Source organism: Sorex fumeus, unplaced genomic scaffold (assembly GCF_029834395.1).
Source record: "Sorex fumeus unplaced genomic scaffold, SorFum_2.1 ptg000024l, whole genome shotgun sequence".
NCBI lineage: Eukaryota > Metazoa > Chordata > Mammalia > Eulipotyphla > Soricidae > Sorex > Sorex fumeus.
The window spans coordinates 41,361,047-41,433,135 of NW_026606081.1; the positions used below are offsets into that span (position 1 = coordinate 41,361,047).

The following is a 72,089-nucleotide window of genomic DNA, read 5'->3' on the forward strand; positions in this document are numbered from 1 at the left end:
GATGTAATGCAATCACTTCATCCAAAACTCATGACTGTAGCACAATGTGGGAGGCATATTTCCAGAGGAAAATGTGAATGCATATGAGAAAAGTGGATTTTAAGTTTTAACACATTCCAAGTTCAGAATAAAATGTTATTTACCAAGTTCCTTTACCAAGTGTAGTCTTTCAATCTTTGAAAAATGTAGAAGAAAAGAGGTATAGCATTGTTTGCCAAACAGAAAAGCTGTCTGACAGTTTATTACTTATAAATAACTCTTTCTACCTTGCCCATCTAAGTGAGTCATAGATAGTTTGGCAAAGAAATTTTGTTCTATTTTGTGTAATCTAATCTTATATCTGATATATATGTGTGTGTGTGTGCTATATATTTACATATAACCAACCAGATGAAAGATTCAATGTTCTATATAAATGGAACTTCTAGCCTTCAGTCACAGAGGAATTATGAAATATTATATATAATTAAAGAGAAAAATGATATCCAGACAAAGTTATGAATTTCTTATGGTTTCAGGGAAAGTTTTCCTTGATCATCTTGAGAAGAAAGCTAGGGCATGTCTGATTAGCCAATTGATAAAAATAGAATTCTAAGAATCAACTCCACACTCAGAGAATTATCTAAGAATCCATTTCTTTACTTTCTACTCTCTTCCTAATCCTATTACTTCTAACAGCATAGATATTTAAATGTGATGCCATCATCAAAGTTCCAACTTGTGTAAGGACAAATGCCCTAGTTGTTGATAAGATGGAATTTCTGATGGTTTGCTGAATTGAGTGCCCCAGTTCCTTAAAGGCTCTCCACTTCTGACCACATTTCTTCTACAGAGAACTCACAGATCAGTGGCCACATACATTAGAGCAAGCAATCAAGAAAAGAAGACATCACCAAAGACAGAATTTTGTAATCTAATTTTAGATAACCTAATGTCATTTTCATGCATAATATTCACAGAAGTCACCAAATGCCAGAACTCCAAAGGACCCATCTTACACAAGGAAGTGACTACCATGAGGACCTTTGGGACTATCCTGGAGGCTGACTCGTCAGAGTGTCAGAGAATCTGACAGTTGAGGGTTTCATAGTCTTATTTCAAATTATAATTGAAAAATCGGCTTTAACTTGTGTAGAAAAACAGGAGAAGGTTTTAAAACTGTAAATGTTGAGTGGACAACTTCAAATTTATCATATACATTTATGTATTCAATATATGGTATTAAATGTTGGTATCAATATATGCTGGAGGTATGACTGGAGCTATAACTGGAGCTAAGATGGTGCCGAAACCGCCCAAATTTGGCTGATCATCTTGCCTTAGACTGCACATGGCTCAGCACGCCAGGCATGGAACTCTTTGTGTGATCCCTGTTGGAACTCTACACGTGATTCCTACTGGACATCTCTGCCTATTTTGCAAGATTCGGACAGAAGGCATTGGTGGGACACGGAGAGACCGCAGCAGCGGACGCAGCATTGCTGCCTGCCCCCGCCAGGCCGAGTCACAGCACTATCAGGCATGGAGCTGTGGCGGCAGTGTACACGGTGGCTCATCCACTGCAAGGTGCTGTCCGCCAACCACCGGGTGACCTGGAACTTGGCGCAGGTGTTTGACCTGGCACAGACCCTCCGTGATCGGGTCCTCCTCTGCCAGCTGCTCTACAACCTGTAGGCGCACTCTATCGACTTCAAGGAGAATAATTTGAGGCCGCAGATGTCCCAGCTGCTGCCCAGAAACTAAGGCAGGTGCGTGTTTGTCAGCGTGAAGATCGGTACAACATGCCAGTCCGCCAAAAGCTTGCATTTGGTAGACTGGGAACACCTGTAAAAACAATTAGAGGCCGCCCCAAAGGCGTCTGTCCCTCTCAGAGAGGGTGGGAAGCTACAGAGAGTATTCCGCCTGCAAGTCAGAGCCTGGCAAGCTTCCCTTGACATATTCGATATGACAAAAGCAGTAACAATAATGGGTCTCATTCCCCTGACCCTGAAAGAGCCCCCAATACACCCTGGTCTATGCTAGCATGCAACAGGGATGAATGGAGACATTACTGGCGCCTGCTCGAGCAAATCAATGAGCAATGGGACAACAAGTGATCAAGTGAAGAAGTGATCAATATGTGCTATTTCATTATTAGAGAGACATAAATTTCTTTCTGGTTTAGTTTTGTGGCTACACCCTGAGGTGCTCAGTACTTACTCCTGACTCTGCATTCAGGAATCACTCCTGGTGGGGCTCAGAGAGCCAGATGGAGTGCTGGGCATTGAACCTGGGTTGCAAGGCAAATACTCTACCCGTTTTACTATTGCTTCGACTCATAATAAGTTAAATTTCTGAGAAATCTTTCACTTTCCAGATTAGGCAACAAATATATCAATTTTGCAAATGCTGTCTAAAATGCTAATGACAATTAAATGAACTAATGTGCAAGAAAACTGGTTATCTACTGAATTCTGCAGCTCGAGTGGCTCAAAGTCAATTTGAAAGTTTGTTAATTTCACTGTCTTTATAGAATGACATGATACATAAAATAAATGAAGTGCTTTGAAGTTATTACTTCAATAAATCGAATATTAATTTAGAAGTAGATCAGTTGGCAAGATTTTTCTTTTCCATCAAAAAAAATGTATATTCAGAACAAACTCTCTTGCATTGGCAATAGCCAGAGGCATAGAGAAACAATAAAAGAAGGGGTGAGACTGATCCTTTTGGAAAGCTGCATTCCTGTCCTTGACACCACAATGTCCTCATAATTTCTTCCACTTGAAACTAAGAGACTGAATGCATTTATTTTCTTAGAATCTTTTCTGCAGAAATGTAGTACTGTGAAATGCAAATGGGAGGTTTTACCTCTGCTAATAATAGGAAATCTAGGAGATCCAGAAAAGCACCCAGCATGGGAATTTGAGGCTGCTCGGGGTTTCATTCCTGAGCTGCCATCATTTTGTATCAGATCAGTCAATTTTCCCCACTATTAAAATAAAATAGATTTTATCTTGGACCCCTGCCTCACAAGGCCATAGAGAAAATAAATAACATTAAAAATATGTTAGGTCAAGACTAATGATATTATAGTTCATTTCAACTCTCATGATAGATGAAATTTCATTGATTTTTACTTATTTTTTTCTTTGGGGACCACATCCAGTGGTGTTCAAGGATCACTTGTAGCAGGGTTTGGGGGACAATATGAGGGATCAAATACAGATCAACTGTGTGCAAGGCAAGTGTACTTCCCTTCAACTCAAAAAGGAAAAGAAGGAGAAGGAGGAGAAAGGAGGAGGAGTTTGAGGAGGAGGAGCAGGAGAAGGAGAAGAGGAATTTGGAAATAATTTCTTTAGGATCATGTATTAGATTATACCGACATTATTTAGAGTTATTTGCCTAGTACAGAACTGGAGACTTGAGAATAATTGAGACAATAATTAAAAGAAATTAAACATGTAAAATATTATAAAGACTTGATTTTGGAGAGTGAAAGTGAAGCCGAGCAAAGGGGACAGGAAAAAACAAAACTCTGTGCCAGAAATGCCCATCTCTGATTCAACATCATAAGAGAGAGGATGTTCATTCCCATGAAAGCCTAGGTGTCAACTGTGCTGTTTTTAAGGATTTACAACAAGCCCCACCCTTCTCACCGATGAGATATTACAATAAGGAACCACATAAAATGATATATCCTACCAAGATAGGACTTTAATAACTATCAGATAAATAGGAAAACTGAGGCTAAAACTTCCTCTGTGCCAAGGAAACTTCCATGAAAAAATGGGAAAAAATTAGTACAAAAACTCTCATAAAAGGTCTTCATAATTGTTGTTGAGAAGTACTTACTTTGTAGAAGCTTCCAGTAGAGTATGCAAAATATTAATTAAGAGAAAAGATGGTTTAGGATTATTTCTCCTCCAGTTTTCTATTTATGGAGAAATTCTGAGCAAGATCCCTCATTTTTGGCTCACTAGATCAGTCTCAATGACATCAATGATCAATGAATTTTCTGCTTCTGGGGCAAAGGTACATTCTGTGTGTGTGTGTGTGTGTGTGTGTGTGTGTGTGTGTGTGTGTGTATTCAGATGGTACTTGAACCATATCCCTTGTGTATTTTCATTTACTTGTAGTTCTGAAGGCTCAATACTAGAGGCAGAGACTGGTGCTGTCCAGATACTGGGGTGGTGGTGTTGATATAGAAAGCAGTGCCAGGATCCAGAAGGGATTTTTACATGCAAACCATATGCTCTGCCCACTGTGATGTCTCTTTGGCCCTAAATCCTGTGTTTCATGTTCCTTATTCTAACTCTAAGCATTTGAAGTTGTGTGGTGTGTGTGTTTTCAGTGCTCTTCAGATAAAATCCAAACTCCAGATTCCTCAAACCTTCTTAATATGTGAAACTCAAACACAATGTTCCTAGCAGTCATTTGGTACACGAGAATGGAAATATTAACTGCGAGTGTTTGGGGAACTGATTTCTTTTCAGACAATTTAGGATCCTTTAGTCATTAACAGACTTTTAATGCATTTAATACCACCATTTAGGCAACATATGCCATCTTCCACATATTGTTGAGTGGTAAGATTAAGTGGGGACAGAAACAAATAAAGTCATTGTTTCTACAGAGTCAATACTGTGGAATAGTGCGTATGATTCATAGACGTGATAAAAATTGAAATAACTGAAAGTAATTCACGGGAAGTTGGAAACAAAATCTGGAAGGGAAAGGTTAGATAGTGTTTGGTTATTTTAAAGTGGTAGTCTTGGGAAGATGTACTAAAGTGGTTATGTTAGACACCAAATAGCCTCAGAAATACTTGAAAGGACAGCCAGTAGACAGAAGAAAGAATTGAGTTCAAGGCTGAGGGGAGAAAAGTTTGACATATTGAAGGATCAGAGAGGTGATTTAGCTTAGAGAAGTGAGAAAGGAGGGAAATGAGGACAGCTGAAATCAAAGAAAGAATTTTTTCCCCAAATCAATGTAATACATATGGGAGTTCTAAAGAGAAGTGTGAAATAATTTAATTTATGAGATCACCTCTTATGCATCTATTTGTTTTCTCTTGGGTCAGCAGAATTTTTCTTTTTTCCTTTCTTCCTTTAGACACATTATTATTCAAATTTCTTCTCAGTTAACTTATTAATTATACATAATTGAAATTTTTACTATATTAGGCATTCTTGATTTATCAATATTAATTTTTCCTTTATGCTTTAAACAAAATTATGGAAAATTACCTTAGGATAATTGGACTTTACTTAATTCAGGCTCTTTGAATTTTCATATATTTGAAAACCTAGAAGTTATTATTTTACTTATTAATAACTAATACTTTTTACTTATATTTCTTTTCTCATTACTCTGCATAACTGAGTGAATTTTTCTTCCCCCAATCTGGGAATTCTTGTTGGCACCTGAAAAACTCCTTGTTTGTATTTCTTTGAAAGCAGTCTTTATCCCTTTGAGCATACCATTATATATATAACCATTATATATATCTGTATATACATATATATTTTTTTTCTATTCTAGAATTTTTACATATTTTTTCTACCCCCTGTGTTTTCAATATTCTCAGTTAGCTTTGGCTGCATAACAAAATCCAACATTTGTGAACTCAACAGTAATTTACCTCACAGTAGACTCTGTGACTTGGTAATTTGGTCTGAGTTCAATTGAGCTCTGAGTCAGACTTGACTGTTCTTGGATTGGACTTGCCAGGGAATTGTTGTAGACTATTGGGTTAGCTGTGAAACTGATTTAATGCACTCATTTAATTCTCCTCCGAGTGGACTCTTACTAGCAAATTAGTCTCAAAGTGTTTTTGAGGCTGCAAAAGCAGAAGCATAGGAACCCCCTCCTCAGATACTATCCAAAATGAGTTCACCTGCTTTGTTTGGACAAAGGAGGTCACGGGCTAGAACATATACATGGAGTGGATAAATAAACTCCATCTTTTTCTCAAGAGAAGCTGAGAATCACATCCACTGCAGATCATGGTGGCTTTATCTTCCTTCCTGTCCACTGCAGATAACGATTGCTTTATTTTTTCTGTTTATCCACTGCAGATAAGAATGACTTTATTTTTCCTGTCCACCCACTGCAGATAACGATGGATTTATTTTTCCTGTCCAGTTTTTATATTGACATTTCCTTTCACTGCCTGATTGCACTGGCCAGACCACCATGTACAATTCTGAATAAAAGCAGAGGGGAAGATATTCTTGACTTGTTCATCACTGCAGAGGGTAAGAGTTCTTTAAAACTTTTCATCATTAATATTCTGTACTATTTGGTTGATATTTTTAAAGAGACTAAGCAATCATTTTTCCATTGTTAGCTTTTAAACATTTTGCTAGCATTAGTAAAATTAGATACTGGATTTTTATCTAATGCCTTTTCTGCATATATTGTTTATCATGTGATTTTAATTTTAATGTTTTACTGACTACATATTAATGCTAGATCAAAATCAATTGCTACAATAATTCATTGATCTCTGACGATTTCTTATATTTTGCAATATATTATTATATCTATATTGTGGAAAAAGGGTGACTGGTCACTGCTTTTGTGTTTGTTTGGGTCATTATTGTTTTTTAATATAATATACCAGCAAAACTTTGAAGTCAAGGTTATATGATAGGAATTCACCTCTATATCTGGACTTTAGGATACTCAATATAAAGTCAGAATTGCTTCTTTTTTAAAATATCTGATGTAATTAACCAGTGAAATTATCTGGAAAAATTGCCAATTCCATGCAATTATAATGATTATCTTTGTACATTTGTTTGCAATTTTTTCATAATATTAAGGTTTCTGTAGAATGTTTTTATTCTTGAAATTCATTATTCATGAATTCTCTTTTTAATGATAGTCTAAAGTATTTTACCAATTTTATTTAATTTTAACTCTATTAAGAAGCTACTGTTGAGAGAATAAGAGCTATATAGTTACTAGGTTTTCTTTTTTTTTTAAGTTTTTATTTAATGGTGATGGTTCTATAAGGAAAAAAATATTGCACTACCGGACTTAAAGTTTTTAAGGTAATGTGGTAAAAATAATCTATATAATTATCTGTAGGGAAATTGGAAAACCTGAATACTATAGAATCCTAATTAGAAATTTTTAAGGGTTCACCAGACTTCACCAATCACATCCCCTAAATGGGAAGAAGAACAGAATCTTTATCAATGACGACATTAAGTTGGCTAATATGTATAGGAAAAAGTGCTCTGCATCACTTACAGGGAAACACAAATCAAAACAGTGAAATATCATCTTCCACCAGTAGACTAGCACATAGAAAAACAAAAACAACCAGTATTGGCATGGACATAGGAAAAAGAAACTCTTACTGATAGTTGAGTTGTCAACTGATTAAACCTTTGGCAAACAATATTGACACTTCTCAAAAGACTAAGAATTGAGCTTCCATATGATCCAGAAATTGCACTTCTATCTATCCAAAGGGCTCCCAAACTCTATTTAGAAAAGACATTTGAATTACTCTGTTCACTCTATGACTAGTTGCAGTAGTCAAAGTGAAGAAGCAACTCAAGTATCTAAGAACAAGTGACTGGAGGAAACAACTATTGTATGTATAGTTTGAAATGGGTATTTGATCATTGTATAATTGAAACCCAAGTACAAAAATTTGTAAGTCTACAAGTGTACCTCATGGTGTCTCACTGATAAAGGCCCTCCCGTTGATCGTCGATTTACTCGAGCGGGCCCAGTAACGTCTCCATTGGAGACTTTGTTGTTACTGTGTTTGGCATATCGAATACTCTCGGTAGCTTGCCGGGCTCTCCGAGAGGGGCGGAGGAATCGAACTCGGGTCGGCCATGTTGGCTGCTTGTAAGGCGAACGCTCTACCGCTGTGCTATCGCTCCAGCAAAAAAGAAAAAGATACAGCTTAAAAAAAGATAAAAAAGAGATCAATTTGTTTCTAAAATTAAAAAAGCCCTCCCGTTGATCGTCGATTTGCTCGAGCGGGCCCAGTAACATCTCCATTGGAGACTTTGTTGTTACTGTGTCTGGCATATCGAATACTCTCGGTAGCTTGCCGGGCTCTCCGAGAGGGGCGGAGGAATCGAACTCGGGTCGGCCATGTTGGCTGCGTGCAAGGCAAACGCCCTACCCGCTGTGCTATGTCATGCTGAGTGAAGTCAGCCAGAAGAGGGACAGATACAGAATGATCTCTCTCATATGTGGAATATCAAAAAGCATCGTAAGGGAATAATAAACGGACAAAGACAACTGAGAACTGATCTATAGAGTTAAGCTTATCATATAGGGAGATGGTGGAGTTGGGTAGGGGAGGAATGAAGAGGGGAACATGAGATGACAGGGGAGGGAGGCAGACACACTGGTGGAAGTTGTTGGAACATCGTGTGCACCAAACCACATAATTAACAATATTGTAAATCATGGTGGCTAAAATAAAATTTTAAATTAGGCTCAGGGGCTGGAGCAATAGCACATCAGTCAGGGAGTATGCCTTGCACACGGCTGACCCGGGTTCAATTCTCAGCATCCCATATGGTTCCCCTGAGCACCACCAGGAGTAATTCCTGAATGCAGAGCCAGGAGTAAGGTAAAGGTAAGGTAAAGGCCCTCCCATTGATCGTCGATTTGCTCGAGCGGGCCCAGTAACGTCTCCATTGGAGACTTTGTTGTTACCGTGTCTGGCATATCGAATACTCTCGGTAGCTTGCCGGGCTCTCCGAGAGGGGCAGAGGAATCAAACTTGGGTCGGCCATGTTGACTGCGTGCAAGGCAAATGCCCTACGGCTGTGCTATCGGCCTTTTGGGTATAACCCAAAAAGGAAAAAAAGCAAAAAAAAAAAAAAAATGAAAGGAAGGAAGGAAGGAAGGAAGGAAGGAAGGAAGGAAGAAGGGTAAATTAGGCTCAAATGAAAAGCAAAAACAACCCCACAAAAGTGTGTTTTATGAGGCTTTTTTTTTGTTTTTGGATGCATGTATGTTTTGGATATGTACCTCTCACCAGACCTGATGTGAAAATGGCGTCTGCCATTTAATAGGTTGTTTCTGTGTTTTAATGCAAATAATTTTTATGCATAGAAGTTTTTCAATTTGGAGGTTCTTCTTGAAAACTAGGGGAAGTATATCTTAAATGTTTAAACTTAGAAATTCGTATTAAATTCCTCGCCCCTCTCGGAGAGCCTGGCAAGCTACGGTGAGTATCTCGCCCACATGGCAAGCTCCCTGTGACATATTCAATATGTCAAACACAGTAACAAGTCTCACGATGGAGGCGTTACTGGGTCTGCTCGAACAAATCGATGAGCAATGGGAGGACCGTAACTGTGAAAGTTTAGCACAACCCATTTGCTGTTAATAATCCTATTAAAGGAATTAGAATCGGTTCTGGAAATTGTGCTTTTCCGCTGAGTCATATACCTGGTCCCAAAGAAAATAGTTTTTGAATCTTTTTTACTGTGACTTATAATAAGAAATACATTTTGTATTGAGAATGAGTATGATCACACATGCCTAACTGTATTTTCTATTCATTTTCTTCCCTCCAGTGAGACTCTGGCACTAATGACTCTGAATTCACTATCTTTTTCCTGGGCACAGTCAATGTGCCTTTTGAAACTTTAGTGTGAAAAAAAATTAAAAAAAAAAAAAAGAAAAAAGAAACTCTAGTGTGAGAAAAAACTATCCTTCATATATTTAGCATGTGAAATATCTTGCATTTTATTAAAATTTCATAGTTTAGATCTCAGCTTCTAAATTATGAACATTGACACAAATAGACAGAAATAATGACATTACAGCACATCTTAAATTAAACCAATAAGTCAAAATATTTTTTATACTGGAAAATTAAGTGAACATTTCAATGGCATATTATCATCTATTTATATTTTTATTTCAGTGTTCATATATTTTCAACTTTTCTGGTTCTGAAGATCTTTATTAAGAAAAATACATTTGAAAGAAAATACATATTATTTACATTAGAATTTCATTGAAAAAATACAATTTAGGAAAGTAAGGCTTCCTTAAACTGCCCATCGTCCCAACTGAAGATTTATTTTCTTTCATCCAGTACATAAAAGTATCACATAACTTTATAGCTGTATTAAAGATTATTTATAAAAGATATATTTTAATGTATAACAAGTCTTAAAATATATGATGTATTTTTCAGTTCTACTCAGTATTTGATTTTTAACATTCATATAGTTTATAAATTTGATTAAAAATATCTGACACACAAAGGATTCTGCAGGCTGACAGTATGAAAATTATCTGTAAATAAAAAAGTTGTAGCTATGGCTTTGAAATTACAGTGGGAAATAATGTAAAGTAAGTGATTCTCTCCATGCATGTATCATTTCCTACTTGCTTACTGCCCCAATATACAAACAAGTTTGTGCCAGATTATATTCTGTTCATTTCATGATGTTTCTCAAACACAGTATATAAAACCAGCAGTTATCCATATTCAAATTCCTCCTAAGCTGACAGAAATAATTCTATGGTATAATTAGAACAGGACAATGACAACACACTGGTACTCGTAAGAAATCCTTGTCAATCACACATGAATGGATTTTGCTTCCAGCTGGGTACTCTCCATAGACTTAGCAGGCAGAGTGAATTACTTATACAATATTTCTATGAGTAAAAAATTGATTTGGAAATCTTATGCTTTTACTATTATTTGCATTAGTTACTGCTTGCAAATCGTGTTATCCAAAGCAGCTATTTTTTATAACTTACAGGGGAAAAAATATCAAAACATGACAGCTATTTTCTCCTTTGATAGTGGAAGTTTTGAGCATACAAAAATGTTTATAGTTGAAGCTCTAAAAAAGTAATCTCATAGCTATTATATAAAACTAAGACACTTGGGGGCGGGGAGGTTGTATTGAAAGGTAGGCACTTCTTTGTCTGGTGCAATGCAGCACTGTAGCACTGTCCTCCCTTTGTTCATTGATTTGCTCAAGCAGGCACCAGTAACGTCTCCATCGTGAGACTTATTACTGTGTTTGGCATATCAAATACATCATGGGTAGCTTGCCAGGCTTTGCCGAGCGGGTGAAATACTCCTGATAGCTTATGGGGCTCTCTGAGAGGGGCAGAGGAATTGAACTCAAGTCGGCTGCATGGGCCACGTGGGCTGCGTGCAAGGCAAATGCCCTAACCGCTGTGCTATTGCTCCATTATCTAGTAAAGTAAAGTAAAGGCCCTCCCGTTGATCGTCGATTTGCTCGAGCGGGCCCAGTAACGTCTCCATTGGAGACTTTGTTGTTACTGTGTCTGGCATATCGAATACTCTCGGTAGCTTGCCGGGCTCTCCGAGAAGGGCGGAGGAATCGAACTCTGGTCGGCCATGTTGGCTGCGTGCGCTCCAGCCCCATTATCGAGTGCAAGAAAATAAATTTGAAAAACATCTTATTTGTATTTTTTCTGAATGGGCCTATCTTAAATATAATGTTTGAGGAAGACAAACTTCTTTTTGTGAAAGGTTTCATTCCTGAGATTCTTTTAAAAATCAACTGATATTCTTTAAAGTAAGCAAAGACTAAAGAATTATTTTCCTACATGGGAGGATGAACCATGGATCAACAGTCTCAGCCTGCTATTTTTTTTTTTATTTTATTCATACATTTCATAGATTTTTTTTTCACCTGGGATATATTTATATTAAAATTAGTTTTCAATTACTGGTCCCCAAATATGCCACATGTTTATAGAGCTTGTATGTTCAGCTAAAGGATGGCAGATGAGCAATAGCCACTGTTCTAAAAACATCTGCCATTGTCGGTTTCAGTCTCCTTTTAAAGTGCCAACAGAGAAATTAAATAAGTTTTTTTTACATCTGGTTTTATTTAAATAACAATTCAAGTATCTCCTTTAAAAGAATGTTCCAAAAATATTAATATTTATGAAACATAAATTTAAATACATTTTCTGAGAGGCAGAATATTCTTTGAATATCCCTTGTTTTGTTTATTTAGGCTCTAAAGATCAAAACCAAGCTTTGGCCTTTATCTTTGAGAGCATATTATTTTCTCATCCATGTACTTAACTAACCACTTAGGGAAAAATTAACATCAAATGCATGAAGGAATGCTTCAAACAAAAGCATTTAACTTAGAAAGCTTTATTCAAATGAAGATATGACCTGAATGTAAGTCATTGGTGCTCACTTCCTTATGGATGATATGAAAGAGGTTTCACTGAGTTTTTGATTGGAAAGGAGTTGTTTCATAGTCTTGGAAGTGAATTCCTTTAGAAGTTGTGATCTTCATAATAGCGCCATTTAAATCATCATTTTCAATGAGTGCTATTAATCCATTGGCTATCATGGATGGGCTAAAAACAAAGAAAAAAGTTGGTGTCTTAAAACAAAAGAACAAGGCATAGCTATCACTTCTTGAGTTACTTTTGAAGAATTACTATCATTAAAACATAATAGGAAATATATATATCATATTATTATCCTCTGGTCTTCATTTAATTAGCTATTAACTAAATCAAATTTAATTGATTTGATATATTTCTATGCTGAATTTTGTCCTTGGAAAGAAGTTTTTATAATTTTACTTTTATTATCTTCACTGATTAAATAATTCTTTTTTTATTATTATTTTACCAGCAAGTTTTAAACATCAGATAGAAATGTCATTAGAGTATAAATATGAGGAATTTTGGCTACTATTCTTAGCTACTACTATTAGCTGGTTCAAAGATATTACAATTGAAATCAATACTGAAAACGTGTCTGGGCAGGAATCTTTGAAAATGGAGAGTCCCCTTCTTTTTCTCAAGGATTACAGGGTAGAAAGTGTGCCTTGGGATATTAGCTGTGGGTGGAGTTTATTGATTAGTTTGCTTCTTACCAACCTATACCTCACCCTTCCTCACCATTCCCTGCTTTCTGTCTGCATAACAACTGCTTCTTTTCACCAGGCAGACAAGATGATCTTTTTAAAACACAAATTTGTCATTTTCTCAGATTTCTGACTTCTAAATAAACCTGTTTTCTACAAATCGATTTTTGTCTCTTGAATTTGTCTTTTGTCTTCAAGCATTGAATATAGGTTGGTTAACAAAGAACTGAAAGTCTGCTACTGTATCTATTGCTGTCCTAACTTAAAAGAACCAACTTATCCATGAAATTTCAAAAATCCTTCAAGTTTGAAAAATTTCAAACTTAGGAAAAATTTAGGAAATTTAGGAAAATTTCACATAGGAAAAATTGAGGTACCTGGGGGGAGGATTAAACATGATTATGACTGTTGGTGGAAGCATAATTTAATCCCAGATGGTCTAATTTCCCTGACATGGTGACTAAGAGTGCACTATAAAATCCCAATTATTCTGAGACATCATTAACCAAGTCTGTGTTAATCAATTTTTTCTTATAAAGTGGCTGTTAAGAAGACATACGTGTTTCAAAGGGGTTGATGTTAATATTGCTAAGAATGTAAGCAGGTAAGGAATTAATTACTTCTTCCAAGTGTAAATAAAGATAACTTAAGATATCTGATTATATCTTCACATATTAACAATACATTGTCTAAGTCTTATTGCACAACTCATATTGTATACAGGTATTATATTCAGAAACCCCAAAGAGACATTTTCCTGCAGAAAGTTCACCAAACAAACATTTCTAATTTGTATTAATTTCTTGCATTAATTTCTCCCATTTAGAACCCTTGTTTGCATGGCTTATGCCTAGATAGTATTTTGCTCCATGATATTAAAGAAGCAAAGTGTTACTTACTCCAAAATTCCATAGAATTTCATCATGTCTTTAATATGACCTGCATATTCTATGTATTGTCCCATGTTCTCTTCTTTTTCAATGGACTGGAGAATGGGAGTGTTCACAAAACCTGGGCAAATAGCATTTACTCTCACGCCACTGCTCATCAGATTAGCAGCCAGCTGTTAATGAGAAGCAGAAAGAAGTTTGCTTGCAGTTCTCAGTCATTTTATAAAATGTAGAATACAGAACAAGCTGAACCCTAAAACTGAAAGACTCTAATGTGAAAAATACTGGTCAGATACCCTTCGAGCTCCATGTGATCACAATGGCAGGTGACAAAAAGTAAAACAATTATACCTAAGGTGCTGAACTACATTCATTTTTTATCTTTATTACAGGCTATTTTTTTTCTTTTTGGGCCACACCCGGTGATGCTCAGGGATTACTCCTGGCTCACGCACTCAGGAATTACTCTTGGTGGTGCTCGGGGGACCATATGGGATGCTGGGAACTGAATCCAGATTAGCTGAGTGGAAGGTAAACACCCTACTGGATATGGTATTACTCCAGCCCCAGGCTATTTTGTTTTATTTAATAAAATTGTGATAATTATTTCAAATATGTCCTTACTATTCTGGTTGATGGGAGAGATTAAAAAAAAAGATGCAGCACATGCCTAGCATGCATTATGCTCCAGGTTTGATAATTGGCACTTCCTAACCTGAGCACCACAGGGTGTGAATAAATATCATGACCACTTGGCATCACTGGGACCAACCTTTAGGCCTACTGTTCAGAACACTGAACCACCAGCCTGCACAGCTGGAGTAAATATTGCTGGGAGCGATTCCTGTATCCCTTGGTCACTGCTTGGGAGTTTTCAAAGGAAAAGAAAATGTCCCAATTACCGAGGCCACAAACCTAAGCTGCTCTTCTGTGTTAAAGTAGCAAACTGAAGAAGTGGAGGCAGAGGATACTATGCTTTCTCAAGACTTTGGGGCTGAATGACAAATACTTGCTCAAAAATAGTGAAAGTTTTAGGACTGATCAATTCTAACCTCTGTTGCCTCAAAGATAATTTAACTGCTTCAGACTAACAACATCCTTTGGTTTCAATCTCAGCCCGTGCATTTGAACTATCTATAAGAACAAACTGGAGTTGCCATTGATTATTTGTAAAAACGTGTTTGCTTGCTTGCAAAAATCTATGTGGAAACGCAGAAATTCTACTCATGGAGTTTTGGGACCACGTGTGAATTTCAAGAGCAGTGAGAATTGTGTGTTGTACAACTAGAAGTTTCACAAGATAAACAAAAGAAAAAAAGTTTGACTTAATGGCTCTAGCCGTTGTTTCATAGACAAGTATCTATTTCATTCTATTTAAGCTCTGTTTTCCCTAAATTTTGCATTTTGTTGGTGATTTTACTGTTTATTACTTTACATTGGGACTTGGGGACAGGCTGGTTACCCCCCTCTACTGTTGGTGGGACTGGGAATTGAATCCAATACTCTGCATGCGGAGCAGATGCTCGGCACTTTAAGCTTTCCCTCCAGGCCAATTTTGTCTTAAGATTGTTTCCTGAGAATAATTATGAAATGTTGTTTGATGCTCCCAGGAGGGCTGTGATGTGTGTTACACAGAATATACCTGTTGGACAAACTTCATTCAGAGATGAGTTACGAGCCACTAGCCATGTTAGCTATAATATGACACAGTTCACATTGCATAAGATATCTTTACACAGAAACACACACACACACACACACACACACACACACACACACAGAAAAACTGCTTGTACACTGAGTGGTTTATCTACTATTGTGGCCAGAAGCTTACAGAAACGTAACCTGTATCTCCCTTACCTGCAATAGTTCATAACGTACTGATTCAGGATTTAAAGAGAGTATACAGAGCACCACTAATAGAAGTGTACATTTTCAGTCTAGTCATTTTAAACACCACCTTCCTGTATTTCAGGTTTATTTTGCTTTGTAGTGATTTTATATGATCACTGAAAGTTAAATTAAAAGATAAAGTATTTGCAAATTAAATACAAAATCCAAGTCCAGAGTGAGAGAGCAGTTTTATCTTTTTTTTTGATTGAACATTGCACATGTACACATCTGTTCTCCAATCCCTATGGCTGCTTCTTCTGTTCACATTTTCCTCTTTATCTGTCTGGCCCTGCACTTTGTCTCACCTAGAATAACTTCTGCCTGGTTAGGAGTTCTTTCCAACAGTCCTTCGCTCTTCTACACCTGTCCTCTTTAATATAGTCTCAAAATAGCTGCCAGATGGTCTTAGAAATTGAAATTTAATCTTGTCACTCTGGTGTGTGAATGAACCATTGATGGCTGCTTTGAGAATAAAATCTAAGCTTATTACCTCGGCCCATAAGCTGCCTCTGGTCTGATCCTCCGGCCAAACCTCATCTTACTTTGCCCTTACTCAAGAGATAACGTCCAGGCTGCCTTTCCACTGACCCTAACGCATCTAAAAAAGCAGTATTCTCCCTTCAAGCTATCAATGCATGCGATCAGTTAGATATAAAATATTTTCCTAAGATCTTAGGCCTCCCTGGACCTAAGCAAGTAAAAACCCCGTAGCAAGTAAAAACTGCCCATTGCTCCTGCCAGTGCCTTGCTCTCACTCAATTTATTCATTTCCTGTATGACAAGTAATGCCTGAACCACACTTTATTTTCTATTCAAGTTCTGTAAGTTAAATCTTGGAGTCAATTTTAAGAATAAAGCAAACTTTCTCAATATTGATCCTTAGGTTTTGACATGTGTGTGTGTGTGTGTGTGTGTATGTATGTATGTATGTATGTTTTTTTTATGGTGCTGGAAGCCAGGGCATTACACATGCAAGGCAGGTGCTCTAGTCTTCTTTCTCAACAACACATCTGCATTTAGAATACTCCATGTTAAAATTATCTGTTCTTACTCCTCCTTGATACGATCTTAAAGTGATTTTTATAAAAAACACAGATGCAAATCATTTTCTCATCTTTTATCCAGATGTACTGAACTCTGAATTTATTCCCTCCTGTGTCAGAGAATGCGTGTTTCCTGGATGTGCAGAGAAAGAAAGAGATATCGTGGTTATCTCCTTACCGCAGCGGAGCGTGTGAATCCAACGACACCATGCTTCGAGGCACAGTAAACAGGCTGCTGAGCAACAGGCATGAGCCCTGAAGCAAACAAATAAAGAATATCAGTAATGCCATTAACAGCCAAAGCAGACGAAAGCCCCTCCTTGCTTTATAAATGATTGAGTTCACATTGATCGATGTGTTCACCACCAGAGAGCTTTGTAAAACTCAGAGTCCAGCAGAGCTCATTACTCCCTGGACCTCTATCATTCTGTCCGGCATTTATGGAGTTAAAGAAATCTGGGGAACCAATACTCCTATGCTGTGGCCCCTTGCCTCAACATACTGCAAGCCATATTCTCTCTCCTAAACTGCCACCTTTGTCTGAGCACAGTCCCTAGCTCCAGCAAATGACTGGCAACAGGTGGGCTGACACGCAATCTTCTTTCCAGACTTTGCTTCCCAAATCCCAAATTGACGATATTAGGGTTCTGCAATGCAGCAAATAAGCCAGAGCGTGTGAACTTCGCACTGTATGACCTTGCACGGCCACCGTAATTTCTGTGGTGGAACAGGATGAGGACGGGGAAGGAGATGGCTCAAAGGGCTGAAGGATGAAAAAATGAAGGATTGTGGATTTGATTCCTGACACCTGAGCATCACTGGATTTGTCCTTTCTTCAAAAAGGACTTAACAACAAAAAAAGGAGGCACCTATGTCTCATATTCAAAGACATAATTTTCACCCCCTACTACTCAGATTGGTTCCTCCCCAAATAATTGTCCTCTGGAAAGTTCCTGATGGTCTGGTTTTGGCTTTTTGTAGGATGAATAATAAGCCTGGTTTTGTGTGCCAGGATGTTGTGAAATTCAAGGGTCCCTTTTCCTAGAAGAATTGCACTTGTCCACCTAGAACATAATCGGTTGTTTGTTTCTTTGTTTCTGATTGGAGTGAGAAACACTGTGTCCCCAAACAGACTGGCAATACTCATTGGAGACTGCCTGAAGTTTTCCTCAAAGTGGGCCTAAAATGCCTCCTGGTCTCAAGAGAGGTGAAGAGTTTTGGGGTGTCCACGGCCTGGATCATCTCTTCACAAAGTGGCCATTGGGTCAAGTGGCCAGGCTGAAGAAAACAACCCTGAGGAAGAGTGCTGGGCAGAGAGGCTGTCTGCTTCCCAGCCCCAGGGAAAGATCCTTTATTGACTGGATCCATTGACTTTCTTTCCTTTCCTTGTGATTGGAAAACTATGGGAGACAATTTGTCCCTCCCAAAGAGCTCCCCCACTCCCCTTCAGATGCATTCTCAACAGCTGGAGGCAACCAAGGTAAAATATTTTCCCATAACACTGCATGTACCTTATACTTGTGAAGTCAGGTTAAAAGGGGACAGAGCATGGCTCCCCATTTTATACACCCCTCCCATGGGAATCAGAGGGAGAGAATTGAGGTTCAGTGCAAATCATGAACCATAATCCCTTCATTATCTTTCTGGCCTGTATTGTTCTATGTCAAGATGAACTTAATATTTTTCCCAAACACAGGCCCCTCCCATCCCACACACATTCTAAAGGTTTAGTATGTATGTATTGTTTGAGGACCACACCCAGTGATGCTCAGAGGTTACTTCTGGTGGTGCTCAGGGAATAACCCTGGAGGTGCTAGGGGGACCATATGGGATACTGGGGATTGAACCTGGGTCAGTTACATGCAAGGCAAGTGCCCTCCCGACTGTGCTTCAGCCCCACATCTTAAAGTTTTAAAAGATCTTGAGGATTGCAGTCCGGGGAAGGGCTTGTTCAATGATCCTAATGGGTACCTGCAGAACTGCCCGAGGTTTATGCTGAGGCCAGGGGTGCTCAGAGAGTTCCCTACCTGCTCCCTAGCTGACGAGCTGAGAGCCACCAACCTCCTCTGTGATGAGACATCCCTAAGGAACCAGGGGCCATTGCTAGTGCCAGCCAAGGGAGCCACAGAATCTTCCTGGGGTTCCCCAAGACTGACAGTTACCAAGGGACAATGGACATGCCCCCTTTGGGAAAGTCTTCCCTCCCTTTGCTGCCTAATTTCAAGCAAGCAGCCTGCCCACCCCTTGGTAATGTCCTCTAAGATAGGCACCTGCTCTATTCACTGTGGATGATCAGGATGTGGGCATTCAGAGCTTTTGACCACCACGGCCTTGTATTGTTGGCAGCAAAGTACCCGTTCTAATCTGGAGGAAGCCAGTAAGGTGTAGTTTATTGTGTGGGAGCTGCTTATCTTTGCTGCTTACCAGTCTGCCTGGCAGTGTGGGTGGGGACAAGAGGGGATACGCAAAATCTTTTCAAAGGTTTCTTAACCTCTGAGAAGTGCAATGCAGCCCTGCAAAAGGTTAGGGTGGGGGCAGCCTTCTGTCCAGGTCGGCAGCCACTGAAGTGCAGCAAAACTGTTCTAGACAGGATTTCTCTGCACTGGCACCCAGAGGGCAGGGATGAAGGCAGAGGTCAACATTGCCAAGGTGATGTGTTAGTGGGAGCACTGAAGAAGATAAAGTGTTGAACAAGGGGTATGAAGAAAAAGTCAAATAAAAAGCCTTCCTCATTCTTAGAAGGGATATGGAGCTTCAGTGGCAATATCCTGACCTGGGCCTCTCTTCCCCTCTACCCCTCACCCCTCCACCCCCTGCAAGTCCTAAACAAGCCTGATGGATGAATTTTCCTTTGATGAGTCACAGGAGACCAGATATTTGACAGAAACCTCAAGCGTTCGAAAGGCCTCTAACACTGCCTCAGCCCACTTGGCAGAAGTCGCCTGGAAAGTTTTCTTTATTATGAAAGTTCAGAGGCAACAAAGGTTAAAACAGCTGCCTTGGCCGTGAACTCACGGAAAGCAAGAAAGTGGGTAAAGGCGGGCGCCAAGGGCCCAGATTGAAAAAACCATGCGTTGACTGCAGGAAATCTGGCACTGGACCAAGGATCATCCCAAAGGGGAAGGAGGAGGATAGTTCCTGGAGTGGGCTCAGACGCCAGCTCTCGGGAATGAGGAAGCCCAGACACACCCCAGCAGCTCCCCGCACCATGGCACCATTGGTCGCTTTAATTCCACAGGTGCCTCTGGACATTTGAAAGCGGGTGGTCTGAACCCGCTCTAAAATGAACCCATTCCGGAGCACCTTCTTTAGGATGTCAAATGGCTTCAACTGGCAAAGAACCAGCTCTTAAACCTGGACTAATCTTAAAGGCCTCTGGCCTGTGAAATGGTTGAGACTGCTGGAAAATGTAGTTTTCTTTTTTAATTTGCTCAAACACTTCCTTTCCTGGGAAGAGACTCACTAACTCGAACGCACAAGTGGATTGTCATGTAGGGTGCTGTGATCTCAAAGTCTCTCTTTACTTTGGGGGGGGGGCTGGGTCATACCCAGAAGTACTTAGGCTAGAGTACTCCTGGTTCTGTGATCAGAGATTATTTCTGACAGTGCTGAGGGCCCCTATTATCGGAGATCATGGCAGTGCTACCAAAACTGTATAAAGAATAATTTTGAAATCATTTACCATCTAATCTTCTGTGTTTAACCTTCAGAGAAATTTTTGGAAAATTACTACAGATCAACATTTCAAAATAAGCACAGAAATTACTTGTAATTTTTAAAAACAATCAGAAGCAAAATTTAGTATAATTAGTGACAAAAATTATGTTAACTTATTACAAAAAAATATCTCTAAATTCCAGTTTATCAATTTAATGTTTTTTAGCCACTTAGGAACCTTTATATTAGAAACATTTTATGTATTGTTCAAGGAGAAAGTAGTCTAGAAGCTATTCCTCTCTTTCTCCTAATTATCAATTCTTTAATCACCAGAGACATCTGTACCTAGAGCCATTTCTCCATTTCAATTTTGAATTTCTCCTTTTAGTTTCTTGAATGAACAAAATGCTTATGTTTTATAGTCAAATTTGTGATTTCAGACACAGCGATCTCTGGATAATGTTATTACTATTGAATGTCACGCTAATAATAGTAACTTATTGGGGTGAGGCCTGGACCTCTCCACCCAACTAACTAGTCCCAGAGCTCCACTGATGTGCTGAGTGTGAGGTGTCAAAGTTCAGCAATAAATGCAGACCAGAGCCACTCCCTGGGTGTCCGCCCACCAATTTATAAAGTATGTTTGTTCAAGAGCACTTTAACCTCTCAAGGATGTTCCACCACACATACCATGTTCATCCAATGGTTTCAATGTACTGTACTATGTACTATGTACTGAGTACTGCGGTTCTCTCTCTCTCTCTCTCTCTCTCTCTCTCTCTCTCTCTCTGTGTGCGTGTGTGTGTGTGTGTGTGTGTGTGTGTGTGTGTGTGTGTGTTTGGTTTTAAAGTAAAGGAGTTGCAAACCACAATATCCAAAAGGGGAGAAAGAGAAAGAGAGAGAGACAGGGACACACAGAAAGACATAGAGAGAGAGAGACAGAGAGAGAAAGGTTCTTGCCATCAAGGCAGGTTGGGAAGTGAAGGGTGATGGGAGGGAACTGGACACACTTGTGCTGGGAAATGTACATGGGTCGAGGGATGGGTGCTGGAACACTGTAGAACTGAAACCCAATCATGAACAGCATTGTAAGGGTCTATCTCATAGGGATTCAATAAAAAAAATTAAAAAGCACTAATATTAAAAAAAAAAGAAATAAAGCCAAATGTGTAAGTTAAGTAAGTCTGTCCAGGTCTTTCAGCAAAAATTTATGATTCTACCCTGGTGCCCAGGTGTAGTTGAAGTTCAAATAGAAAGGCAGGAACAGATGTGTCCAGGTGTGGCTGCTTCTCCTTCTGATAAATGAGCAGTTGATTTTGCCACTGCTTCCATGTTTACACGGCAAAGGGAGCAGTTGTGGAAGGGTGTTTCTGACTAGCAGGAAATGTAGTGTGAACCTTAATGAGAGATAAGCTCCTTGACACAGCCACAGAACACACAAGTTTATAAATGTTGTCAGAGACAAATTTGGAAGGGATTTTGGACACCAAATAGGTGGAGGTACTGAACTTCTGAACCCGAGCTAGTTCAAAGTGTCACAGGAGGGAAATCCATCAAACTGTTCGGTTGTTTCTCGAAGAAGCGAGCACAAAACACATGCTTGGCTTTAACGGGAGAACTGGAAATACAACCAGAAAGAGAAGGAACGTGCCAGCCTTAGCGAGGTGCCCAAGGGGGTATGAACCTTGGGACCTTCAAATGACACTCACTGCTGAGACATGCGGACTCTCTTACTGCTTTTACTTTCTGATATTAGATCCAAGCCAGCATTGATTAATTTAGGACATTCAGCAGAAACCAAGTACATCTCTCTTTTTCTCGTTCTCTCTTTTATTATTACTATTGTTTTTGTTTGGGGTCCATACCCAGCTGTACTCAGGGTATACTCCTGGCTTTGTGCTCAGGGCTTAATCCTGGCGGGACTCAGGGAATCTTACGAGATGTCAGGTGTCAGGGATTTAACCAGGGTCAGTCAGTTTGAAGCAAGCACACTCACTGCCCACTGTACTATCTCTCCAGCTCCACCCTTTGAATTTTTTAAAGAGCTTTATTGAGATAAAGATATCAAGATAAAGATAACAACTGACAGTTGTTTCAGGAAGTTCTAATGTTTCAGGTACTTGAAATGGGTTAGTGGTCCACTAAGCTTTTATTTTATTTTTTTTTTAGGATATTGCTGCAAAAGCCTCATTTATTATTTTAAAAAAATTTATAGTCTTCTGCCCAACTTGGTGACTATAAATGTACAAATTTATTATTTCTTAGTTTGCTGCCTCTTTGAAGAAGGAGGCTAAACAAAGGGAGTAAACTCTTTTCTCTCAGTTTTTTTTTTCTTTTTCCTTTTTGACAATAAGTAGGAGTGGAGGTTTTTCAGCCAATATTTTCTAACGGAGCTCTAGATTCATTTATCCTTTTGTAGAACTAGTAGAGGAAGATCGCTTTTACGGCTAGCTACAGTATTGGTTGACCTTCTGTTACTTCCCTCGGAGCCTTAACAGCCAGACTATTGTTTCTGAGTGCTTTAAATAAAAACGAGGCAGGTTGGTAGGAGCCATTCATGGATTTGTGCCGGCTTTACAAGTGACAGGAATCTGCCTAACAGCCTTTCCTTGAGATTTTATGTGCATTTTGCCCCTTTAAGTCTCCGAACAACCAAACTCGGAAACTCTCTCAGGCTGAGGAGGATGAGCTGCAAAGGAGGAGGAGTCAAGTGAAGCAAGAAAACAAACAACCTAAGTTTTAGCTCATGAAAATTAAAGAGGAAAGCGTTTTAAGAAGTCTTGCGAGTGTGTGTGTGTGTGTGTGTGTGTGTGTGTGTGTGTGTGTGTGTGTGTGTGTGTATGCTCACTTGCGCTTGCGCGGCGTGCCTCTGTATGTGGAGGGGGTGTGGGGGGGGGGGGGCGAAGCAATAGTGCAGAGGGTCATATTACCTTAAAAGTGGCCCACCTGGGTTCAGTTCCTTTCAGAGTCAGGATTAGCACCACCAGGTGTGGCCTCCAGACCAAATAAAGAAGTCTGTGGTGATCACTGCTATCAAGTGCAGCATCAAATGAGAAAATGAACACGTCTTAATAGCCTTCATCTAAAAATAGTACCTGGCGTGGCCTCACTTCTCCCGCTAGGTCCATGCCCAGTCTGTTTCTGGGCCACAAAATGTACGCAAGGGAATTACTACATTTGTTGTGTCTCTCCTCTTGTTTGCTCCATGGCTCACACACGTTTTCACTGGACCATTCCGGTTAAGATTGTCCGGAAACTGCTAATGACCAACCTCTTGTGAAAGGGAAATCTTTGCATCTTGCTTGCTTCCTTCCTTCCATTCTCTCCTTGAAGCCCTCCCCTCCATCCACTAGTGTCCTGCCTCACCCTCACTGGCAACTTCCCCTCCAGGGCTAGACCCAGATGGATGCCAGAGAACTCCGGAGCTGTTCTGGCCTTTGTGCTTTTTTATGCACACGCTTTTCTTCAGTGATCTTACCCATTTCTGTAAATTAAGCATTTTGTTTTCTCTCTCCCGTCCCAGCCTTCCTTCCCTCCCTCTTACTAGACCTGTGGGATATTAGTTATCATATTGTCTATTAGTTTGCTTTTTTAGAATATACTGTGAACTCATGTAAAACAGAAATGAACTCATCTTAGAAATAACAGTTTGGTACTAATTAAATGGCAAACATAAGAAAAATAAGTTTTTTTTAAAGTCAGTGAAAATGTATAAAACCAATCAGAGGATTACTATTTAATCTGAGTGCCACACATTAGTACAAATGGCATGTTCAACAAATTTGTTGAAAGGAATTAAACTTTGGGTACTAGTCTAGCTGAGTTTATGCCTGGATTCACCACAATGAGCAACTTTGTCGCTGGAGAGGTAACTATTATGTGACAGTGTTTTTCTTCTGTGAGGAGGGAGGGGATTAATAGTATTGTTTTGAAAGCGCTAATTTATCAAGATTCCTTAAACAGTATCTGGCACAAAATAAACACTACAATGTACTGTTATTTTTCACATGAGAATAAACCATTCCCTTAAGATGAAACATCTCAAAGCTTGTTCTCTTAACTTACTTGCCTGTTTATCCACACTATACCTAAAACATATCTTTTGCACTTAATTGCCAAAAACTCGCTAAAGTTTCCCAACTTGGTTTGGTTCATGGAGCTTGGAAAATTGTAGAGTGTTCTTAGTATTAGTTTAAGAGAACAGGTGGGGTTGGGGAGAAAACTCAAAGGACTGGAGCACATGCTTGGGCATGTGTGAGATCTGGATTTGATTCCTGGCACCACATGGTTCCCTGAACATTATACCACAAGTTGTCCTCAGGCACTTCCAGGAATGACCCAAGTTCTTTCCCCAATACAAAGAAAGATTTTTAGAAGTGCTTTCATATAAATTTAGTACATTCAAATACCAAGTATAATAAACACACTTTTGAATAATATATTCTATTGAAATGTGTAAAGATATCAAGTATTTAGAAAATACTTCAAATTACATCTGCAGTTATAAAGAAAACTCTTAGAAAAATAAAATAAAATTTCATTTTCCTCATTAAATTTTCTTGTCTTTAATAGTCTTTGAAGCATATTTCTAAGGTGTGACTTTCTGCATCTCATAGAAATAAAAAATTTAAAAAAAAATGTGCAAAAGTCTGAAATCTGCCTGTTAGATCATTTGTATCAGATACTTACTGTTTAAATAAATTGAAACTTGGTAAAACAGGTTGTACAAAAGTATTAAGTATGTTTAATTTAGGAAGAAACTTAGAGAATCTAAGGAATGGTAATCCCTGATTAATAAATGAGTTTAGCAGTTGATTCAAAGAGCAGGAATCTGAATTCTCTGTGGTCTTATTAGTTAAAAAAAAAGATAAATTACGTATCCATATTTCCATCTTTAACTACTACTTCTGTAATCAGAGGAAAAAGGGAGAACTAGTGAAAATCTATTATCTTATATTGGAGTGTGTAGCTGACCAAAAAGTGGTGGACATCCTCTCATGGAATATTCCATATGATAAAACACCATATCTGATGCAGATTTCCTCCCTTTAGTCTCATATTTGCCATTAACAAGTCATGTTTTAGGACATGTAAAGTAGTTAAGCTTTTACATCTTCGATAATAAAAGATACTCAAAAAAATCTAAAACCAATGGCATATACCCAATGACTTATTACTTTTCAGAAAGTTGATAATAATAGTCTAACTTTTCACCAAAGTTCAGCACTGACTATACTGTAATGAGAGAAATTGGGGATGGGCTTCTCTACCCATTCAAAGAATAGCCAATGGAAATTTGAGGCTGACTTCCTAGAGTATGGTTCAAAGATTCGCATCAGAATTTCAGGAGCTACCCAGACCTATGGAATTTGCCTCTGAATAACCTCTTGGTAATGTCTAGACATGTTAAATTCTAGAAGACTATTCAGTTATAAAATTATATCGGTTGTTTGACATTAGTTATCCTAACTGTAAATCGAATATAACTATACTGACCTCTGTTGCAGAAAGTTACGAGCATTAACTGTGGTATTAGCTAACAGCTGATCACAATGCTTGTAATTTGACAGTTGCTAAATGTGTATCAGGTCCTAGTTCTCCACAGCATGAACAGGAGGGACCACTCCCAGGAATGGGACTCCTCCGTTTGGTAAACTGATTCATTGTATTGGATATCTGGTCTGCGTCAGTGGCCATTACTCATTAACTTCTCTGTCCAAACTAGGGTGTCAACTTAACATGTCAACATGTTCTACCATGACAGCGAAAGACTCTCCTGCATCAAGCTAGCTCCACAGAGATCATGATGATAAAGGCTGTGTGAGGTGACTTGCTATGACACCGCCTTTGCTGGCCAGTCCAGTCAGAGATGAACAGAAACAATTGGTAAAGAAGGTAAGGTAAAGGTAAAGAAGGAACTTTCAGAAAATACAGAGGAAGTAAACAATAGAAATAGTTCTCCTACATTAATTCGTCAATTATATATCAAAAAAGGCTGGCGGTGGGGGAAGAACTTTGACCCCAGTTAAATTCTCAGTGACGTTTTTCAGTCATTGGACTGCTACACCAACACAGTGAGTCAAGGCTATAAAACTGGAGATGATGTTTTGGAGGAAATCATGAAGGCTGCTGGTGTCCCTGTTTATTTTCCAGTATTATAAGATTCTGAACTTTGATACACCTAACCTCACTCTGGGAAGAACAGCTGATCTGGGAGGGTGGAAAACACAGGAGATGATTTATTTTAATCTCTTGGTGGAAATGAGAGGAGGCTCTGTTAGGGGCTAAACCTTGGGTTTTGGTCAGTGACAAGAAGAAAACTAAATTCTCTCAGGGGCATCCGGAAGGGAAAGTGTCTTCCTCTATAATGGCAAAGGTTGCTAATTTAGTAAAAAGGACAAAGGCAACTGATCACTATAGAGTTATTTTGCCCGAAGAGAGGGATAGAGTGAGAAGCAAAATGCTTAGCAACATGTGTTTCACTAAGAGGGCCAGCAGAGTCATTTAAAACAAAAATGATTTTATTCTTGGGTTTATATTCATTTCTTGTTTTGAGCTTCATGATTAGGAAAGGAACAAGGCACAGTCCCAAACACTGACTCTAAGATAAAAAAAGACCAAATCAGGGAGATGTGACCTGACACGGGAAATCTCAGCCTGGAAAGCAAAGCAGCCATCTCACTGTAATCCTAAAATTGCTTTTCTCGATAGCATGTTTTGACTTGTGACTCTGGTAAGCACCCCAAAAGTCCTGGGGATTTTCGTCCTTGTTTTAAAAGCGGCAAAAGCTGATTTAATCAAATTTAATAAGGTTAAAATGATGTTCAGGCAGCCCAGAAATTCTAGCATCTTACACTGGCTTAACCAAGCTCTAGAAGTTTAGATTCTTGTTTTTCACAGTAAAACAGGCGTACAGAGTAAGGGCCACAAACTCTTCAATAAATTAATGGCTGGTGAACACCAGTTCAATTGTTCATTTGCTATAAGAATTAGTGCTACATGGCTAAACATTCTGCCTCGATTTTCTTATCTGTAAAATGGAGATTACAGAACCTAAAACAAAGGGCTATTGGGAGAACTAAATGAGATCATGCAAACATAATCCTTCAAATAGTATTGTGTAAATAGGGATAAGCAGTGATGACACAGCAACATCTATTTTTGGAGAGGAGCCAGTATTATATTGCAGTTCTCTACTCATGCTCCTTGCGGCAAGTTAGGGCCTTTTTTAAGGATACAGAATCTCTGGGGATGTGAAAGCACCCTGGCCTAAGGTTCTGCAATCTTTTTTGAGAATGAGTCAGTTTAGTGCTTCCAGTGACAAAAGCCAAGGTGTCCCAGTTCTTGGGTCATTAGTACTACGTCCTTCCTTTTCCTTTAAAAAACTTCTTTTTTTTTTCCTTTTTACTAAGATACCATGCTTTATAAAATTCATAGTTTCAGGCAAATAATGTTCTAATCCCAATTCCACACCAAATTTCCTTTCTTTCTACAATGTCCTCCCAGGTTCCCTCCTAACCCCCAGCCTGCATCTTTTGGCAGGCATATAAGAAATGTATTTTCTATTACTTGCTCCAACAAAACTGAAAGACATATTAAACTGAATTATCAGAAAATAAATTAACAAAAGTCAATTAGTGATGACATTGCTATATAACTTTAACCTATGTAAATAAATTCAAATCATTTAATACAATATAGTATATTACCTATCCTCATTTGTATAACTAAGCTTTCAACTCTGGCATCTAAAAGTTGCATTTAGCACTGTAACACTGTCCTCCTGTTGTTCATGGATTTGCTCGATTTGCTTGAGCGGGCCCAGTAACATCTCCATTGTGAGACTTATTGTTACTGTGTTTGGCATATCAGATACATTACAGGTAGCTTGCCAGGCCTTGCTGTGTGGGCAAAATACTCTTGGAAGCTTGCCAGGTTCTCCGAGAGGAGTGGAGGAATTGAACTTGGGTTGGTCACGTGCAAGGCAAATGCCCTACCCAGTGTGCTATCGCTCTAGCCCCAAAGTTGATTTAATTACATTTAATTGTCCTTGGATCTTATTCTGGTAATTATTATGTCCACCTGTCGTTAATAAAACTGCTTTTAAATTTTTGTGCTAACACATTTTAGAGTTTCCATGAAAGAGACAAATCTTATAAATGTAAAATTTAGTAAGAATGAAGAGAACTAAAAACATTTTTTTTTTGCTTTTTTTGGGTCACACCCGGCGATGCACAGGGGTCCTGGCTCATGCACTCAGTAATCACTCCTGGCGGTGCTCAGGGGACCATATGGGATGCTGGGGATCGAACCCAGGTTGGCTGTATGCAAGGCAAATGTCCTACCCACTGTGCTATGGCTCCAGCTCCCTAAAAAACATTTTAATGGTAAAATATGAAGAGGCCTATAAAATAGAGTGTTTTATCTTAAGAAAGGGAATATATGTTTTTTAACAGAAAATATTATATTGTAGGTAAATCTTAAGTGTCCACACAAATAAGTGGAAAACTCAATTAAAGTCTCTGGATTTTCACAGTACTCTAATAATTCTTTTAAAAAAATCTCTGGATGTAAAAATTTCTCAGCCATAGCATAATCAATGTGAGACAAAAATTCATTATTGAAAATGTGTGAAATCCCTTAGCAAGCTAGGAGTAAACATATCGTTCCTAATTTTGTAGCAGGCAACCATATGCACCAATTGTTAGTATGGCAACCCAGGTATTTTTGTATTTTAATATGGATTTTCTATTTTAATAAAATATTTTATTGTAATAAAATGTTCATTGTTTATTGTTAGTTCTCCCATGATTCACATGATTTTTCTTATGACTTTATAATCCAAGTAGTGCAGATTTAGCACAGATAATCTACCATTATTATTTCAGCCTTTCCGGAGCTATAATTTTGCCCTCTCTGAAGCCAAGTATCATTTTCAAGTATTGCCCATGTATAATCTACACATAATATAATATTAAAGGATGTCAAACTATTTATAGAATTATGTCTATAATAATGTTACAATATCATTTTGTCTTCAGAATCAGAAAATCGAAGTTAGTCTATTAATTAATTAATTATTATTATTATCTTTGCAGTTCTGGGGATTTAAAGCTAGAGATTTGTGAATGGAAGCCTCTATCATTGAGCCATATCCCCAGTCCAAAGCTAGTCTACTTTTAAGAATGTCTAAAGGAGATACCTGTATCTTTTCTGGTGTTGAACATCAGGCATTCGTATGCTGACAGGTACCTTCAAATCTGATTCCCGAATATACTTGCATCAGAGACCCAAAGGATAGTGTGAAGAATTGGGAAAACTTATTTGAAAGTTATCACACTCACTGAAGCCAATGAAGTAATTTAAGAAATTCTCATGCTTTTGGCCATAAATAGTTCAGATTCAGTTGATGATTATCTAAACTTCTAAAAAATGTATTCTTTCATTTGAACTATTCAAGAACCATTGATAACACCTTTCAAGTCCCATCCCAGAATTAAAAAAAAAGTACATTCCACTGGCTAAGTTCCTTCAAAAGTTTTGCTAAAGGTTTGCAGTGACTTTTTGAGCAATGTGGTATTAGCTGTAATAATGTAAATAATGTGGTATTAAATCCTACTGAAGCATAACTAAAGCATAGCTTAGAATGCAAGTTATGGCAAAGAGGGATCAATGTCCACTGAAATCCTTGCTTTCCTTGGGCACACAGTTAGACTAATTTTCCAGATTCCCTTGCAATTAGGTGAGCCAGGAATGTGAGAGGAAGAAGGAAGCCATTCTTGGGCTAGGATTTTTGTTTTTTCAAAGAGGAGCTATGCCTTGGCAGCGTTCTCTCTCTCTCTCTCTCTCTCTCTCTCTCTCTCTCTGTCTCTGTCTCTGTCTCTGTCTCTCTGTCTCTATCTCTCTCTGTCTCTGTCTCTCTCTCTCTTCTGATACCTGTGGGACAGAAAGAAGCCCACCAATGCCAGAATAATCTTAATTGTTCAATGTTTCAGTTAGCTGAGGTTCCATCACCCTGCTTTTAAAAAAATACTGTTTACAAAAAAAAAAAAGTTAACTTGCCACAAGAGTCTTGCCTTAAGCTCCTGCATACATGGTGAGGGATATACTTGTATTTTCTTGAAGCCAGCACCTGTTTGGTTCTATTTATTGTCACAGTTTATCATTGAAGGCTCATAGACTATACCATCACCAAATATGTCACGTCAGCATCTGAGTTACTTTGTGCTAAAAACATTAGAAAAATAGCTGGTGCTCAAATGCCATTCTGTCTTCTTTCTAAGAACAGGAGCTTAAATCCCCATGTGAAAAAAAAGTGTACTCCCTATAACCAGAGGAAAGACACTCATCACCAGCAACAAGGATGAAAACCAAGAGAAAACTGTACAAACAGACCTTGTGAAAAAAACCCATCTTCCTGTAGTTTCTTCCCCATTCTGTTTCACAATTGCTTCTTGCCCACCTTGATTAATTAACTCTCAGGCCTTGACACTTCTGTGGCCTTCATTTTCCTATAGGGGCTCTATGGGTATGTAAAAACCTGTACACTTTCTTCTGTTAATTTATCTTAAGCCAATACAATTCGCAGGCCCCAGAGACCCCGAAAAAGCAGAGACAATGTTTGGCTTCCCCTAGGTATATCCCAGCATCTCTATATGGCATACTTTAAAATTATATGCTTTTACTACAAACATAACACAGTGGTAGGGCATTTGCCTTGCATGAGGCCAACCCGGGTTTGATTCCTCTGTCCCTCTTGGAGAGCCCGGCAAGCTACCGAGAGTATCCTGCCCGCACAGCAGAGCCTGGCAAACTCTCCATGGTTATTTGATATGCCAAAAACAGTAACAACAAGTCTCAGAATGGAGACGTTACTGGTGCCCACTATAGCACTGTAGCAGTGTCCTCCCATTGTTCATGGATTTGCTTGAGCAGGCCCAGTAACGTCTCCATTGTGAGACTTCTTGTTACTGTGTTTGGCATAACAAATACATCACGGGTAGCTTGCCAGGCTTTGCCGTGCGGGTGAAATACTCTCAGAAGCTTGCCAGGCTCTCCGAGAGGGGCGGAGAAACCGAACCTGGGTCAGCCAGGTCAGCTGTGTGCAAGGCAAATGCCCTACCGCTGTGCTATGCCCACTTGAGAAAATTGACGAACAACGGGAGGACAGTGCTGCGGTGAAGTGCTACTACAAACTCACAGAGGAAGAGAGGTCTCTTCACTTCAATTCATACCATTTACTTTGTCAAATGTACTACTACTTAGGAATCTGACAATCACCACTGAAAACCAATCTCTCTGAAAAAAATGCACAAAAATGCTTATTTTGGTTCCAAACAGAACTGCCATAAGGAACATTAAAAAGCCAAAATTTAAAATTATATAAACATATAGCACCAAATTGGGCATTGGTCAATAGGAATTTTGATAGAGTCATTAAAGAAAAACAGTAAAATTTCAGTTTCAACCCTGAGTTGACAATCAACATGCTGTGAAGATTTGGGTTTATGGTTTCATGAGCAGTAAGAAGTTAGCTGAACAGAATTGTTCCCCTTACCTGCTATAGAGGACATATTAATAATGACGCCACCTTCACCTCCATTTTGTTTACTCATGTAATCCCAGCCGAGATAGGTTCCACTGATAACAGACCCCTAATTCAGAGAAACAGAAAAACAACATAGTATATTTATAACAGTCACAAGCCACATGATTACTGCTTTTGCAGGAAGATTTCTTGAAATTTCAGTATTGGCAAATGTTAATAAACTGCTTGAAATGGCCATTTAAAAGCTAACTTACTGAATTTTCTTTTATTAGGTAACAGGTGTGGATCTTATCTCAACTCTGCACTCACTTTACCTAGTTGTCCAATCTAAGATGATAAAGGTTATATCATTTATCTCATTTCTTAGCACTTTTGTGAATTCTTTCCATACTTTTAAAAAACATTGGATATAAAGCTTACTTGCCTTTTCTTAACAGATGTACAATATACATGTAACATAATATAAAGATTATTTGCCTTTTCTTATTTTCTTAATCTATATATATGTTAAAAACATATATTTATCATCAAGATATATATATATATATATTATATCCCGGTGATGTTCAGGGCTTATTTCTGGCTCTGGACTCAGGGGTCAGTCCTAGAGTGTTTAGGGGACCATATGGGATACTGGGGATCGAACAAGGGTCAGCTGCATGAAAGACATGTTCTACCTGCTTTACTATCATTCCAGTCCCATATATATATGTGTGGGTATGTACATATATGTGTATATATATAATTATGACAAAGTATTAACTGTTTTTGGCATATCGAATACAACACGAATAGCTTGCCAGGCTCTGTGGAGCGGGCGGGATACTCTCGGTAGCTTTCCAGGCTCTCTGAACATCATTCCCAACATTCTCTCTTCCAAAATCTGACATGCCATTTCGTCGGTAAAGAAGCAAACGGCACCCAGCCCAGACAAGGTCAGACCCAAACACCTGAAGAACCTGCCATCAGTACTCATCAATGCACTGGCTCGAATCTTCACACACTACATGTCTGAATGCAAGGTTCTATCCCAATAGAAAACAAGCAGGACTATTCTACTGTATAAGAAGGGAGACATCCACGACATTGGCAACCATCACCCGATCTGCCTGTTTTCTGTCGTCTACAAGCTGTTCACTTGAGTCATCCTGAATAGGATTGGCAGAACACTAGATGAAGGACAACCATCGAGAAAGCCAGGTTCTGCAAAGGATTCAGCACAATCGATCATATCCACAAGGTAACCAAGCTCATTGAGGTTTCTCAAGAGTCCAAGATGCCGCTCTGTCTAACGTTCATTGATTTAAAGAAGGCCTTTGGTTCTGTTGAGACGGAAGCGGTCATCGAAGCCCTAGCCAAACAGGGCATTCAAACTCAATACATCAGGATCTTCTGTTAGCTGTATTATGGATTCACTATCGGAATTTCACCATTCTACAAGGAAATGATCATCGATGTCAAGAGAGGGGTTAGGCAGGGTGATACCATTTCACTGAAACTCTTCAGTGCCGCCTTTGAGAACGTCATGCGGTGACTGGAATGGAAAGAAATGGGAGTAAAGATAGACGGTCAGCAACTACACCCCCACCACTTCACTGATGACATCGTTCTAATAACACCAAACATTAGCCAAGCGGTACAAATGCTGGCCGACTTCGACCATAAATGTGGGAAGCTCAGAAAACAGCTGAATCTCACAAAGACAATGTTTATGAGAAGTGGACTTGTTCCTGACTTCCATTCACTCTCAACAGAACAAAAATCTCCGAATGCAACAGTTATGTATACCTAGGTTGAGAACTCAACATAATGAATGACCTGGTACCTGAGTTGCACAGGAGGAAGGGGGCAGCTTGGAATACCTTCAAGAAATAGGTTAAGAGGACGAAGAACCTCCCTTTCCAGGCACATCTCTTCGATTCCACTCTTCTTCCTGCATTAACATAAGCCTCAGGGACTTGGGCCCTATGAAAACAGGATGAGATCGCTATTTGGGTCTCCCAAAGAGGAATTGAAAGAGCTATGCTTGGAGTATCACACTTCACTCAAGTGCGAGAAGGAAACTGGAGTTCCGACCTCCTTCTATGATCGAGAATGAGGGATGCTGTCACATTTGCCCAGGTGTCGAAAATCAGATAGGCTGGACACATAATGCAATTTGGAGACGACCACTGGGCTAGAGCCATTACTGACTGGATTCCATGGGATGTCAAAAGATCACGGGCCACTCACCTACGAGATGGTCAGACTTCTTCGTCAATACCCTGAGTGATTGGTTTGAGGCTCTTCATGTTCCCGCTATTGGGCTACAGTAGCACGCCACAGGGAGGAATGGAGACTTTACTTGCACAAACTCGAGCAAATTGATGAGTAACGGGATGTCAAGTGATCAAGTGATGACAAAGCAATTCACATTTATCAGCTCTAACTTTATGGGATCCAGCCTCTTTCCCATCAGAATACAAAGTTAGTGCAGACACTAGTAAATTGTAATTCAGCCATAGAAATCCATTCTCTTTGCCAATGCCTGATTTAGGTGCCCATGAATGACCCATTTGTGGCCAGTGAGCGCTGAGAAGCAGTCAGCTGGAAGTGGGGTCTGGGTTGGAGAGGGGAGGTAGAAATCCACACTGAAACATGAGAAAATGCTCTACATCATTAATCATCAGGGAGATGCAGATCAAAACAACAATGAGATATCATTTCACACCACAGAGACTGGCCCACATCCAAAAGAACAAAAGCAATCGGCGCTGGAGCAGATGTGGATAGAAAGGGACCCTCCTTCACTGCTGATGGGAATGTTGACTGGTTCAGCCCTTTTGGAAAACAGAATGGGTGATTCTCAAAAAATTAGAAACTGAGCTCCCATTTGACACAGCAATACCACTCCTGGGAATATATCCCAGAGAGGCAGAAAAGTATAGCTGAAGTGACATCTGCACTTGTTTATTCATTGCAGCGTTGTTTACAATAGCCAGAATCTGGAAAAAACCTGAGTGCCTGAGAACATATGACTGGTTAAAGAAACTTTACATCTACACAATGAAGTACTATGTAGCGGTTAGAAAAGATTAAGTCATGAAATTTACATACAAGTGGTACTACCTGGAAAGTATCATGCTAACCGAAATGAGTCAGAAAGAGAGGGACAGACATAGAAAGATTGCATTCATCTGGGGAACATAAAGTAACAAAATAGGAGAGTAACACCCAAGAGTGGCCGAGATTAGTACCAAGAGTTTTGCTCCATGGCTTGGAGGCCAGCCACACTTTGTAGGGGAAAAGGCAACTCAGATAGACAAGGGAGCACCAAATAAAGGGTGTTGGGAGGATCCTGCCAGGATGGGAGATACATGCTGAAAGTAGACTATAGACCAAACATGATTGCCACTCAATGCCTCTTTTGAAAACCACAGCACCCAAAAGGAGAAAGAGAACAAAAGGGAATGTCCTGCCACAGAGGCAGGGTGGGATGGGGAGGATGGGGGATGGGAGGGATACTGGGATCAGTGGTGGTGGAAAATGGGCACTGGTGGAGGGTTGGGTACTCGATCATTGTATAATTGAAACCTAAACACAAAAATTTGTAAATCTACAACTGTACCTCATGGTGTCTAATAAAAATTAAAATAAATTAAAAAAATAAATAAAGCTAAAAAAAAGAAAGAAATCCGTGCTGTAGAGAAGCTTTTCCACTTTAGCAAGCTTGAAGGAAACTCTCACTCCTTCCCTATTGCTTCGCATAGGTTCAACAGCTGCAAGAAACAAGTCATTGTATTGTGAGCATCCTTATTATTCCTAACAACATGGAGACATTACCAGAGTAATGCAAATGGGTTCTGACCATATCCTGGAGCTACCGGGACAAGCAACTCTGAACTGTTGTGTTGTGTGAGACCACAGAACTGATGTTGTTGTTGTTGCTGTTGTTGTTGTTGTTGTTGTTTTCTCCAGTCTAGAGTGGATGATTTTCTGTTTCTCGGGCATATGGTCTAAAGTGAGGTCAAATCATTGCTTACACTATGCCTGAGTAGGGCGCTTTCCTGTAGTACTCTGACATCACCTCTACCAAAGGCTGCCTGTAATGGGAAACAATTGAAACCCTATTTTTCCTGACCAAATTTGAGAATTCCTCTCTTCCAACTCTGACTTTTAGGAGGTAAATATATCCTTTGACATCTTCATGAAAATGAGTCTCAAATTAAGGGAGCTTATTCACGTTTACTGTTTATATTTAAAAAATCTGCTTGCAATTTCTTGACAAGTACATAGAGTTGCCTCTTTCCCTAATTGTATTTTCAGAACAACAACAAAAACGTAAATTGCAGGTTCTATTCTCTTAAGCCCTGTGTCTATTTGATATTAAGTAGGTTTAGGGAGAAAGAGTAAAATCTCCAAGTGATTCTAGTTTAAAAAGACAAAACAAAACAGGAATGGTCTGTTAGAGGAGGAGAAAATGCAGATGTCAGAAATTACTAAAGTCAATGAGACTCTGTTATATTCTTCCCAAGTCTCCAGCATGTTTGAACAGAATTTATGTTTATATGATTTGGCGAAACGTTTTTATTCTCAGGTATTTAGAGCTTTGCTGACACCTCACTTTTGTGTTTTCAACACCTACAATATGCAATAAGATAGAAAATTGGAGAAGGTTAATTTTTGTGTTTGTGTGAAAACAAGAATTATTTCCAGGTCTTTGTTAGAGGATGACAAATGATTATTTTCTTCTATACTATCAGATTAAGAACTGAGAAACTTTTCAAATGAAAGCGTTCTTGAGCTAACCCTATAAGACAAAGTTTATTAATTTGTTGGTAGTACATATGTGATATTTTCAGTTTTTTGCTAATCCATTCTTTATCTGGGGATTGTTAGAAAATTATAGGTAAAGGTAAAGGTAAAGGCCCTCCCGTTGATCATCGATTTGCTCGAGCGGGCCCAGTAACGTCTCCATTGGAGACTTTGTTGTTACTGTGTCTGGCATATCGAATACGTCACGGGGAGCTTGCCAGGCTCTGCCGCGCGGGCGAGATACTCTCGGTAGCTTGCCGGGATCTCCGAGAGGGGCGGAGGAATCGAACTCGGGTCAGCCACATTGGCTGCGTGCAAGGCAAACGCCCTAACGCTGTGCTATTGCTCCGAATAAAAAAAATTCCTGAGACTGGAGAGATAGTACATCTGGTAAGGAGCTTGCTTTGCATGTGGCTGACCTGAGTTCGATCCTTGGCTCCATATATGGTTCCACCAGGAGTGAACCAGGAACACAGAGTCAGGAATAAGCCCAGAGCAACACTGGGGTGAGACATCCCCAAACAAAACAAGAATATTCCTGTTAATAATCTATTTTTTTCTCTTCCACATTTCTCATGTATTTTATTTACATCAAAATATTAAGCACCTGAGGCAAAAAGATGAAAATGACAGCATGTCCTGAAAACAAACAGAATAGCTAGAATCTATAGTATTTTTTAAAATATATTTTGTAAAGATAGTTGAAATTCATTCTTGACCCTCAAAAAATAAATTCCTCTGTTTCAATTTTACATAGTGAGGATTAAAAAATTCAGTTGTTGGGGCCAAAGAGATCATGCAAGTTATAGAGCACTCACCCAGCATGTAGGAAGCTCTGGGTTTGATTCCCTGCTCTATATGACCCTCTCAGTACTATGTAGGGTCCCTGTGGAGATCAAAGACTGCTGGCCATCACACTCACCAGCTAGCCTCACAGCTGCCAAAGCATCTCTAGGAATAGATCCCACACCACCATACAATATGGCCCCTGTAAAAACTTCATTAAAAGAAAACCTCTCATTTCTGGTGAAAAGAGCTAATTCACATACCAGTACACCGCACTTTTATTTCATTTTTATTATTATTGGTTTTGGGGCCACACTCTGGAATGCTCAAAGGTTATTCCTGGCTCTGAACTCAGGAATTATTCCTGGCGGTGCTCAGGGATGGGATGCACATGGGATGCCAGGGGTCAAATACAGGCAAGGCAAATGCTCTAGCCACTGTGCCATCTCTCCAGACCCCTCTTAGACTATATATATATAAATTTTTTTTTATTTGCTCTTTGGGTCACACCTGGCGATGCACAGGGGTTACTCCTGGCTCATGCACTCAGAAATTATTCCTGGCAGTGCTCGGGGGACCATATGGCATGCTGGAAATCAAATCAGGGTCAGCCGCGTGCAAGGCAAACACCCTACACACTGTGCTATCGCTCCAGCCCTTAGACTGTATTTTTGATTACAGAAATGATTTTCTTCTTTCACAATATGAAGAAAATTTATTTCTTTATTTTAATCTCATCAGTAGAGTACTTCTCCCAATTCTGTCATCCTTATTCAGTTTTTCCTTCTTTGATTTTTTTAAAAAAAAGTTAATTCAAAAATTTTAGGCACCATAGTTTACCACATTGTTCATGGTAGACTTTTATGCCTACAATGTCCCAGTACCACACCCTCCACCAGCGTAACCTTTACACCTACCCCAGCCCCCACCCGCTAAGCTCAGTTCTGTAGACTAGTTCTTCACTCAGTTACCTTTGGCCATTTGTTTGTCCTTTGCTTTCTTTTATGTCCCCAACATAAGTGAGATTATTCTGTACAGAGATTATGCCGTGCTCAGGGTTTACACCTGGCTCTATGCTCAAAGGTCACTCTTGGTGATGCTTGGGGAGCCACTTGAGGTGACCAAATATGGGTTGGCCATGTGCAAGGCAAATATCCTGCCTGCTGTACTCTCTATGCAGCCCTTATAGAGAGATAATTTTTACATGTAATAATAACATTTAAATTGCATTGTATTTCAAAACTAATTTCAAATTAGTTTTCAATAATTAAAACATCCAAGAAGTTAAAACTATTTTGGTAAAGTCACCTATACTGGAACCAATTCTCTAGCAATAGAGATAAATGGACAAACAGTAATAATTTACTTAAATATTAATTCTATGGCATCATATTTACTTATACATATATACAAGCATGTGTATATATTAATATATTACTATAGCATAGGTATAATGTATGGACTTGTGTATATATACAAATATATATATTTAGTACTGAATTTTCCTAATCTGTCATTTCCTTTCTCTCATCTCATACACTTGCAAGATACTTTAGGTTTAAAGTGCATTTAATGCTTCAAGCCCAACCGAGGCCATGAGTTGCCCCACACGAGTGGCTCTCCAGCACGGCCATGGCACCAGAGGCAAATGGAACTAATCTAGAGCCCAGCAGCTTGTGGCAGAAATGTGAATGGACTATGCATTTAACTCCGGTGCCATACCCCCCGGGAGGGAAAGGGTGTCTGTCTCTTCTGTCCTTTTTCCCCCAGCAGCACGGTGGCCGCCACCTCAGAAAAAGCCAGGTATGAGCCGGCGGTGATGGGGCAACTGCAGCCTCATGGGAAAGGGGGCGGAACCGTCTCGTCCTTCAAGCCCAAGAGAGGCCATGAGTTGCCCCCCACAAGCGGCTCTCTAGCACAGCCATGGCACTAGACGCACAGAAACCAATCTCGTAATTATCCTGCTCTTGGCATAAATTCCCCCAGATTTAATTAATAAAATATCAGAAATCCAAAATATGGTTTTCATAACTAGCAATAGAAAACAAATTATTTCACAATGCCTTTTCAGCAATTCTAATTGTTGAGGGGGAAGTCCCAAACAATAATGGTGCATCTTTTGTCAAAATAATGAATGTATTCAAAGTAGAGAGAGAGTTAAGTAGAAACCATCTGCCTCATAGGCATCGGGAGGGGTGGGTGGGGGCTATATTTTGGTTCTTGGTGGTGAAAAATAATTACTGGTGAGGGGAGGGGTGTTTGATTATTGTATGACCAAGACTTAAACATGAAATATTTGTAACTTTTCTCATGGTGATTCAATAAATAAAATTTTTTAAAAAGTGTATTTAACATTCTTATGTTATATTGTATTTTGTTCTTATGCATGGGGTCCACCAGGGCCACCCAGCTATGGTCAATGGACTTCGGGGTTATGTCCAGTGATGCTCAGGAAGCTGTAAGATGCTGGGGACCAGAGTCATGTTGGGCACAAGTGAGGCACACTCCCGACTCACTCTACCATGTTCTGGCACTATCCCATAAAATTACAAAATAAAATCTGTGGTCCTGAGAGATATCGCCATAGTCCATGCCTTGCATGCTAGTGACCCTGGTTCAATCCCCTGCACCATACGGTCCCCAAAGCATCACACAGTGAGGTGCCGGTGGCCCTTGGTAATAGCCGGCATCACAGCACTGAACTGAACCCTCGGACCCTTGCTTTGAGCTGCTGGCCCAGATAGTTGAGAATCACTCAGCGGACTCCTGAGCCTTCTGAGTCTACTTGGGAATGCCTAACCCCCACTTCACATACCCCCACCCCCGCACGCCAAACAACAAACAAATCAAGGTGAAAATTTAAAAGAAAAAACTTCTATCATCTAAATGATGAAACTTGTCCTTTCATGGGTTCTTGTCTTTTCTCAGACCAGTTCTTAAGAATTCTAATAGAAGCCAACTTTTATTTCTGATTTATATTTTTTCATATTTTATTTGTTTGCATTCACTCATTTCCTATTTATTACTTCTCTGGGGGTAAATATTCATGTGTTCCCCCACACTGAAGGTATTTGTTATTTAGTAAGCAATGTCTGAGTGTAAAAGTTTAATTATGGGGCCTGGGTGGTCATATAGTAAGGAGTGTTTGCCTTGCACAGCTGACCTGAGTTTGATCTCCAACACCCCCTATGGTCTGCCCAACCCTGCCAGGAGTGATCCCTGAGCACAGAACCAGGAGTAAACCCAGAGTGTTGCCAGATGTGGCCCAAAATGCAAAAACAAACTAGTGAAATTTCAACTGGGTCTCATAAAAAATTACTAATCAAATTTATACTAAACATACTTGCGAGCTAAGGGAGCAATGTTCTTATTTCTTTAAATCTTCACAAAGAGTGAAACAGGGCAGAGGTCCCATGTCATAATGAAATTAGAGTGTGAAAATGAAGGAAATGCAGGTTTTTATACTCCAGAGGGAAATGAATTCAAGTGCTGGCTACATCCTAATGCTGTTCTGCACTCACCATACAAAGTGCAGTTTGATCATGTGCAACAATCATCAGACAGCAAGGGATTCCCTCTCACCAACTGGGAAACTTAAGGTCAGAGAAATGAGATCAAAGTTCATGAATTCTAAATCCGGTTTTGATCAATTCTACTCCTTCTCCCAGTGAAACCCTTGAGTCAACTCTGGCATTTCTGGAAAAACTAACCACCAGTCATATTCACTGCTGGTCTTTAATTTTTGTTTGAAAATGCTAAGAAATTCAGTGTATGTTGACTCTATGTCCAGAATAGACATAGAGTCCAGAATAAATGATCAATCCCAACAGAGTGGGGATGAATTTTTTTTTGATTTTTATTAGTGAGACACCATGAGGTACAGTTGTAGACTTACAAATTTTGTGCTTGGGTTTCAATTATACTATGATCAAATACCCATCTCTCCACCAGTGCCCATTTCCCACCACCACGGATCCCAGTAGGGGATGAATTTTTGAAGTGTATTAAAGTTCCGAGAATTTAAAAAATACATTGCAGATGGCCTTGTTAATATTCAAAATTAAGCCCACCTCTCCCCAAGTGCCAGGGTAATCTTTGATGGTTATTCAAAGATTCATGCTTCTTGGGGAGATCTGAGCAGCTGTGGATAGGACTGAGGAGGAAATAAGAGAACAACAAAAACAGAAGAATGGGGAGACATTATCTCTCTGCTAGCAGAGTGGAGAGAACACAAGAAAGAACATGGAAGAGGCTAATCTGGAATGCAGTCACTACTAGACTGCTTGTACGTCCACACAGGAGAATACAGGCTTTGGAGAATGAAAAAAGGACCTTCCGAAGACACAGTCCAGGTGTGACATTTGGCTTTGGCTAAGATTGATTTGCCCTAAGAAACTCCAATCAAAGATCTTTGGTTTTGTTTGGGTTTCGTTTTTTGGACACACCCAGTGGTGCTCAAGACTTCCTTCTGGTTTTGTGCTCAGCTCTCACTCCTGGCAGGGCTCTGGGACCATATGTGTTTCTGAGGATCAAAGCCAGGATGGTTGATTGCAAAGCAAGTGCCCTACCCACTGTATTGTTGCTCGCACCCCTCAATCCACAGATCTGTATGAAGGGGGACACCATATAAAGTGCGCATGCATACCCTTGCAGGGTACAGATTGCACTGATAGAGATTCCCTTCAAGTGTTTTTCTGTTATGGCTCTAGAATTAAGATTTATTTCTTGTTTCTATTTCCAGGAGCCTCTGAACCCATACTCAATGGCCATACCTGGCATTACTCAACCCACAATCAGTTTGGGCCCGACTGTTCAGTCTGAAAATCAGTGATGTGTTATTCTGTGCCCCAAAGTTCATAGGGTTATATGGCTGGCTGCCAGAGATTTAAACCAAGGACCTGTAGCTATTTCCCCAGCACAAGAATTACCGCTGGAGGAGGGATGTTAGGAAGTGTTGGGTCACACTTGGTGATGCTCAGGGGCTATTTCGGGGCCTGTACTCAGGGAAATCATAGGTGATGCTGGGCGTTTGACAGAGGTGCATGCAAGGGAAGGGTCCTACTTCCTGTATTACCTCTCCAGTGTCCAAGATTTACTTTCTAAACATAAAATCAGCCAGGGCTTGGCCAATGACTCTCTGTGAAGGGCCAGGGACTTAACTACCTTAGGTATTGCACACCAGAGATCCCCGTCACAAATATGTAATTCTCGTAACATGTAAGTAGCCAGGGATAACACTGAAATGATGGCAACTCTGTCTCAATAAAACTTTTATTGATACCGACATTTAAGCTTTTCTATATTCATACATTTCATATTACTTAGAACCTCTGTTTTAAGTTAAAATGTAGGATCTGGCCACAGAATCGGCTTTACAATAAACTTTTGCTTTTACCTCTGAGACAAGCTAAAAATCTGAAAAATACTTTATCTTCTTTAGAAAATCTTATACTGCCTGTCATTTGCCTGCCTTCGGGTGTTGATATGATAGTCACTTAATATGAAATAAAATCCCACATCTTATTTGTTCATCTTGTATTAAATAAAGTTACCGGAATGCTTCTATTTAAGGTCATTTATTGCCTTTGTCCTACCCTCCCTTTTGTTCTTTGTTCTCAAGACCAGAATAAAATTTTGCTTACAATAGAAAACTTTTCAAAATTACTATTACTATTTAAAACATTTTTAAAGCAACCATTCAAAACTTCAAAACATGGTTTTAGCTTGTAGGTCACTTGAAAATAACTGGCAGGCTAGTTTGGCTTATGAGTCATTGTTTGCCCACCCTAAGTTGAGCAATATGCTGGTTTTGTTATGTGGGTTTTTTTTTTGGTAGTTTGGGGTTTTTGTTTTGTTCTGTTTTGTTTTTATACGTACTTTTAATATTTTAAAGACAGATTTACTTATTTTCACACTTAAATCAGAAATGTTTTCTTATTCATAAAATAATTTTTTTTAGTTCTGTAATGTTTCTTTTATTTAGTATTGTAAGCTGCTTCGTTTCTATATATATAAGACTTTTTATTTTGACAGTATCATTATGAAATAATTTTAGGCAATAAACACAGCAATGATGGCTTACCAAATTAATCTGCAGAGTCTTTTCCCAGTTTTTCTCATTATTCACTCCAGCATTATTGACCAAAATATCCAATTTTCCAAAATGGTCTACGACTTTTCTAAATGTACCTGAAAAAAAAAGAAATTACATTTATAGTCTTATTTTCCTAATACATTTCAATCATAACCCATGAACTGAGTTTCTATGAATTCATCCTCAGAGTAAAGATTTCTCGTTTCTCGAAGTCCAGTTTGTGTGCCAGTAACAATAATCATCTTTAGTTGGGAACTTACCAGACCTGGAGAATTTGTGGCCATTTCCAACTTAATGAAACTGAATGTTAACTTTATACTTAAGGTTTGAGTGGGGAGGGATGAGGGCTCAGGGGAATTGGGCCACCCCAAGCAGTGCTCAGTGTCTGCTTCTAATTCTGTGCTCAGGAGTGACCCCTAGTGGTGTTGAGAGAACCATGTGGGATGCCGAAATCAAACTGCACACAGGTGGCTTACTCTCTGTACTTCAAGACTATCTGTAGGTGATCTGGTGACACACTGAAGTTGGTAGAGTTATCTTTAAGGAACTCAGCCTTGTAAGCTAAGAGTTCTTGAGAGTTGGGTTTCACTATGATCATTCAGGAGTTTTGATGATTTAATCAAAGTCTACTTCTCAGTTGGTTGATTTTATTTGGTTGCCGTAAGTTTGATGTTCACTACCTCGTAGTTTTCTCTATAACTATTTTGTGTGATGGCTTGTATAATAGCGACATTTGAGCCAAGTGACATTTGTATAAAATGTAAGGCCTGATGACATTTTAGCCTAGCCCTGAATCCGGTCCTTACAAATAAAACCTTATCCAACTGAAACATTTTCCCATTTTTATAATGAAGACACTGAACATTTCTTATACCAATGTTCTGCAGATTTCTATTTATTTAAATGGCTTCTTTGGCCTTGTATCATTGATTCGAGGTCTATTATTTTAGACTACAGATTACAGTTGTGGTTATACTTCCAAATGACAGAAAAGCATTCTCAGAAATTTGGGCCAATGCATGAGCTCCTTGAAATAAAAATAAATACAAATTTTGATTAAAGTAAAGCCACATCATTAACAGCCACAGATATGCTAAGGATAGCCTGGGATAATCAGTTTCCAAATGGAGAGATTGCTGTGCAAATTAACTGCAAAAAATGTGCCAAGATGTTCTAAGATGTACCCTCAGAGTATACTTAACTGAACAGGAAAACAACAGCAAAATAAAAACTGTTTACTTTTCCATGGAATGTATAAACTGCTTCTTAAGATCTCAAATTAATTCCAGAAAGGGTCCTCCAGTAGAAAACATCTAAAAGCTATCTACATTTCTCTTTTTGTAATGACTCATAATTATGATCCGCTCTTCCGAACTCCACATCCACCTTATTAACAATGACATGGTTAAATGTGTCATGTTTAATTGTGGCTTTGCTCCTTTTCTTTGTCAGGGTATCTTTATTATCTACCTTTTCCAATGTGGGATACACCATCTTCTTTCTAACATCTTACTTATTTCTGAGCTCTGCTGACTTACCATTTGGGTCTTGCTGACATTCAGATGCCATGATCCTGCTTTACCTAAACTCTCTATGTTTCTCCACCTCATCACCACTTTTCTTCGCAAAATGAGTTATGTCTAAATCATTTGTAGAAGTCTTTTTGCCTATTCTTATGATTTCACTGATGTCTCCTTTGGCTTACATATCTACATAGTCTCAAAAGTCGTAGGCTGCATAAAATCCTGAAATTTTATAGATTAAAGACTACCTTTTCCTTCAGTGTCAATAAATGCTGATGCCCAGACAACATAGACTTCTCATGTGTTCTGCTGGTCACTCATGTGCCTGAGTCTCCTCCAGCATAATCACTTATCCCATAGGAATGTGTTTACAGCCAAGGTACTAATTTTACATACTGGAAGGCAAAAACAATCAAGGTTAAGTTTCACATGAGAAATACATAAATTTAGATAGAAATAGCTTTCAGAGGATACTGTTCTCTAACCCATCAGTATGGATGTTGGGATTTAACATGGCTTTATCCTGGAACTAAGCTACCTGATGCAGTTGATAAAACTTGAGTCCATTTAATAAGACCATCGGTAAAATACATCCCACTCGTACTTCTGCTTACAGATCTGTTACTCCATGTGCTTGAAATCTATGCACAGTTATTTACTTAGCATTTCCAGATTTTAATGCAATTTTCTTTCAAGTAATTTCCCTTAACTGAAGGGGAACAGGTCATTCTAACATACTGTTCCAATTTCACTTTTTTTTTTTTAAAAAAAACAGTATCTCAACAATTTTCAAAGAAATTCACATTTAACAAGAGTATTGAGTGACTTTTAGAGACATTTTTTGATTCCTAGATTAATCTAACAGCTAACTCAGCCTTTCAATAAAAGTTTGTGAAATACGAAAGTTTTACTTTTCAATTTTCTCCCAGGACAAAAATGTTCTTTTTTTTTTTTTATGCGAATCTACCAGGTCTCAATATGACCAAATCTGCTTACTGTCGATACCAATATTGTTCCTGAAATTTCAAGTAGATTGGTCTATTTTAAGGGAGTAGAGGAAACAGGAAAGCGCTGAGGAAAGTCTGATAGAAACTTTTCTTCTGCAACGCTAACACCGCGCGCAGATGTTATTAAAGTGCCGTTTCAGAGAGCAACTGTTATGGAACGACTGGTCCAAAGCATCCAACATTCTATGAGGATGGCCCTTGGCCAGACTTTATTCTAGGTATTGGGGAGACAAAGCTTGCCACATCTGACCCAATTAGGAGCAGCACGGGGCTTTATCTCCCAGTTCTTGGGAGTTGTTTGCCTCAGTTTGTTCCTTAACCTACTTGAACCATTCCAAACTCCAGCTGCATTTTCAATCACTTAATAATTACTGCAGCAGCACTGTCTCTGAATACACAAAGGATTTAAGATTACATTATGTGCTGCCAAATGACTAAAACACGACGATTTCTCAAGCCCTCTTGGCTTTTGTTTCCCTCTTTCATTTTTGCCCCCTCCCCCCCCCCCCCCCCCCCCCCCCCACACACACACACCGCTGTGGGGATGCCAGCGAGAAACCTAACAGTCCAAACTACCTTTTTGGAGCCCAGGGTTAGCCGCTGGGCAGGAGCCCGGTGCAAGCGGCCCATACTCGGGTTGTCTCCCCGACCCGGGGCTGCCTGCAAGTTACAGCCTGTTGGGGACTCGCTCCTAGAGGATCCTCCCCCTCGTACCTCTCAGTTGCTCCTTGTCCGCCACATCGCACTGGATGAAGAGCGTCTTCTGAGGTTCAAACTGCTCGTCCAGGGCAGCTTTGCACGTTTCACCTGCTTCTAGATTCCAGTCGATCAGCGCGACCTAGGCACAAGAGGACGGGGGTCCAGGTCGTGCACAGCTGCTAAAGCAAACACCGCTGCCGACGAGTGGTTGCTCTGCGGGACCTGAACCCCCGAGACGGCCGCTTTCGAGGAGGAGGAGGAGGAGGAGGAGGAGGAGGAGGAGGAGGAGGAGGAGGAGGAGGGGGAGTGGAGGAGGGGGAGTGGAGGGGGAGGAGGACGAGGAGGAGGAGGAGGAGGAGGGGAGGTGGGAGGCAGCTCTCAGAGCGTCCGCCCCGGCGGACTTTTTGGAAAAGTATCCGGGTGGGCCCAGGAGGGGGACGCAGCGCCCACATCTCTTCGGGAGGGCGGTGTCCGGGGTGCCCCAGGAGATTCCCGGGCCGCCCGCAGCGCACCCGGCTTACCTTGGCCCCCTTGTGCAGCAGCGCTTCCGAGACGGCGCGGCCAATGCCCTGCGCAGCGCCGGTGACCAGCGCCACTCTGCCGTTAACGTGCATGATGCGAGTGCCGCGGGGTCGGTGGGCAGCTCCGAGAGCGTCCCGGCGGCGCAGCGCTTTTTATGGTGGGGGGGGCCCTCCTGCGCGCGCGCGTGCAGCCGGGCCAGTGGGCGGGGGAGGAAACGGTCACGGCCGTGCCAGGGAGCCCGCCGGGGTGTCACCTTGGGCCGGCCCGAGCGCTCGGGAGCCCGGCTACCCTCGCGACCTTTGCCTCTCCCGCACGAGGAGCCTCCCCTCGGCCGCACCCGAAAAGCCGCACCCGAGAACTGACAGCGACCCCCTCGCCTGGAGATCTCCCCTTCGGAGCGCACGACGCCAACCGCCGTCGCCCCAAGTTAGCGTGGCGCGGGAGGAGAGGCTGGAGAGCCGGGGGGCTTCCTCTCATCCTCCCCTCCCGCCCTCCTCTCGCCACCCCACTCCGCAGCAAAACAAAACCAAAGTTTCAGGTCAGGGTTGACGCTCTTTGATCTCTGCCCAGGACCGGGGCCACTGGCATTGTTTGGCACTCGAGCGTGTCTTGGATGAACTGTGGCAGGGAGAAGTGCGCGCCCAGCTCCCACAATCGGGTCGTTTCGGAGCAAAGCCGGGAGCAATTCCTGCAGCCCCGCGACTTCGGGATCCCGGGTCTGTCCCGGGAGCGGTGGGTGCGCCCCGCAGGCACCAGGTCCTGCCTGAGCGGCTGCACACATACACACCCCCCTCCCCCCACCCCTCCCCGAGAATTGCTGCTTCAATGGAATGCTTAGAGGCTGAATCATAGTAACTTTGTAACTTTGCAGGCTGCGAAGTTCCCTGCCCTCCAGGAACTTGACTAAGCTGGGTACTGAGATGCACTCAGGTGGGCTCATCCGCCGACCTGGCCTTTCAGGCTCCTTTTCAAGCTGTCACCCACAGGCTTCTATTTCAGCTGTAGAAAGCTTCCCTCCAGATCTGGCTGGCATTGCTTTCACAGAGAGATCTAAGAGCTTAGGGGATGGTCTGGGGACGGGGGTGGGAGGGGAGGGGGCGTCAGGCAGGTAAAAGTCTTCAGCTCATGCAAAAGAATGAGTCTGTGTATTTTGCTGTTTACAGGAGCCTGGCCTTAGGCAAGATGAGCAGCCAGGGTGGAGTACTTGGCCAGTCTCCTGTCAGCTAGCCACTAAAACACACCTTGCCACTCAGCCACTGAAACAGAAATCTGCAAAATTCATTCAGAGAGAGCCTAGAACTAGGTTGTGAGAAGTAGATATAGTAGATATATTGTAGCACTATAATTTGTCAAGGGAAGAGAGTTGCAAGAGAACAAAAAGGAAGCAAAGCTTCAGGGAAAAAAAGAGCAGAAGGTAAATAAGTGGCTTTTTGTTTGCTTTTTTTTTTTTTTTAACCAGAAAAGAGCAAATAGACAGTAGATGGTTCAGTGACTGAAACCAACCTTTGGAAGAATAAAGTTTGGAGACACATGGACACATGGGGGGGCGGGGAGGATCATTTCAATAAAAAAGGAGGTGTTGATAGTTCGATCTGTTTGTTGATAAATCTAAAGAAGGATGGAGAAAACAGCAGTTTTTTTGTTGCGCTAGTTAGGGTGAGCACCACATGGTCTAAATGACTGAAGTCTAGGGAAAAGTAAGATATGGCAGGAGCCTAAGAGTAATATGACAGGGCAATAAGATTGGATAGTATTTTGCTATGACTAGAAGGCAGATACGTTTTCTTTTGAAGAAAATCAGAACTGACTGGTTAAAAAGAACAGGATTCAAGGAGAGAGAGACAGAGAAAGAAAGAGAGAGAAGGAGAGGAGGGGGGAAGAGGGGAGTGGAAGGGAGGAGAGGGGAGGATGGCAAGCAGTTAGTAAGAGCTAGGGGCTGGAGCAGGAGAACAGTGGGTGGGGTGCTTACCTTGCATGAGGCAGACCCAGGTTCCATACCTGGCATCCCATGTGGTTTCCCAAGCCTTCCAGGAATGATCCCTGAGCACAGAGCCAGGAGTCAGCCTGAGCACCGCAGGGTGTGACCTCAAAACAAAAACAAAAGCAAGAAGAAAGGAAGGAGGACTAAGGAGGGAGTGAACTATTAAAAAAAAAAGCATCAGTTTCTGATTCTGATCAGTAGGCTTGGAGCCTCTCTGCTCCACCATAAGTCGATTATGACTTGGCTAAGTTGTTTCCTTTCTCTGTGCTGACATTTCTTTACCAGCAAAACAGTTCAGTTCCTATGACATTTGATGAAAATTTAGTGATTTTATGAAGCACGAGGACAGTGTTTTGCATATAGTAATAAGTACTTTGCAATAAACATTAGTTTCGATCATCTCTAGCTCCTTCATAAATAATACATCTGCGGTAGAGGGACACGTAAGGAATAGGGTTTCTCAGCCGTCAAAGGGCTGGGGTGGACGTCCGGCTCATGCACAGAAATCTGACCGTCCTCTCTCTTGTTCCCATGGGCCTTCTGTTTGGATCATTGGACTTTCTCCTATGTTAGCAACTGGAGCATTTATTTTTCTAGACATCTTCATTCCACAGCAGTTTGAATTTGAATTAAAAACTCCAACCCAGAGTTCTTTTAAACACGGGTCCAGTTATGTTTAGACATTTATGTTTAAAATCTATGAAATCTCTAAACTCTGAACGTTGAAGAAGAGGCATTCTATGCCTTATATTTTCTTGCACTCTTAAACCCTCTTGGAAGTCCTGTTTAGAAAACAAAATAAAAAACCAAAGGGGGTTGGAGAAAGAGTACAGTGGGTAGGGCACTTGCCTTGCACATGGCCAAAGCCAGGTTTGATCCTCATCATCCCACACGGTCCCCTGAGCTGGCAAGAAGTGATCCCTCAGTGCAGAGCCAGGAGTTAAGTTCTGAGCACTGCAGGATGTGGCCCCTAAATCAAAATAAATAAAAAATAGAGTTAAAACATAAAAACACAGCACTTCAAGCTCATAGGCCTTCCTCAAAACATACCTGTGCACCCGACTGCCCTTTCTGTTTCACCCATTTTTCTACTGCTCTGTGAACACTATAACCAGGGAATAGCTCTCATTGTTCTAGCTGCTCCATCGTGCTTGAGAATCTTCAGAGAGCTGTGACCTTCTCTCTAGAGAACCCACAAGGAACCTTTTAACACATGTGCTCAGGTGAATGAAGAAACTTACAGATGAACAGGAGATAGATGAGCAAAGACATCCCTAGTACTGTTATTTTTATCACAACTAAAAGCAAGAGGAGGAACAAATGCAATAGTCTTTTTGAAGAAAAGTGTTTTGCTACTTTATATCATATTTTATATGAAGTACATTTTTGATGTATAAACATCTGACATTATGAAGAGTACATTTGAAAAGAAATATGCTCTATTTAACTCCTCATTGTCCTGACTCTAAATCCACCACTCCCTGTCACCATCACTCCAGCAGTAAACCCAAATTCTGGCCTTCTCCCTACCTCATTGCCTTGCAAACTCATTTTCTTTGTGTTTTTTTTTTAAATATACATTTCCAAGTTTCTGTGCATATAGGCTTATTTCATGGGCTGGAGCGATAGCACAGCGGGTAGAGCGTCTGCCTTGCACGCAGCCAACATGGCCGACCCGAGTTCGATTCCTCCGCCCCTCTCGGAGAGCCCGGCAAGAGTATTCGATATGCCAGACACAGTAACAACAAAGTCTCCAATGGAGACGTTACTGGGCCCGCTCGAGCAAATTTCATTACATTAAACTATGTATTTGTATTGCTATTGTGCTTTATATCTTTAAAACCTCATTTAAACTAAGTTGAAGTTAAATCTGAAACAAGTCATTGTTCATATAATTTTGTAAAATCATACCTATTTTAAGATTACATTCGTTTTAGGTTTGTCTTTGGAATGAAACTCTCTCTCTCCATCTCTCTCTCTCTCTCTCTCTCTCTCTCTCTCTCTCTCTCTCTCTCTCTTCCTCTCCTCTCTCTTGGTTTTGGGGCCTTGCCTGGCAATGCTCAGGGGTTAATCCTGACTCTGAACTCAGGAATTACTCCTGGCGGTGTTTGGGGGACCATATGGGTGCTGGGGATAGAACCCCTGGGTTGTCTGTGCACAAGGCAACTGTATTATCTCTCTGTATATCCCACTGTATTATCTCTCCAGCTCCTACAGTGATCTTCTCTTAAAATGTAAACTAAATGATGTAAACTTAAGTGGCAGCTTTTTATAAAAAGGATCATTTCTTCCCTTAATGCAAACTGCATGCATTACATCTTGGGGCAGTCATTCAAGCAAGGCAAAAAGCAGAAATCAGATTGCTAGGGTCTGAATGCAGAGACGCCACTATTCACTGTGACTTCTGGCAAGCTCCTTAACTTCTGGAACTCCCAGCTTCCTCATCAGTAAAATGAGGGTGATGATGCACCCATTTTATAAAGTTGTTGTGAAGACTGTCTGAGTTAAATAAATACAAGTTCCATGTTTAGACCAGTGATTGGCACATAGTAAATGTTACATAAATGCTATTGCCACTGTAGCACCATGCCTGTGTAATTGCATTTATTATTTACAACCAAACAAACTGTGAGGTGGTTATTATTGTGGTCATTTTACGGGTGAGGAAAACAGGTTTGGGGAGGTTAGGGAATTTGGCTAAGGTCATTTATCTAGAAAATGAAGGAGGTGGTTTGGATTCAAGGTGTGGCTGACTCCTGAATGCTCTCTCTCTCTCTCTCTCTCTCTCCCTCTCTCCTTTTTAAATTACCCATTATGTTTTCAAATCATTGTAGCTGATCAGGACCTTTAACCATGACTAAACACTGCTCTCTTTGAGAAATCAAAATGAAAACTAGACTACAATTCAGATCAGTTTCTCCTGCATGCTTGGTGTTTGTTTGGCTCTAGCTGTGACCTGTTAAGACAGGCCAGTCTGGGTTTTTGTTGTTGTCTTGGGCCCACACCCCAATGCTGGAGGTTAATCCCGGTTCTGTGTTCCGAGGCTCCTACTCGTAGTGTTCAGGGGACCATGAGATGACAGGGAAGGAAGTCTGGCCTCTCACAGGCAAAGCTTGTGCTCAGTCTATTGAGCTCTCTCTCTCTCTCTGCCCCCCTACAACAAGTCAGTCTTAACTTGATTTCCTTTTGTCGTGCCCGGGGCCTGTGAACACGGACACCACAAATGCACCTACTTAGACATTTCTCTCAGTGGCAGGTCAGTTACCTGACAGGAAAACATATATTTACTTTTTAGATAGTCACATGTGTGAATATAAAAATATCAAAATATAAAAAGGGTTTTTTTCCTGCTGAGATCAAGCAATTTCTGCTAGTATTTGGAACAAGTTCTTGCCATGACTTTGCAGCTGCTTAGAGGAGGGTTGGCTTTTTGTTTTACCAGGCCACACCTGGTAATGCTCAGGCGTCACCCCTGGGGGTTCCTGACATCGAGGGTTCTATGGTATATATACCAAGGGTACTATGGTACTATGGTACTCTGTATATGTACAGAGTCCAAAATTCATTCTCGGTCATGGTGTGCAAGGAAAGTGCCTTGGCCACTATCCTATCTCTCAAGCCTTGAGTATATTTCTAAATATCTACTAGGTTCTTATAGTTTTACATGTCATTTTATTTGGCCCAAGATAAACATGATTATCGTCATTTTTTAACTGAAGAAACTGAAGCGTGGGAAGACATTATCTGTCCCAAAGTTGCACCCTGACATTCAGTAATAGATGTGGACTCAGTCTAGGGGCTCGAAACCCTTTGCTCTTCCCAGCACACTCAGCTGCCTTAGATGTTTGTTCAGGTTTCCTGTCTTTGCTGCTTAAAGGGCTATGGGCTGGTTCCTTAACCTTGGTTCCGAAGCTTCCAGAGCTCTTACATTGAAATAACATGAAATGGCCATTACCAAGAGATGCCTGGGACATATTTGGGGAATAATGAACTATTATTATTAACCTCTTTCTCCATCTCCATATCTATTTTTATATTTAGAGATGGAAATACAATTGTAACAAGGCTAAGTTTTCAGTTTTAGGATAAAGGCGAGGACCTAAAAACCAGAGAGATATTCTAATGGTTTGGGCACTTGTCTGCACGCACCCTCCTGATTTAGGTTCCTGGCACCACATAGGACTTTGTAAGCATGCAAGGCTCATGATCATTGAGCACAGAGCCAGCACACTATGGGACATGACTCCTCTCCCCAATCAAACAAAAAGCAGAATACAGGTGGGATATCTCAGTCTATTCACAGTTTGCAAGGGTAGCCACAAAAAAAAATGTGACGTACTGTGACAAACAATAGAAATTTACTTTGCACAGACCTGGAGGAAGTTGGAAGTCCAAAGTCAAACTGAGGGCGGGTTTGGTTTCTTCTGAGTTCTCAGTCCTTGGCATAAAGATTGCCATTTAGTTGTCACATGGCCCTTTTTGGTTACATGAAGAAACCCCGCTATTTCCTTGTCTTTTTTGAAGTAATGGTACTAGTCAGATTGGATTAGGACCCATTCAAACTGCAACTTAGAATCTCATATTAAGTCCCCACCTCTAAACACATTCTCTGTCACATGTTTTTGCAATCACATCTGAATGTGGCCCAGGTGGTACCATTCAGCCCCTTGCAAGATTTGTTTAGAAATGGAAGTCTTGCATATTGACTAAATTACATCAGATTACCTTACAGATTTGACTTTTATTTTGGGGGGTGATCACATCTAGTAATGCTCAGGGACTACTCCTGGCTCTGCACTCAAGAATTACTCCTGGGGATGCTCAGGAGACAATATGGGATGCTGGGATCAAACCTGGGTAGGCCCTATGCAAGGCAATTCCTTACCCACTGTATTATCAATCCAGCCCCAGATTCCCTTACAGATTTGAAGAGCGAATCAGTCTCCTGACTTATCAATGGCTTGTCATCATTCTTCTCAGGGTAATAATGAAAAAGCAAAGAAAGTGGGAGAATTGAATGGTTAAGGGTACAGCTCCCAGGTACTCATGTGTTTGTAAACTATAACAGGGGAAAAGAGGACAAGAAATTTCTCTTTTGCAAGTGACCTGAGGATTGTTGAATGTGAAAACACCAAAGAGTGGTAGAAACTTGGCAATAGCATACAGTTCCAGTTCCGTGTTACTTTCTGGCATTTTTATCAACCACATCACAGTATTACTGCAGCCACATTTATTCTGGCCCTCAGAATTGCTGTCTTCTGGACAGCAAATGCTTGAGCTGCTTTGGCATCACCTTAGCAAAGGAGTGTGTTTGTGCAGAGAAAAAAGTAGAGTTGCTCATCACTGAGATCTGCTCTATGCAAATGAGGCTTTCAGCCAATGCAGTTCTAATTGGTGGAAAGTCAGCCAGCTTGACTGATTGAGTCTTTGGCTTATAGGCATGGTCTGACTACTATTTATCTTAGTGCTGAATGAGCCTGAACATGCCTGAATCTACCTATGTGCCTGTGCTGAGCCTGGGACCAGGCCCTCAACAGTCTCTTTACTCTGCTTGGTTCTTGCCCAGACTTGGGATGGCAACATGTTAGTTTTCCACTTTTTTTTTTGTAAGATTGTTTATCATGATCCAGAGTGCCTCTGAGTAATTGTGCCACCCATGTTTCATTATTGGCTGGTACCAGTTGTAAACAAATGCTCTAAACTCACTTCTGTTTAACAAACTGATTTGACAAGTGGTTCCTGGCTTCTAATATCATGTCTTCATTAGGATGTGAGCAAAGACGGGAAATGGTGCAAAAGACTGTTGGTCTCCATGGAGATTGTGACCTGAACTTCCTGGGAGATGGATGAGGATAAAGACAAAGCAGATTTATGGGAGCATGTGTCAGAGAGACTTAACATGGTGCAGTGAGGATGGTGAGCGATAATTCTTCTTTAGAGTCAAACTCCTCAAATCTTGATAGTTGTTAGGAGCAGCCCAGAGAGGGAGAAAAAAGGTAGTGAAAGCATGAGACTGCAACATTCTAATGCATTGAAAGGAAAAGCACTGTGTATTCGAATATTTTGAAGAGGAATAAGAATTTGGAGGGTGGTGGAAGATGAGAGAAAGGAGTATAAAACAAGAGCCCAACAGGAAATGACTTTGAAGCTTACTTCCAAACCTTGGATAGTCACTGAATGATTAAAACATGCTAAGAGAATTCTCAGATTTGGGAGTGTGAAACATAATCTATTATTTCTTCAATTCTATCCTGTTGTGTTGTTCCAGCATCTACAGATTTGGCCCAAACAGAGGAGTGCAAGTGACTCTACTGAAGCTAGCGAAGAGAGTCGCCACATTGATCAGAGAATCCACTGGACAGAATCAAAGAGACGCTTCTAGTGACAAGTGCCCACCCACATTTGCATTGGGTTTATTCCTGCTTTTGAGTGTGTAGAATATTATTGTTGTGTTTGGAGCCACACGTGGCTAAAAATCATGAGGATTTTGAAGTGATCACCCTGTGTCAAACATCCAGGGACAGATCATTATTTGAAATAAGGATAATTTGGCTCTTTAGGGCTAAAAAAGACACATGTAAGTTATTGTCATTGACATATCTTGTATTTGTATACTGACGTCTTCAAGAGAATTTAAAAGTTACAGGTAGCATTAATTAAGCACCCTACAATTTATTGAACACATTTCATGAATAATTTGTCATTGAGAGAATGCTGGGTACATGCTGGAAGTTTCTGAGTTATGTACCTTGTCAGGCACCCTCTTTCAATCTGCTCCTTGCTTTCCCATACACAAAAGGGGACAAATTTTAAGACAATTAAGGGGAAATGACATTTATTTGATATGTATTTAATTTTATTTTACACACCTTTGGGCAAAACTAGATAATTCACACTAACAGTAATATTTTTGAATTTTTAAAATTGTAAATTAGTTCAGGTTTATTTCCTTATTTCTTTTCAAAATTTTTATTTATTTTTGAGTCACCGTGAGATATAAAGTTAAAAAGCTGATCATGGTCGACTTTCAGTTATACGGTGCATACCTCCACCAGGGTGCATTTCTCACCCAGTTTTATTCCTGTCCCCAGCCTATGGCAGGCACTTTCTTTCTTTCTGTCTTTCCTTCTTTCTTTCCATCTGTCTGTCTGTCTGTCTGTCTGTGTCTCTCTCTCCCTATCAGTCTTTTTAATTGAATCCTGTCTCTGAAGTTATCTTTTACAGACTTTTATCTTTGTAAAAATAGGCTAGTTTGCTTTGTCTCAACTTTGAAATTTATTCTGCCTAATTGCTGTCAAGATTTCAAAGAAGCAGACCTTAAGTCTGTAAGTAACAGTGCAAGGTAAATATAGCAAAAATTTCTACTGATATCTCCCTTGAGTTTAAACAGTAGCTATACAAAGTGATCTAGGTATATTGTGAAATTTGAGATAGTAATGTGATTTAGAAACAGTTCAGTGTGTGTGGGAGAGGGGATGGTGAGAGGGAAGTAAGAAAAAAGAAGAGTGACCCAAGATTGGGAGGAAGCATAAGAGAGAGGAAACAGTTCCCTGATTAATTCTGAGCCTCTTGTTAGAAACCAAGGTTTCTTTCAGAAGCAGTGTCTGTCTAGGAAGGGTGATTTTAAGTCAGGATAACAATGAGAAGTAACTGGGTTGAAAGTAAGATAAGATCAGGTATCTTTCCAGGAACTCATTGAGAGTAAAAATTCCATTTCTTGTTATTTCCTCTGGTTAAATTTCTAAAAGTAAAACTTTTAGTTTGAAAGGATATGTCATATTAATCTTCCAAAGCTGTAATAACAATGAAGGCTCCTATCAATCGATGGTGGGGGATTTCCTTGCCATCTGATATTGCTTCATATTTTAATCTGTGCCAAATGTGGATCAACAAACTTGAAGTTATTTCCAGTGGAATTTGGTAATGTTTAATGGCAGTGAATATGGGTATTTTTATATGCTTATTGGCTACTTTAAGCTTTTGAAAAATGTTTCCTGTTTCATTTTTTAAAAATGTTTAGTTTTAAGGTTTTTTGTTTTGTTCGGTTTTGGTTTTGGGGTCCTATCCATTGGCGTTTAAAATTACTCCTGGATCTTTGCTTAGGGATCAGTACTGGCAGAGTTTTAGGGACCATATGGGTGCCAAGGATCGAACCAATGTGCAAAACTATATTGTCATTCAGGCCTTAATTTTTAAAAAATTTTTTAATCACTCTGTGGAATCATTCATTATTATGCAAAAATTGCCATAATTAATAAATGAGGGAATATATATAAAGCAGTTAGGAAGATATAAGACACAACATGCATCAACATATATTAACTGTTTATATTATTGTTGGTAAAAGTTGTATTTGTTGTAATAGTTCCTTCTGAAAGCTTGTATGATTCTTAAAATTTATAATAGCACATTTCAGCTTATCTGAAGAATGTATTCATTCTGTACACAATGTTTTTAATCTTACTTTTTTAGTGAATCACTGTATGTAGACCCTTATAAAGCTGTCCATGATTAGATTTCAATGATACCATATTCCAATACCCATCCCTCCACCAGTACTGTACACAAATTTGCAATTTTTCTTTTAATTTCTAAGCTTAAAGTTTAACTAGAAAGATTTCAAGTTTATAGACTTATCATATATATTCAAATGAAAGAATATTTTAATTAAATTTCTTTATATTTCTGGTGTTCTTGTTTTTAAAAAAACACTAAAAGTTGGAAAGATGTTTAAGAAAATGACAAAATTATCCGAAAATCCCCAACTTTTCCTTGACTTATAGAATTTCTAAACTTGTTTTAGAGGCCAATATTACCCTGATCCCCAAAGCAGATTAGGATGACATGCACAATTCAAGAAAAAATCATGTAAATCAATAATCTCTAATGAGTATAGGTGAAAAATACAATAGATCAAAATCTTGGCAAATCAAATCCAACAACACATCAAGAGAATCACTCATCATGACCAAGTGGGATTCATTCCAGGAAATCAAAGATATTTCAATACACACAATTCATAGTGTAATATACCACATCAATACAAGGAAAGATAAAAATCATATTATAATATCAATAGATACTGAAAAACATTTGGCAAGATTCAACATCTGCTTGCAATAACAGTACTCAATAAATAGGGAATGGAAGGAACATAAATCAACTTAACAAACACAGGACTAGCATCATACTCAATGGTGAAAACTTGAAAGCTCTTCTCCTGTGATATGGATCAAGAAAAGAATGTTCACTTTCTCCACTAGTGTTCAACATGCTTTTAGAGGCCTTCAGTAAAGCAATTAAGTTGAAAATAGATATTAAAGAATCCAAAGTGGAGAAAAAGAAATAAAGCTATCACAATTTGCAAATGACATGTTAAAATACAGAGAACATGAAAACCTTTAAACATCCAATAAAATAATTGCAAATCATCACATAATAAAGAGACAAAATAAACTTTTATGATGTTTTTATATGCAAACAATGAACTAGAGGGAAAACAAGGAAAACCCATCAAAAAAGGATAAAGTTCTCAAGGTCAGGGAGTTAACTCAGCAGTCAGGGATATCTAAAAAGCACCACCAATAAACTCTACTACCACATAGCTCCATGAGCACCACCAAGTTATAGGATTGTGCTAAATAACACCACACAGTCTGGGTAGTTCTGCACCCTAAGGTCATAGCATTGACCCAACTCATTCAACCTAGTTCAGTGTTACTTGGTTCATTCAGGTTCAAGAATCTGGTCTGGTTAACTCAGTATCCCTGGATGTGATCCTGTGGCCCCTGAGAACTGGATTGGGGGAAAACCAAAAAAATGATAAAATTCTTAAGACAATTTATCAAAAGAGATTAATAATCTATCTACTGAAAATGTTAAGACATTACAAAAAGAAATAGAAGACATTAAAAAAAAAGGAAGGGCATTTGGCCTCATGAATTAGAAAACATTACAAATATGGTCATGTTACCAAAGCAATCTTCAGATTCAGTGCTATCTATATAAAAATGATAATCACATTTGTATAAGAAGTAGGATGACAAAAGTACTGTAAGATGTATCCATCCACTAATGATCCTAGGGATTCAAAACAACTCTCTATAACAAGAGAAGAAAACTAGAGGCATCTTGCTCCTTGTCTTCAAACTATATGATAAAACAATTAGAGTCAAGGAATATGGGAGTGGAATAAAAAGATGCACATAGCACAATTAAGTAGAATTAATATTTCAGAAAGTATCTGTCTAACCATCTGTTTTATCTATGATGAAAAAGTCAATACAATACAATGAATAGAGGATTTTTTTCAACAAATGGTATGGTCATATGAAAGAAACCCCAATGAAAACAGGTTATTCAACACCATAATAAAAAATGAGCTAAAATGCTTAAAGATTTGCATATAAAACTAATATCAATTTCAGAAAAGATGAAAGAGAAGTGATACACACATAAACAGTCAAAGAAAAGTTTCTAAGGATAATGCAATAACAGCAAGCACAATTAAAAAATAAATACATCTAATACAAATTAAGTCTTTATACAGCAAAAGAAACCACGACAAAAATGAAATGAAAACTTAGTTACTGGAAGAAGATATTTGTACATTATTCATGGGAAAAGAATAATAACTAAAATATATAAAAACTCATAGAAACCATAACAAAAATCAAACAACTCAACTGAAAGACTGCTTATATCTGAAAGACAGTTCTGTAACAAAATCTATAAATATAGCAACAGATACATAAATATATATTCATCATCACTTATTAGGGAAATGAAAATGAAATCAATAGTGTGATATTTTCCTTCACCTGTTGTAGTTTACTATACAAAAAGACTAAAAATAACGTGATGGTGAGGATGTGGAAAAAAAGGAACTCGGGGAACTCATAGTGAGAATGTAAATTGGTGCGATCTCTATGAAAAATGGTATGGTTATACTTTAAAAACCTAGAAATAGAGACAATGCAATAGTACAAGCAGATTGAATACTTGCCATGCACAGAGATGACTTATGTTCAATTCTTGACATATCATATGGCCCCTTGAGCCCCACTAGGAGTGATCTCAGAGTACAGAGTCAGGAGTAAGTCCTGAGCACTCCTGGGTGTGGTCCATAAACAAAAACAAAATAATTGATAATAGAAGTAACATGTGACCTTGCAAATTCACTTTAAAGTATTAAAGTATTTATTAATTAATAAAAACATTAATTCTAAAAGATACGTGTATCCCTATACCTATAACAGCATTATTCAGAATTGTTAAGGCATGGAAACAACCTCAGTACTCATTCAAAGATGACTAGATAAGACATTTTGGTGCATAGACACAATGTGATACTTCTCAGCTATTAGAAACATGAAATCTTGGGGAGATCACTGATGCACAGGGAGTCAAGTGTGGTTCCCTGCTCCAAAGACTCCTCAAGCCCAGCTTACTGTAAGTCTGGAGGTCCCTGAGCACTGCAAGGTGACTCTAGTGATCCATGAGCCAGAGTAGTGCAGTGTCTTCACCTGTTAGCATTGGGCTGTTTAACAGGGTTGACTTAAAATCACTGTAGTTCAGGATTTATGGAGAAGGGCAGAGAAGGAAATCAAGGGAAGAAGGAAGAAGATGAGAAAGGGAAGTAATGGGAAAAACAGGGGTTGGAATTTTCGTTATACTGGTGATGCGGGAAGGTAGTATAGCTATATATCTCAAACACAAACTCATTGACACTGAAAATACAAAATCACAACTGCAACTACAGAACTTTGTAATCTGTCTATCAAGGTGTCAGGTGGTAGAGGGTGGGCTAGGAACACTAGAGCAGGGATTGAAGTACTGGAACACTGGTGGTGGGATTGGTCTTGAAATACTATGTGCATAAAACTCAACTATTGATAACTTTGTAAATCATGGTTCTTTAACTCAATATTTTTATGTATTAAAAAAAGAGTGGCATCAGCCTTGGTCTAAAAAAATAAATATCACCGGGAGTGGTGCACTCCCCACGACCCTCTCATCTCCAGGGCCTTTCCCTGACCTGAGCGGTGCTTGGGAAGCTACCCTCCTCCAAGTGAAATTTTGCCTTTTGTGAGAACATAGAATTTAAGCTGATTGTGCTAAGAGAAATTTATAAAAAAGAGAATAATTACTGGATAGTTTCTTTCATTGGTGGAATATAAAGAAAAACAGTACATCAGTGGAAAATCCACAATCAAAGTAATCTGAGAATAGACCAGTGACTGTAATCATGGTCCCTGTCTTTAATGAGGCACATTTCCTTGGAAAAATGAACAATTTTTAAGTAATACAATTATCTCCAAAATACTGGGTAAGGTTCAGATCATTGGCGGTTACAACACAGCCACAAAATATTTGTTTCTGTTATCAGTGTGAAGATATTGCTGAGTTAAAATAAACTGCAAAAGGAAAAATGACCAAAAAAATCAAGAAAGATAAAAATATGAGCATATGTTCAGGCTTGCAGCTCAGTGGTAGAGCACTTGCCTTGCATGTGTGAGCCCCTGACATTTGCATATACTTACCTCCAATACCTTCCCTTCACCCTCTGATAGCCACCATAATTTTAATAGATTTAATAGATTAAAATTATGGTGGCTATCAGAGGGTGAAGGGAAGGTATTGGAGGTAAGTATAGAAGACTCTATGGAAATGTCAGTAGAACTTTAGCACTGGGTATAGTGAGCCTGGTATCAATTTAGGGGGGCAAAGTAAAATATTGCACATTCATGGTGAATAAGTAAAACTTGAATTTAAAAAGCCAAAAACCACCATGTCATAAATATAAAAGTGAGAGACTCTACTAAAGGACAAGAAGATCTGGTTTCTAGGTTGGAAATTTTTTACTGCAAAGTCACCAGATAAGCCTGAAGTGACATAACGTGGTTAACATTTAAAAGTAAGTGCTTGATAATGTAGGATAATGGTACAAAGGGAAAGTGGACAAGGAAAATAAATTAGAAGGAAACTAGTCACAAAAAAGTGGATCTTACAGAAAGGTGCATGTAGTGATGGTTTTGTGGATGCAAATGAACCAATAATATCTAAGAAATATTTATAGTGGGGTAGAGAAATTAAAGATGATTTAAAATCAGAGGTGTGGTGTGCAGAGGTGTGGTGGGGAAAATCACAAAATTAAAAAGAAACATTGAAAATAAATCTCAGATTATTAAAACTGGGAAAACAAACATCTTCAAAGGCCTTCTCTTATCTACACATATTATACTGACTCTTTGAATGTGCAAATTCATTCCAATGTCATCGGTTTTATTGAAATACTGGTGATCAAATTTAACTGGATTCTTGGTTCCACTTGAATTCCGCCTATACGCATCACTTTCTTCTCAATTCCAAAAGACCTCACATACTGACTCTTTGAATGTGCAAATTCATTCCAATGTCATCGGTTTTATTGAAATACTGGTGCTCAAATTTAACTGACAAATGACCTGGCACCCGAGCTGCGCAGGAGGAAGAGAGCGGCTTGGAACGCCTTCAAGAACTTCGAAGAAATAGCTAAGAGGACGAAGAACCTCCGGCTCCGGGCACATCTCTTTGATTCCACTGTTCTTCCTGCATTAACATATGCCTCAGAGACCTGGGCCCTACGCAAACAAGATGAGAACGCCATTCAGGTCTCCCAAAGAAGAATAGAAAGAGCTATGCTTGGAATATCACGTTTCACTCAAATGAGAGAACGAATCCGGAGTTCTGACATCCGTCGACGATCAAGGATCAGGGACGCTGTCTCATTTGCCAAGGTGTCGAAAATCAGATGGGCTGGTCACGTAATGAGATTTAAAGACGACCGTTGGACTAGAGCTGTTACTGATTGGATTCCACGGGATGTCAAGAGACCGCGTGGCCGCCCACCTACCAGATGGTCAGACTTCTTTGTCAAGGTCATGAACGATCGGTTTGAGGCCCTCCATGTTCCCGGAGCGAAGAGATGCCATTGGGCTACACTAGCACGCGACAGGGACAAATGGAGACGTTACTGGCGCCCGCTCGAGCAAATCGACGACTAACGGGAAGTTAAGTGATTAAGTGATTAAATTTAACTGGATTCTTGGTTCCACTTGAATTCCGCCTATACGCATCACTTTCTTCTCAATTCCAAAAGACCTCACATTAGGTGTTTTGTTTCATGTCCCCGTGTATTGTGATGCTATCTTTGCACTTTCTCATAGCAGAGTCATAGTGGTACATATGTGTGTATATGCAAATGTCAGGGGCTCACACATGCAAGGCAAGTGCTCTACCATTGAGCTGCATGCCTGAACATATGCTCATATTTTTATCTTTCTTGATTTTTTGGTCATTTTTCCTTTTGCAGTTTATTTTAACTCAGCAATATCTTCACACTTATAACAAAAACAAATATTTTTTGGCCGTGTTGTAACTGCTAATGATCTGAACCTTACCCAGTATTTCAGAGATAATTGTATTACATAATAATTGTTCATTTTTCCAAGGAAATGTACCTCATTAAAGACAAGGACCATGGTTACAGTCACTGGTCTGTTCTCAGATTATATATACCACTCAAGAACTCATATGAACTACTTAAAATTATATGTCAGGGCAATACTTTCATCTTTGTTTCGGATACAGGAACTCAATGAGATATCAATGATTTGAGTTAAATATATTAGGGTTCAATTAGTGAAAGAATTTGTACTCTAAACACGCTACATAGTATTCTCTAATACAGATGACTAGTACCTGAAATCTCCCTTTTTTATGTACATGTATACTAAATATCACCAGATAGAGAGAAAGTATGGTAGCTGACAATGAGAAAAGCATGTTTAGCAATAGGGAAGATTCCCCAAGGAGATACTTGCTCTGCCAAGTAAAAATTATTGGCATTGTGTCAGAAATGTAAAGAATCTAAGCAATTCAATCTCTAGCTTGCCGAAATTAATCTTAAAGCACTAAGACTAGAGTTTTAAGTCTAGGAGCAGTTGTAAAGTTAAGAAAAAAAAGTTAAAACTTGTTCAGAAACTTGCAACAAAATCATGATTGCATATTTTTAAATACATTTTGACTGAATAAACAATATTTGGAGCAGTTTTAAGACTACTGAAAATTTGAGCAAAGAGTAGAGCCCCCAATTTTCCTCTCACCTGAACTGTTAAACATTTTCATTACCATTACTCTGCCTTATTAACTTTAGTGTGATCCATTTGTTATAATTGATGACCTATTATTGGTATATATGTATTTAGTAACTAATAGACACTAGAAAATATTGTTTCTGTTGATAATTCTATGTGTTTTGATAAAAGTGACATCTCTCCATAATTGAATTATCTTGTAGTATATTTTTCAATGACCTAAACATTTCTGGTGGGATACAGGGAATTTATCCATAAAAAATGTTTCAGATGTAGATCTACTTAAACATTTTACCTTTTCCATATATTCCTGATCTGATCTAGGGAACAATGAGCAATATAGTCTGGACACATGGCAAGCAGAAATAAATGAGCACAACTTAAAAGACTTTCAGTGTATATGAATATGATATTAGGCTGATACGCTTGTAATTCAACTTGTTTTTCTGTCACTGATGAGAAATTTGTGACTGCTATGGCTGGAATTAAGGGTGTTGTCCCAGACTATAAAAGGAAGTTGCCTATTGCACACTGAGATAAACAAGTGGCCTTCAGTTCTATGCCAGAGGAAAGTGCTAAAATATTTAAGCACAAATACACACACAGTATATGTCAAACAATATTGTTGTATTTTTCCTTTAGACTAATTTTTATTCTGACAAAACGAGAACATTAATAATAATGGTAGATATTTAAAGTTATTTTTTAAAATAACTATCTCCTCTTAGTATATTTTGGGTCATTTATAATTAAGAATGGAAGGAAAACATCACATTTTTTTGATAAGAGTAAGCACAAAATTTATAATTCTGGGAATGAAAGAAACAAAACCAAATGCCTCATAAAAACTTGGTCTTTTTTTTTTATTTCTATAACTTATTCATATTCCTTAATTTAGATAGTTTAGATCAGTGCAAATAACTTTGAGAACAGTAGGAGGTCTTATCAACCTATTGCTTAAGGTAATTAAAGCAATAACTCTGGGTTATTGTGTTCAGTGATTTTCATAGAGAATTTGGAGAGGGTAGAAATAGCTGTAATTTGCCATTTCCCACAGATTATCTGGAAATCTCAGCTCCTAGTCTTGCTTTAAGTAAATAAAAATTTAGAACAGAGAATGGTTCAATTATTTCTTTTTGAAGGATTTTTGTCCTTTTTTTAAACACATTTTTATTTAGGTATTGGGATTTAAATATGGTTATTCATATTTTTCATGAATACATCACTGCAGCCCCACACACCACCAGAGAGCCCGCATCCTCCACCAGTGTCCCAAGGTCCCCCACCACTTACCTACTCCCATGCAAGCTCAGATATTTCTTTATTTTTATGTTTTTAATTTTTTATTTTTGGGGGGCGAGCACACCTGATGGTGGTATGGACTAACTCCCAGCTCTGTGATTGGTGCATTCCTTGCAGTGCTTGGGGAACTATACAGGGTGTTGGGGATGGAAACCAGATTGGGGGGACTGGAGTGATAGTACAGCATTGAGGGTGTTTGCTTTGCACGTGAACCACCAGGGTTTGATCCCCAGCATCCCATATGGTCCCTTGAACACCGCCAGGAGTGATTCCTGAGTGCAGTCAGGAGTAATCTCTGTGCATTGCCGAGTGTAGCCCAAAAGGAAAAAAAGAAAGAAAGAAAGAAAGCAAGAAACCATGTTGGCCGTATGCGGGACAAGAACCTTATCTTAGTATCTCTCTGCCTCCTCAAGTTACTTCTTGTATTTAAAATATTTGGCAAAAAGAAGTTTCGCGGTTCTTCAAACAGCTATGTTCAATGTTTGCTCCTTCCTCTGTCCTTGCAGTATACCAAAATATCTGCTATTGCATGGTTGTCTATGCCAATCACAAGTGAAATCATTCTTTGAATCTTTATTTTTATTATTATTATTTTGGATTGGGAGCCACACCCAGGAGTGAACACAGGTAACTCCTGGCTCTGCACTCAGGAATCACTCTTGCTTGTGCTCGGCCAACCATATTGCATGCTGCGATATAATCCTTGTTGACCACGAGCAAGGCAAATGCCCCACCTGCTTTATTATCTCTCCAGCCCTAGGACACTTCATTTTTTATTTCATGAATCCTTAAATATGAATTATAAAAGTTCATATCAATCCTTCGGGGAGGGGTCTTGGGCCACCCTCAACAGTACTTAGGAGCTTGGTTTTGTGCTCAGTAATTATACCTGGTGGTACTCGCCTGAGGTTTTCAAAAGAAATTTCATTTTGTAAACAACTTTTGATTTAACGAGAAGGTGAATAGTGTCACCCTATTCCTTGCCCCCACTCCCCCCTATTATCAATTCCTTATTTTGTTTTGGTACACTTCTTAAATAATAGTGCGTATTTTTAATAAAGTCACTATGTTATGCTGCTTTAGTTTATTTTTAACCTAATATCATTTTGGGGTTGTACCAGAACTCTGTCAAAGAATGCACGTTTCATTTAGCCGTAGTATCTTATTTGTTTCCTCTAGACTGTAGCAGTTCCTCAGAAGTTCCTTGTTTCAATGACCTGGAGAAAACGGGTCAAGCGTTTGGCAATTTGAAATAGAGTGTACAGAAAGAGAGAACTCGAGTCCTTGATTACTGCTCCTGCGCTAGTTTGCATTTTCATAGGAAGAGGTAATATCGAGAGATTTATGTGTTTAACTCCTAAGTATAATTTACTATTTTTTCTTATGTTTTTTTTAAATCATAAAACATGTGCATATGTGTATTAATTTGGGACAGATATATTTGTAGATTTCCTGGTCAGGGCTTCCATACTCTCTGGAATTCATTGCATTTAGCAACTTCCTTGTTTACTATTGGTTGTGCACAGAGGTTAATGGTTAATGGCTTCACCGAGATAGCGGAAATGCTCCTTACTGCACCCCAGGAAGGTCATAGATGGGGCAAACTACATAAAATGCTGCACAAGTGCCAGGGCCAACACTTCGTCTTAGCCTCTGAGCCGTGCTAGGGGAGGGTAGCAAGCAAAGTTCTGCTTATCTTGCCTTGAAGTATTATTCTGTGGCGCCACAAGCTAAGAAAGTTGCTTATCTGGTACTGAGGAATTTACAAATTAGATTTCTTGATTGGGTTAGTGCCAAGCTCTATCTCAACACTTTCTCATCCCCCCCGGAAGAGATTTCACCTTCCTTATCCAAAGAATAAGGGACCTAGATATTTCCTAACTGCTGGTGGTTTGCTAGAAGTATTGAGTATTTCTTCATTCTAATTTCTGTTTTTGTGCTTACGTGGCATTCACCCTGTACGTCTCCAACTTCCAAATAAAAGTCACATTCCAAGGTGAGAGTATTTAAACATTAGAATTTTTTTTTTTAGAAGTGGGATAGAGACACTACAATTTAATTCTTTCTCTTTTCTTGGTTACTGGACATTATAACGATGACTTGTTCTAAAAAGAAGAAATGTATTTTGGCAATACTCATTAAAAAATCAGAGCAAGCAACATTTGGAGAGAGAAAGAAGAGAAACTTCCTCCTCTTAAAAGATTAGGAATTAGTTGGGGAAACAGAACACTTATGACTATTGTGCGTAGAATGATAACTCCTGTAATAGCAAAGAGAATAAAATACAATGAAAGAAGTATTACAATTTTTTCTTGATTTTATTTTATTTGCTTTAATTTTTTTTAAAAAAATGAATGCTTTTAGTATAAAAGGGAAAACTAGCAAAAGAAGTAGACAATAGACAAAGAAATATGGTTCAAGGTGTAAGAAATATATGTTATAATTGGACTATTCACTGTTGTTGGTTTTTATAGTCTCTGAGTTTTGGCCGTTGATGGGATTACACGGAGCCAGGGGGCCAGTTGGTGGGTGTGACCCCCGCCTACTGGAATTTGGAGGATCTGGGTGGAGGATGCTTGGCCCAAATCCGAGTAGGCTTGGAGATCTCGGCCCTGGAACCCGCATGGCTTTGTCCCTCTGCCAGTACCTTCATATGTGTGGAGAGTGGTCTCAGCATGGTGGTGGCTGGTCCTGGAGGTCTTAAAAACCAGCTCCCGGAACCGTGCGGCTGCATTCGCGTCTACGCGACATCCTATTATGACATCTTATTATCTCTTTCCTACTTTGGACAAACTGGCAGGCTACCGAATGTAGCCTGCCCACACGGCAGAGTCTGGCAAACTCCCTGCGGTGTATGCAATATGCCAAATACCAGTAACAATGATGGGTCTCATTCTCCTAAAGAGCCTTGAATATAATCTCAGGGTTAGGATGAAGGAGACGTTACTGGGGCCTGCTCGAGGCAATCGACGATTAACAGGATGATTTGTGTGATTTTTGTGATTCACTGTTGTAGCAGGAGCAATTTTATGAATATTTTTTTTTGTAGAAAGGTCTTCATTTATTCATTTGCACGTTTGATTTTTTTAACAATAAGTAAGACATATCTATCGAGTGGATTCTGGGTTCTGAGGATGGAATGTTGAACAAGACAGACTGCACTCTTGTTTGAAGTATATTTTTTTGGAGCAGAGATAGACCCCTCTCAAAAAAAATGGTGAGAAACAAATAAAACCACTAGCAATTCATATTAAAAATAACAAAATGGTGACTATATAGCAGGAGTTTCATTTAGGAGGGGCTATTTAAGCTCTGAACCTTGAGAGATGTGAGGATACTGGGCGTGCAATGAACAGGAGTTTTCAGTGACACTTTTGCTCAAGAGGTTTAGTTATAAAAAAAAAAGCTAAGGCTAAGATTTGGTGCTTGAGCAAGTTTCTGATAAGACATTGGCATTTATAAATTGTCTACAGTAAAGTGATATGGAGTGGATTAGTGCAATATTAACAGTGAAGGTCAAGTATAATAACTTCCAAAGTACTTTACCTAAATGTCAGGTTTAAGGAAGGGAGATGAAAAGGGAGCATTAGAGAAACACAGAGATGAAGAAGATTGAGAAAAGGTGAAGGGAGGGTAGGACAATGAGCTGTCATTAATATTAATTACAGACACAACTTGAAAGGCTGCTGACAAGGATTTAGGAAAATATACTGCTATTTTGTCTATATTCAGATATAATTATGTATGAGCCTATAAATGTGTATGCCTTTTGCTTCAGTAAATCTACCTTTATAAACTTATGGTAAGATATTATCAGGGAGAGTAATTGCAAGTTTAAAATAATAATATGGGAACTGGTGTAAACTACATTATCTTAACAAAAATAAGGAAAGATTTCTACTGCTAGAAATTTGAATTCTAAATTTCTACTGCTAGAGATTTATATTCTAAAAATCTATATTCTAAAACTATAAAAATGTGCTTCTTCTTTTTTTGTTTTATTTTTGGGCCACACCGTGAGATGCTCAGGGGTTACTCTTGGCTCTGAAGTCAAGAATTAACTCTTGGCGGTACTCAGGGGACCATATAAGATGCCTCAGATCAAACCACATGATATGCTGGACATTGTTCCTGGGTTGTCTGTAAGCAAGGCAAATGCCGTACCTACCGTTCTATCACTCTGGTCCTACTTTTTATTTTTTTGTTACCATATATAGACAAGATTTCAACTAATTCTTAAAAATTGATTAGAAAATAGCAAGACTCCAATTTTTTGGTATAAAGAATCTTAATCTCTTAAAAATATGAAGAAGACCAATGAGCTTCTCTCTCTCTCTCTCTCTCTCTCTCTCTCTCTCTCTTTGCATACAAAGTTGTGTCTCTTATACTGATGTCAGAATCCACTCTTGCTATTTTAATGATATAGTTCAATCTTGTTCTTCACTGATCACTGGGATCAAAGTCACTAGGCACAAATCCTGGGTTCTTAGACATACGGATATGCACAAAAACATGCCAACATATACTTGCTATAAAGAGGAAGAGGACTAAAAGCACAAAGATTAAGAACCTTTCTATATGAATTTCCACCAAAAACTTAACTCTTAAGAATTCCAAGCAAACCAGACAAGTTGAATGGCCTGAAAATAATAAAGTCAAAATCCAACCTAGCAATAGGGTCTTCTTTTCTAGACTCTATCAAGATGGTTCTGAGAAATTTATAGGTAAGTCTCTACATAAGCAACTATTTCTGAAGGAGCGCGAATTATAATAAACTTCATGGATTGCCTGCTTTGTTATGATCTCCTTGTTTTTTGTTTAGCAATGATGAAAACTGGCTCTGCAAGATACTCAGAAAATAGCTTCATGGGTGTAGTTACAGGCTCAACAGCATTGCAGAGTGAAGAACCAACAGGTCCTGCTGGATTCTTATATGGTTGTCTTGTGTATTGTACAAGGGTTCTATTACGAGACAAGTATCTCCAGGCCATCAACCAGCGAGATTGTCAAACCTGTTTCCAACTCCTTTACTTGTCACAATTTCACCAAAGGGAAGAAAAAAAAAAGGTCTTAATGTGTTAAACTCAAGCAGTCATCTCATACAAGATACAAGTGTGAATCAACTAAAAGGCACCTCTCATTATTAGTTGACTAGGTTTCATTTGGGGCCTTCAGTGATTTTAAAACTCCTCACCTACACCAAGCAACTTGTTTAAATATAAAGTTGCTTGCTACTACAATTATTATTACTGCTATTACTACTATTGTTATTATTATTATTTTATTTGGGGCCCGGAGGCCACTACTGGCAGTGCTCAGAGTTACTTCGGCTCTGTGTTCAGGAATCATACTCCCATCAGTGTTTAGGGGACCATATATGGTGCCAGAGATCAAACCAGAGTTGATGTTGCAAGAACCTCAAAACCTGTACTACACCTATAGCTCTGAAGGGTGTTTTTTTTTTGGGGGGGGCGAGGGTGGGGGGTGGTGTTAGGTGTTGGTGCCACACCCAGTGGTGCTCAGGGGTTAGTCCTGTATGAAGTTATTTTTCAATGTTTGTTGAATGAGTCAATATTTTTTTACGGAGTGAATTATGTATTATTATAAATCTATGGGCTGGAGCGATAGCACAGTGGGTAAGGCATTTGCCTTGCAAGCGGCCAATATAGCCAACCCAAGTTCGATTCCTCCACCCCTCTTGGAGAGCCCGGCAAGCTCCCGAGAGTATCTCGCCAGCACGGCAAAGCCTGGCAAGCTACCCGTGATGTATTCGATATGCTAAACACAGTAACGACAGGTCTCACAATGGAGATGTTACTGGGCCTGCTCGAGCAAATCGATGAATAACGGGAGGATCGTGATACCGTGATATAAATCTATACCCTGAGAAGACAATATTTTTGTCATATATTATTCTCCCTCCTCATATGTTTTTCCTTCAAATATTTGAAAAGAACTTTGATATTTTGTTCAAGAATTTTGTTTTTGTCTTAAGTAGTTCTTCCTAAGCTTTTGTGTCTCTTTACAACCCTCATCATTTTTCTTAAGATTTTAAAAATAAAAGTACTTTCCAGATCTGAATACAAAACTACATATTCTGTAGTTTTGAGAAGCTCCACCTTACTGTTGCTGGTGTTGGGCTCAGCACCTCCAGAGGAGGAATGGAGATCCCCAGGTGGCTCATGTGAAGTGGGGTACAGAGAAGTAGCAGCCCCTAGAAGGAAATCTTTACACCCCTCCCTTCCCAGCTCAGTCACCCAGGGAAGTTCCAGGGAAATTCAGAACTGATGAAAGAATGTGTTCGATGCAGACAGACCAGCCCCAGGAGGCAGTTGTCATGCTGC

The 72,089-nt window shown here is 39.4% G+C and overlaps 1 protein-coding gene across 1 annotated transcript; it reads right to left on the reverse strand.

Moving 5' to 3' along the window:
• Positions 1-9,710: 9,710 nt before the first annotated feature.
• On the reverse strand, positions 9,711-47,628 carry HPGD (15-hydroxyprostaglandin dehydrogenase). The gene is made up of 7 exons (XM_056114226.1): positions 47,325-47,628; positions 46,819-46,942; positions 43,563-43,669; positions 31,910-32,006; positions 16,874-16,950; positions 13,769-13,932; positions 9,711-12,351 (listed from the first exon to the last, which is right to left on the reverse strand). The coding sequence occupies exons 1-7, from the start codon at positions 47,415-47,417 to the stop codon at positions 12,213-12,215; spliced, it is 801 nt and encodes a 266-aa protein (XP_055970201.1). The 5' UTR covers positions 47,418-47,628; the 3' UTR covers positions 9,711-12,212.
• Positions 47,629-72,089: the final 24,461 nt, after the last annotated feature.

What these genes read in the sequence shown, in the direction of transcription:
- HPGD (XM_056114226.1), bottom strand. Translation starts at nt 47,417, where the DNA reads ATGCACGTTAACGGCAGAGTGGCGCTGGTCACCGGCGCTGCGCAGGGC. An exon ending in TGCTGCACAAGGGGGCCAAG is followed by an intron (nt 46,943 to 47,324) that starts GTAAGCCGGGTG and finishes TCTTGTGCCTAG; the next exon opens with GTCGCGCTGATCGACTGGAA. An exon ending in GGACAAGGAGCAACTGAGAG is followed by an intron (nt 43,670 to 46,818) that starts GTACGAGGGGGA and finishes TTTTTTTTTCAG; the next exon opens with GTACATTTAGAAAAGTCGTA.